General features: G+C 40.5%; 2 protein-coding genes across 4 annotated transcripts in view; both read left to right on the forward strand.

Annotated features, from left to right (window-relative positions):
* Nucleotides 1-1,872, forward strand: part of LOC142142980 (cystatin-2-like) — a 7,716-nt gene extending 5,844 nt beyond the window's left edge. Inside the window, exon 3 of the mRNA XM_075200723.1 lies at nucleotides 1,677-1,872. Coding sequence (XP_075056824.1) covers nucleotides 1,677-1,760 — 84 coding nt within the window. The 3' untranslated portion in view covers nucleotides 1,761-1,872. The remainder of the gene's footprint in view (nucleotides 1-1,676) is intronic.
* An 8,508-nt stretch (nucleotides 1,873-10,380) lies between these two features.
* Nucleotides 10,381-27,626, forward strand: LOC142144676 (cystatin-like). Of its 3 annotated transcripts, none has more exons than XM_075203795.1 (4): nucleotides 10,381-10,484; nucleotides 20,026-20,256; nucleotides 23,267-23,389; nucleotides 26,543-27,626. In XM_075203795.1, the coding sequence occupies exons 2-4, from the start codon at nucleotides 20,044-20,046 to the stop codon at nucleotides 26,633-26,635; spliced, it is 429 nt and encodes a 142-aa protein (XP_075059896.1). In that variant the 5' UTR covers nucleotides 10,381-10,484; nucleotides 20,026-20,043; the 3' UTR covers nucleotides 26,636-27,626. The 3 variants fall into 3 exon arrangements, with proteins under 3 accessions (XP_075059896.1, XP_075059897.1, XP_075059895.1); XM_075203796.1 differs by having other exon boundaries at nucleotides 10,441-10,460; XM_075203794.1 differs by lacking the exon at nucleotides 10,381-10,484 and adding an exon at nucleotides 16,660-16,776.
* The last annotated feature ends 44,463 nt before the right edge of the window (nucleotides 27,627-72,089 follow it).

Raw genomic sequence — 72,089 nt, forward strand, 5'->3', positions numbered from 1 at the left:
CAATGTACAGTAAGGGCGTGCCAAGGTCGAACGTATCCACATGCGAATGATTCAAGTTCAGGGCGTCTCTGAGATGCATGTTTTTTAGCCATATCACTTGCACCAGCTACAGGGCAGGTGTACGTGACGACAGATAGTGAAGACTACACATATGCATGCCAAAAATGTGTTTACATTTAAGGGAAGCTATAAAAATGCATTTTATATACAGTACCATTAAGAACATCCTGATTTATGCATGTCATGTAAAATAATTATGTTTAAAAGCATATTTTTGATTAGTGGTTATAGTATTAAGCATTGTAAATTTATTTTATAAAATATTTTTTGTTGCATGCATTCTGATGAGACTTTATATTGCACATATGCATGTGCCTATCCTGAACTGTGTTCTTTCCTTCTGCATACGGCAAGTAATGTATAGCCAGAGTGTACTTATACTCAGATTCAAATGGAAACATTTCTTGACATATGCTTGCATTTGAATACGGACGGATGTGCGTGCAAGTTACTTACATTATTTTTAAATACAAGTGTGTGTAGCTATAATATGAACCAATAAATATTCTTCAAAATCAAGAAAAAATTGTCTTAGGTCCACCAATGCCGCAACCATTTTTAGTGAGGTCACATTCCTTTACCAATATGCCACCTTTATCTGATGATAATCATGACTGTCTTGCGAAATTTTTGCCTGTCAGCGGATACAATCCACCAACTAATAATGTAGGAGTAATCAGATGAACACTAAAATAAAAAGGCAAGTAGTCTTATATCAGAAGGAAAGGCAGAAAGAATACTTAGTGCAGGAAGAAATGGTCTCCCGGATGCTGCCACCAAAATCACACCCCATGGCTTCAGTCATACCCAGTAGGTGGCTCCCAGCACTCTCATTGGTGGATAGTGCTGGCCATTCACCAATGAGAGTGTAGGAAGCTTGTGAAATGAATAGTTCTGGCCGTTCACCAAATCTCTGTGAACTATCTATGTACGTACGTACGTACGTACGTACGTACGTACGTACGACTACTTCTGCTGGAGATGAAGATGTAATGCATAGCCATCATGTAGGTGGAGATCCCAACACACAGATTGAACGGTGTATAGCGCCAGTGATTCCCTAGAGTTGTGGAAGCAGACTACTGAGAATGGCTTCCTGTCGAGGTGAACCTTCATCTCCAGCATGCTGTACACCAGAGTGGAAACAGTGGAGTGCAAAGTAATTCATTTGGGTCTGCATAGTGTCACCAGCAGAAATTTGGGCTCTCTGGATAGTAAAGTCATCAGAGATATGATGGTCTACACACTAATTTGGGGGTTTGCATTGTATTGTGGCTTCCAGGACACGGTCTGTATGCCGTGTATTTTGCATATTGGTCACTAGGATCTGCAAACCTACAAAAGAGAATGTAGTCCCCTTTAATGGTGGTCAATGCCACAAACTGTAAAGTGGATGTGCTCCGCGAAATGTTCTTGGCAGATAAATAGGAGCAATTTTACAGTGAGTACCCACATTTTGTTCAGTTTGCGAATCTTAGTTTATTTTATAGTTATATGTACAGTACTTCAGAATAGGGCAAACAATGTGAGAGAAGAGTGATATGTGAAGTGAATATTTATAATATAGAATGTGCAATGTTTGTAAAAGTGCTAATTAATTTATTTCAATCTTCCAGACTTTATTCTGCACATTCACAGTGCTGGATGTTCCATGGGAGAATGAGGAAGGTCTTCTATCATCTTCCTGCAAGGCACAATAATAGAAGATGTTACATCGGGTGGATGTTCACTTTTCAGTCATCAGTTATCTCATTTCAAGTACATACACTTCTAAAATATAATAAACTGTAACAACTTGTGCTTTTGATATGATATTATTAGCATTATATATTTTTATTCCAACTTTTAATGGCAAAAAATAAATAAATGCACACCAAAAAATGCTTACTTAAATTAGTAAAACATTTCAGAATAAATAATACAATGCATTAGAAACAATCATTTAAATAAATTGTCCAGAAAGGTGGGGTTGATATACAGGCAAAGAGTAGGATACTGTGACAGACAGCAAAGCATTGTAAACCTACAATTCACTTACAGAGTATTTATGGGTATATACAGAGAAATATTACATTGATTTAGAAACAGAAAGACATACTGTAATATATATATATATATATATATATATATATATATATATATATATATATATATATATATATATATATATATATGTCAATAAGCATATGTTTATCACAGAAAACAAAGTGGAGATAATTTACGAAGTGAAAAACAGCTGACGCACAGTCCAAAATCAGTGTTGGTCCCACCATTCCACCAAAGTACACAGATGTGCAGAACAAGATGACATTTAAAGAAAAACACAGGCCAGTAGGACATATAGTACAAGACAGGAGTTGGTTTCAAAGTATGGTGCACCTAGTTTCACAGAGAAATGCCTAAACAAGATCTCCTTTTGCAGAGCATGGCTATTGATATACAATAAAGTGGAAGTGACAGCACAGTTCTCTGGATGTGTTTTGCTGTGCGGAGGGGCACATAGCCTTTTCCACTCCACAAAAGGACTGAATTTTGCATCAGCTCAGAACAGCTGTCTTTTTACACTTTAGCAGGGAAGAGCATTTCTGAACCCTGAATAATGTAATAAAAAGCTTCAGACACATGAAGGTGCCACATGCAATGAAACAGTCATCAACATGACTTACTCCAAGCAATTTGGGGAGATGTTGAAAGAGTCATTAGAAGAGAGTAGAAAGTGCGTAAAATTAAATGTGCCCTTGAAATCAGTCTCTCATGGTCCTGCTCATCATACTTGGTCAATTCTCAACTCCAGGTGGATTGTGCTTAGATGTCATCAGGTTAATACTGTTAATCTACAACTAAGAAAATTCTACTTATTAATATACTGTACATTTACACATTTCACATGGTCAACTCTGTAATTGCCTTATCATTCCCTCCATTGATCATAATCATCTTATTCCACCAACTATAATCCTTAAACTTTATGGAGGCTTCTATTTCTCATATAACTTCTGGTATTGGTATTGGGGATTCTCTTGCACCTCAACCTATTTAAAATGAGTAATGTAAGGGTATTCTGTTACATATATCAATCATGCTAAATAACACAGACCAGAGATATTAACTAAAAAGTAAGAATATGTTATTTCACTACAAATAGAAAATACTCTTTTTAGAATGTGCATTTCTACTTGACCAGCAAACATTTGCTCAGTCATATTAACACAATGTAATAAAATAAGGTCTGCTGGCTACTAACCTTTAGGTGCCATCCTGGCAAAGAAGCCAGAAAGCAGAAGAGAAACATAACAGATTAAATGTTCTCATCAATAGTGAAGCTCTAAATCCCTTCTAGGACTGGGCAGGAGGGGGCATTATTCTCTGAGGCCTACTTCAAAGAGTCACGTCTTCCAATTGTCGTTGATCTGGTAATCCATGGTGTAGGTACAGGGAGATAGGCTGGATAGTTCATATCATCCAATATTGTTGGTATGATTCCGAGTGGCTGACAGTGTGATGCATGTACCCAACCAGAAAATACTAGCTTTACAGCAGTAGTTGTGGTAATATCTGATAAGGCCCTTTCCACTGGGATATCCAGTTTTCCTCTGACGGACTTGGATCATTACTCAATCACCTGCCAGAACTAATTTAGAAGGTCAAATTTATTCATCACAAAGAAGCATGAATGCTGCAGACTGAGACTATCTAAAAGTGCACTTTTAGATAAAAGTAAATAAATCAAATGAGAATTTTTTGAAAACATTATTAAATAAATAATGTTGCAAGTACATGCTGTATGGCAATATAATTTCTAGAAATAAAAGGTAGACAAAGTGATTACATTTTGGGAGGTGATAAGAAACAGGTAGAGAACATCTTAACTGATAAAACTGAAGGGACTGAAAAATCATTATGGAAACGCAAGAAATATAACAAAATATGTAAATATAAAAGCAAAGATTGAAGCTGAAATATGGACAGCAAGTCAAATCCTAAACAGTTTTGAAGTACATAAACAGCAAAAAGAATAAGGCTTGGTCCACTAAATGATACAGAATGTAAAGAATCACAGAATATAAAAAAATCTGATCTTTGAAAACTATTTTTTCTCCACAAACACAAAGACAAAAATGGCAGGAATTAGTTTATGTTGCCATAACCTATGCAGACAATGGAATCTCTCGCAATTTAACAAAAAAATATTTCGGAGGCAGCTGAGCAACAGTATTTGGAAATATTCTGAAAGATGCAATTCTGAAATTTATTGTAGAAAATAATTTCACAACAGAGTCAACTTTGTTTTATGAAGGACTGGTCATGCCTAACAAATATGATTAGCTGTTATGAGGAGGTAACTTTTGTTAGATCTAAAATTCTGATCCAAGTTTCCCTGTGGTGTCAAGTATATCTGGAAACGCTTCAATCAGCTGGAGAGAATTGACACAGACCAAGTTCAGTATACAAGGAATATTCTCTGATTTATTGATACAAAGATACAAGTTTGTATAGCCTACTGAATAAATGAATCCTACGTCATAAGCATACAATAGTCTATGGGATGCGCTGCTGATTAACTTTCTCACATATTCTTGAGGTGTTTACTTTCGCCCCCTTCTAAGGACAGATGAGTTTATTGTTCTTATCTCAAGGAGAGCTGGAGGTTTATCTCCTGTGCCATGTCCAACGTCATGGACACAGCTCCCAGACCACAAGCTAAAAATGAAGCTACTTATTGTTCATATATCTTGATATATAACTTCAGGCGTTCTCTATGTCAGCTTAACCTCAAGGCCATGGGCTTACATCTTGTAATACTGCATATCAGCAGAAAAATTAATAATCTCTTTTAGCAAATAATATTTCTATAGAAGTTACAATAAATGGCTGAACAAAGGCTTTATGAGGCCTTAACAAAAAAATATTATTTAACACTTTCAAACTGGATCTCGATAGTGCAATTAATATAATATATTGTGATTTTGATGAAGTGTTCATTACTGTTGCACACAACAATTTGATACATATAATGAGAGTAAAAGGTTTAGCGCAAAAGTGTGTACACGGGTAGAAAACTAAAAAACAAAGGGTAATTATAAAGGTAACATATTCAAATTAACGTCTACCGCACAGATCAGTATTGGGCCCTGCCCTTTTCAACTTTTTATTAATGATATACATAGCCTAGAAAATACATTATCTATATTTGTTGATGACTCTAAGCTGTGTATCATTATTATGTAGGAATGAATTTGTGTGTTAGATGTTTATGTACATGGCTATACAATGAAATATTTTTATATTGGATTGCATGTACAAGATGTGCATAGCATAGAGATCTTAAGTTCATTTACAGTCTTGCTGGGATCGATAGTGTTACGAACCAAAACTGCTAAATCAGACCATGCTGTAAGTAGAGTTGTGGAAGCAGGCAACCCAGCCATATGAACACAGCCTGGGACCTGTAACGTGTTTCAGGGGCGCACCCGGGCGGGTTTCCTAGTCCCCAGAAACCCCTGTCCTACCTGGGGTGACGTATGCTTACAGTGGCTGGCCCCTCTCCTGGGACCAGACACTACTGCTTGTAACTTGCGATCATCTCCCAGTCAGTCCCCTGCTGTGTGAGCACAGCTCTGCCAGCAGTTTGGCCCCGCCCCTTCCTCCCACACAGCCAGCATGGGCGTGATGCAGGAGGCAGCAGAAGAAGAAGGTAAGAATGTGTGTGTGTGTGTGTATGTATGTATGTGTGAGTTTGTATTTATCTGTATATGGCAGCTTACATGTCTGAGTGTTTGTGTATATGCGAGTCTGTGCTTGTCTGTGTATGGGACAGTTTACATGTCTGTGTGTTTGATCCTGTGTGTGTTTGTAGCCACGCCCCTACACACCCTGAACACGCCCATTGGTATCGTGGCGTGGAAACCCCCCTTCTCGAATCCTGCGTTTGCCCCTGTGTTTAGTGTCCTTATCCAGACAGGAGAATGGACAAGAGGTATTAACATGTTTCGTACATAACCTGATACCAGGGAAATTGGTTAGCTGCTGCAGAGGACAGTACAGAGGACAAGAGTGAGTGATTATCCCAAAAGTTCTGTGTACTCCCAAGAGAATCAGCTGTGTAAAATCATTTAAACGCTGAAGTGTTCCGCTGCATAACCGAGGTGGTGACCTAAAAATCTTTAAAGAACCCACATTTAATTGTGAAAGTAAAGATTTTTTTAAAAAATGGTATTGGATTTTAGACCCATGCTCTATGTATTTGATTCAGCTAATTGTTGAAAATAGAAAAGAATCTCCAGAAAAATTTAACACACAAACAGAAAGAATACACAAAATGAACCTCTGAAAGATCTAGGCAATAATATAAACAGACAGGACATTACAAAAAGTAACTAGACTTATCTCTGTCTCTGCTAACATCTCACCCTGCCAACCTGTCCCCTGAACCCTATATCCTCACAACTTCTCAGCTCCCTCTCCTCCACTGCATGCCCACCTCTATCTCACCTCTTCAACCTGCCTTCTTCCACTGGCACATTTCCATCCTCCTTTGAACATGCACTCATCTCACCAATTCTAAAGAAATCTTCCCTCAATCCACACTACCACCCTCTCCTACTACCACTCTATTCCTCTCCTCCCCTTTGCCTCCAAACTATTTGAGCAATTAGTGTACAAACGCCTGTCTCAGTTTCTCTCCTCTCATTTCATTCATTCATTCTCTGCAATCAGGCTTCCGCCCCCAATATTCCACTGAAATTGCTCTCACAAAAGTGATCTACTTACTGCAAAGTCTAAGGGTCATTTCTCTATACTCATTCTCCTGGACCTGTCTTCTGCTTTTGACACTGTTGATCACCCTCTTCTTCTACACACCCTTCACTCCATTGGTCTTCATGACACAGTTCTTTCCTGGTTCACTTTCTACCTATCGAACCGCTTCATTTGTGTTTCTACCTCTGGCATTTCCTCCCCTCCACTCCCACTATCTGTTGGGGTCCCACAAGGCTCTGCTCTTGGTCTTTTACTTTTTGAATTATACACAACTTCTCTTGGGGCACGAATTCGCTCATTTGGCCTCCAATACCACATCTATGCTTATGACGTCCAAATCTATATCTCTTCCCCTGACCTACTCTCCTTTTGTACTATCTCGTGTAACCAACTGTTTTTCTGCTATTTCCACATGGATGTCCCAATGCTACCTAAAACTCATCATGTCCAAAACAGAGCTTATTATCTTCCCTCCTGCCAGAGTCACCACCTGCCATCAAATCTCCCTCACTGCCAATAACTCCACAATTTCCTCAGTCTCCCAAGCTCGCTGCCTTGGTGTCACACTTAACTCCACTCTCTGCTTCATTCCTCACATCCAGACTCTCTCCCAGTCCTGTCGATTCCACCTTAAAAACATTGCCAGAATACACCCTTTTCATACTCAGCATGCTACCAAAACTCTTATCCATTCCCTCATCAGCTCCCGTCTTGACTATTGCAACCTCCTGCTATCTGACATACCTTACACCCATATATCCACACTTCAATTAATCCTAAATGCAGATACAAGACTGATTTTCCTCTCTCATCATTCCACATCTGCTGCACCACTTTGCAAATCCCTACACTGGCTCCCTGTGTCCTCCAGCATCAAATTCAAATTACTCACCCTTACCTACAAAGCCCTCAACAACACTATTCCTGCATAAATCTCAAATCTCATATCAAAATACTCTCCCTCCCGCCCTCATACAACTACCTCTGACCCAGGGCCGGTGCAAGGTGTCTCGGCGCCCTAGACACCGCTGCTTCCAACGGTTGGCACCATCTTGGATTGCAGACTGCGCATGCGCACTAGGTCCTATTCTCTTCTATAGGCTATTGCCCTGTATTGGCTGTATTATTTAAGACACCTCTTTATTTCAATTTGTGTCAGTTCTTGAAGTCTCTCTTTGTTTGTGGACCTGTTCTGGCTCTCCTGTTCCATTTTACTTCTACCACAAGTGTTCTGAACTTTACTGGACCTCCGATGTGTTCTGTGGTATTCCACCTGATCCAGTTCCAGTGCTCCCTAGCATACCTGGACCCAAGGATATCTCCGGTCGCAGTTCTTTATATTCTGCTATTCCCGATATACTCTTCTGAACTTTGTCTGAACCACTGCTGCCTACTGTATATTCTGCCTGATCCAGTTCCTGTGCTCCCTAGCATATCTGGACCTAAGTATACACCTGGCCGCAGATCCTGTCTTCCTTCTACATCCGCTACACTGTCCTATATACTATTGGATCTCTGCTGCCTACTGTGTTATGCCGCCTAATCCAGTTCCTGTGCTCCCTAGCATATCTGGACCTAAGTATACCTATATCTGGCCATAGATCCTGTTTCCGTTCAACATCTGCTACAGTGTCCTGGATACTATCGGACCTCTGCGGCATACTGTTTTATACCCTCTGACATAGTTCCAATGCTCACTAGCATACCTGGTCACAAGGATACACCTGGTCGCAGATCTGTATATTCTGCTATACCTGCCACACTGTTCTGAACATTCTCTGGACTCTGCAACCACCTGCGGTAATCCGCCTGATCCGGCTCCTGGTTGTGAAATACACTCATTAGTATTTTTTCTACTACCTTGTATCTACCTGCGCAACTTCCATATCTCCTATAGACCTCACCTAATACCGACTAGAAGGACCGTGACCTGCAGCACAGGAGCAGCAAAACCCATATCCCCTTGCAGGGGGTCACTGGTGAAAACCTCCTGTGTTGTTAGACTCCGTGCCTCCCAGAAGGTAGCGCTAAACTAGGCAGGTCTAAGGGTCCTACCAGCCTCCTGAATTGTGACACACGGCCATTTCCACTGTTAAAAAATACTTGAACTTAGCAACAATCTTGGTATTCGGGTCTCCTCCCATACTTTTAATGGACCCATTTTGAGTTTGCACTTCAGCGGAGAAGCACATTTTTAGGGTCACTGGGCAATGTAGTAAAAAGCTTCACACCAAAAAATGACACAATATAAAAACAGTCCATTCACTCACATGATTGATTTAAGCCACAAATAAGGCTCGATTGAGCAGTATTTAAGAAGAAAAACTGCAAAGTGTAATTTAATCAAATGGATGGTTCTAATGGGGTTGGAGGTTGAACTTTGATTGACAGTTACACTCTCCCCAGTGTGCCTCTTTAGATTATTCTTCCTCTTCACACAGCCTACAGCCTTAAGATTTGAGTGCCGAGCCATACTCGATAAAGGCCACGGTTTGGTTTGAAGCATAGCCAAATTGGCACCAAGCTGACCAGTTCTGTGAAAATCAATACTGTGTCTATTTTCGCTCTTGATGAGTATTTAAAATAATAAATAAATAATAATAATAAAATAATGAGCTGTATCAATTGTTTCACAAACCTCTAGGATTGTGAGTTAATTTGGGCAAGTCACCTTTACCTACTGTCATGTCATTGTACGTAATTTGTTTGCATGATTTCCCCCTGCGTAATATATCAGCACTTTAAAAATAAAATATAGTGATAATAACAATTCAGAAAATAGTTCAGGGGCATTCAAGTATGTAATGAATTATAGGTATATAGCCCATACTTGCCAACTCTCCCGGAATGTCCGGGAGACTCCAGCATTTCGGGTGAGTATGGCAATCTCCTGCATCTGCCCACTTCCTAGAATTAGTTCACCGGAAATTGCGGCATTTGGCCCCGCCACCCACGTTTGGGTCATTACCTCACAGGGCCAAAATGACGCAAATTTTTGGAACCCCACCCCCTGCATGCCCACCAGCCCCCGGCAGCTCCCGTATCATACTTGCCATAAGTTGGCAAGTATGTTATAGCCAGCGGAGGGCTGGCAGATTTTAGCCCAGGGGTCAAGACTCGACTATTAGTAGCCTATTAGGAACATTTTAAAGGATAAAAATGCAGGTGGCCCAGTGACCCAGCCCAAGGTAGCACACTATGGGACCGGCCCAGGGGGCATATGCCCCCCTGCCCCTGTATACAGCATTTCAGGTGTGTCTGGAATTAAATAATTGCCACTGGTACTGGAAAACTTAAAAATACTTTTTAAGGAAAGAATTAGCTTAGGCAACAAACAACCTATTTGCTTTTTTCTTTTTTTCTTGTCAGCTAATATATATTGTACATCTCAAACATACATGAGTACCAAATTGTACATCAGGATCACGTTCCATCAGTTTCCCCCTCTTTTGCGGCTTCCTACTGTAAATTGCTGAGAGGCGATGCACTTGCTGATGTTTTTACCCTCAGTGTTTAAGGTGTGGCTGGTACACCTGATGAAACCTGAGTAGCCTGTTCAATATCCGCATTTAGCAGAACTCTTTTGCTTGGTAAAGGCTTATCAACGTGCAGTGTGGAAAAACACCTTTCACTAAGAGGAGGTAAAAATTACTTCTGTTTGAACAGTAAGTATAACATTTCATTAAATAATGTTTTATTTCAAAGACACATTAGTGTGCAGGTGGAAAATGAGTGTTGTGTGGAACCCACAAAATACTAGCTGCAATTCAGACGAATCTCAGCTTACAGTTTGTGAATTGTGGGGATTTTACAGTTTATGTGGAAGCAGCAGTAAGTTGAGTGGAAATTAGTGAGTAAATGCTGGGGAAGTTGCTTAAAATTAGATATTTATTTTTATTTTGTGTTTCTTATAGAGTTCATTTTTGTTGTACAGAAGAGTGTTTATTTGTTTGAAGGTTTATTTATTTTTTAGTACATTTTGTAATTAATTTGTTAGTTCTACAGGTATTAGAGTTTTAGTTTTTCTTTTTTTATATAACCACGTTTTAACAAAAAATAAGAATGAGGAGGAGGCTGGAAAGGAATTGCTCTTGTAACTTAGTCACTTGCTCCCCCAGCACTTATTAACAAGACCTGCAAAGAAGCAGGTTAGGCAGCTGGAGCCAGCACCTTCTACTGAAGCCACCAGCAGCATCAGCTCCTAATCCGGAGATAGAAGTGTACAATGGACAGCCTGTGACAAGGGATGGGAAATATTCTGGTATTAAATTAATACAGCAATATCACTATTTTTTATTATTGTCACTAGAGAGAAAGAAAAGAAGGATGGTAGGAGAGAGAGAAAAGAAGGTGGGAGGACTCACACATATTTTACATACTAGATATACAACAGTCAGTGACAATATTAAAACCACTGACAAGTGAAGTCAATAACATTGATTATCTTGTTACAATGGGTGAAATATATTATGCAGCAAGTGAACAGTCAATTCTTGAAACTGATGTGCTGGAAGCAGGAGAAATGGGCAAATGTAAGGATCTGAGTAACTTTGACATGGGCAAAATTGTGATGCCTAGACAACTGGGTTAGAGAATCTCCAGAATGGCAAATCTTGTGGGGTGTTCCCAATATGCAGAGGTTAGTACTTAACAAAAGTGCTCCAAGGAAGGACAACCAGTGAACCGGCAATAGGGCAATGGGCGCCAAAGGCTCATTGATGTGCGTGGGAAGCGAAGGCTAGTCCGTCTGGTCCGATCTCACAAAGGAGCAACTGTAGCACTAATTGCTGAAAAAGTTAGTGATGGCTATGATAGGTTTCAGAACACAGTCATTTGCAGCTTGCTGCATATGGGGCTGTGTAGCCAGAGACCAGTAAGAGTGCCCATGCTGACCTCTGTCCATCGCCGAAGGAGCCTACAATGGGCACATGAGCGCCAGAACTGGAACATAGAGCAATGTTAGAAGGTGACTTGGCCTGATGAATTACGTTTTCGTTTCCATCATATGGATGGCCGGGTGCGTCTACGTCTTTACTGGGGAAGAGATGACACCAGGATGCACTATGGGAAGAAGGTAAGCCCATGGAGGCAGTGTGATGCTCTGGACAATGTTCTGCTGGGAATATGGTGATATGCCATACCGCCAGTTCTCCTACAGCCTGTGGATCAACACTTGAAAAACTGATGATAAAACCCACAACTACTGTTGTGGGTTTTATAATAATGAAAAAAACTGTGTAATGATAATTGTGGGGTTTTAGCACCTTTTCAGGTAGGCTCAGCAAAGGTACATTAGACACCTAGTCCCAGGGTCTGACTCGCCCACAGATTTGCATAAAACACTATTATAGTAGAGGATCAGTTACCTTGTGGAGCAGGACGCCAGATGAAAATGAGAATCGGGCATGGGTGCCTGGATCGTTACTATAGAAAATAGAATAAGATTCACCAGCCTGCCAATCAACCAGTGGGTGGTCCCCACACAACCTCTGTCCTCTCCTCTCACTAGCTGTCTGCTTTGGCATAATGACCACAGTTTCAGCTAGTGACAGGAAAAACATTGTAGATCTGCATTCAGTCACTAGCAGGAATAGAAGTGGTTAGGTCCCCAGTTCCCAGTGGACAGATGGCGTGGCCTATTGTTAATTAAGAATGAGAGTGGGTCAGACATAGCTGTAGTATCTGCATAGAGCAAGGTCTGCAGAGAACATCAGGAGATCACTGACGCGTAGGCCCTCTGAGGGAGTGTGGCCTGTGTCCTCTGCAGTGAGTGCAGAGCTGTTCAGTAGAATCTCTACATGACTGCTGTGTGTGTAAACTACTGGGCCTGTCGATGAGTACAGGAGTACCCTCTCACATATATAGTGCTTTAATGCGCTATATATAGACAGGATTATCATCATGTGCTTTATTATTATACAAATGTTACATTGTACTGTATTCCAAGAACTGTGGTACATTCACTACAGTGTTTTGCGACACAGTCTGCTCTATCAGTATTTACAATATATATTTATATAGGGGCCCATCCTGTGCACTGTAGTAGCCAGGTGCTCTGCAGGCTCACACCCCCCTCTGGTGGCTGACCATGCCCATTAAATTGCCCTGGTGGACCCATTCTGGCACTGTCTATACCCCAAAGCGTTAGGTAATTTGATATGTTAAAATTAAAGCCCTTGATAAAGGTACCACAGGAGCACCGAAACAGCTGTTGGGTATTATATGACATACACTATCATGAGCTTTGTTCCACCAGTGCCAGCACAAAATGAGTATATTGTAAAATAATTATGCTGCTTATCTGAATTGCTGCTGAATTGCCTTTAAACTCGCGAGATCTGACGATGCACCGATGAAGTTTTGCCTCGATTTCAGTTCTGAGGACGCGGGGAGCTGGCTCGGTACTCGGATTGATGAAGTTCAGGGGGGGCTCGGTTTTCAAAACACTGAGCCTGAGCATGCCTAGATTTCATTGAGAACAGGAGTGTTTTAAGTAAGAACTTGTGTGCAATTAACCTGGCTACTGTGATTGGTCAGGAGTGCTTTAAATATTGGAAAGTGTTTCTGTTCACTCTTGTTCTCTGATTAAATCAGCTTGCTTGCTTGCAGAAGAAACTAGTCAGGATGGTTTAACTGTGGTGCTATAAATTGACATTGATCACTTGGGGACATGAGAGTCTTTTAGCTATTTTGCTGTTCAGAACTTCCGAGGAGGGACCATTGAATTATGAATTATTTGGGAAATCATTATTGATTATGGGGACAAAACTAATTTATGATTAACCTGTGGGTCAACTTTTATAATATTAATGGGAATTATGGGGCTATAATACTTGATTGCTAATGGGGCAATACTTATTTAAGATGGAGGCAACACTTATTATTTCAAGATGTACATGGGCGCAAGTACCTGCATGCATCATTCTCTATAAAGGAACTAGCAGTCAATACAATTAACTTAATATTATGGCTTTTAATCAGAAGGGAAGGACTTACTAAGTAGTGAAAGTGACAAGTGCAGAAAAACATGTTTTGGGGTATGTCACAGCTCACATCAATTTACAATCAGTAGGATTCACAGACCCTTTACCTTGGAATAACCACGAAGAAGGAGGGGTTGTTAGATCCTTTATAAGACAAAAGCCATGTGACATTTGTTGGTTGCGGATTGGCTTCAGTATATTCCATTGTTCCTAAAAGCTTACAATATCAGGTGGCAAGTGCAAGAGGGGGTGTGGTGGTTCCATCACCTTGTTCCTGCACCCTGCTGTGCAATGGCGCGATTCACGGCATCACATAGCGGGTGGCAGGGCTATGAATTGTGCTAAATCCTGCCTCCGTCTGGGATCTGAGAGGGTGCTTGCTCTTCCACGAGTCCGGGAAAATTCATGTACCTCCTGGACGTTCCGAGAGAGTAGGTAAGTATGTCTCAAACGCTTAAATTTGTCCGGATTTCAGAAAACACTGAATCGATCTGCCATATCTACTGGCAAAGTACAATGGGAAAAAAAAAACAAAAAAAGCAAGCATCTTAATTGCATAAACTGTATATTGAAAGAATTGTTGATTCCACTTGCAACTATTGTATAGAGCATAGTCCTTTAATCTTTAAAAGTGCTGCAAATTACCCTAAATCTTATTAATAATAATAATAATAATAATAATAATAATAATAATAATAATGTCAAAACAATACATTTAGTCAAAGAAAGAGACAGCTATCTGTAATAATATATCATTTATTTTAAACAAGTGTTACAAGCTAGACAAATCTCACAAGCAGAACGGAGCTGGGGGCCATACGCGAAGCTTTGAAGGCCGTATACAGACCTGTGGCCTCCTCTTGTCCATCACTGTATTAGTGTCACACTTAGATGAAACATCCCGGGGGGAGGTGAAGTGCAAGGACCGAAAGGGGGGGTAGCGAATAGTGTAATTTTGGCCTCATGGGAGACGGGGCCAAAATGCCGGAATTCACTGTGAATCACGTCATGGAGGCTCCCATCCTGCCCACTTCACTAGGAACTATGTTCTTTGCCAACCGCTGCTAAGGTGCATGAGTGAAAATACCAATATCCCCAAACACCCATGATTAATTTCACTTTGTACTGTTCCCCCATGTACATCTTCTGGAGTATCCACAAACCTAAGCAGACTGATTTTATAGGAGTGTTTCCAAAGATGTGGAAGTTGGACCTTTGCACAAATAAAAAAAGCAGTGTGGCCCAGAATTTGTTCAGGGTCCTTAAAAGAGCATTATTTTACAATCTGCAATAGACAAAAAATAAATAAAAAGCTAATTGATTAGTTCATGCCAGTGACAGAGGTAAAGGGCTTGCTGTACAATCTTGCAGGGGAAATCTTAGCCGATTTGCCTCCCTACATATACTATATTATTAGTGTCTCCTTGCAATCAACATGTCTAACTTGTCGCTGACAATCATAGAAGTTCAGTTGGTTACAACAGGGTTTTTAAACATATGGTATGTGTACAATCATAGGCACAGAAAGAGTTCCACCCACAGATCCAATAAGAAGGAAGAAGACAAGGTAACTACAAAGACTCTTTAGATTATGTTGGTAACTGTGTTAAAGCACTAGCTCAACAGCTGCCTCTCACCTCCCACTTGTCTTCTACACTTCGGATCTGGTTTGTGGTGCCAGATTCTAATTGAAAGTAATGAGCAGCCATTTTGAAGCAAACGGCAAACATCTTTACAGGTCACTGAGTGCTGCCAGGGTAGCACAATAGTGTAATTATTAGGGGAATATTTTAAATTTATTTATTGACAATTTATATATTTAATCATTCATATCAGTCTCTGCTCCAGTGGTGCTTACAAACTATACTCCTTACCACACAGACTAGGACTAATTTTATCAGAAGCCAAATAACCTACCACTATGTCTTCAGAGTGTGGGAGGAAGCCGGTGCACCCTGAGAAAATCCACACAAATAGGGGAGAACATACAAACTCCACACAGATGGGGCCTGGTTAGAATCAAACATGAATCCAGCCTTGTGAGACAGCTATGATACTGCCACTGCCATCCTGGGCATTACCAGTGGCATATAACTATTCCTAATGGCATATTCATGGGCATTGTTGGTTGTATATAATGGAATTTCATACTTACCAACCTTTGGTAAGTTCCTTCTGGGAGATCCCAGGCAGGGGGGCGTGGTTAGTGGGTGGGAGGGGCGGGCGCGGTAATTCACGTCATTTTGGCTTTACCCCCCACGACAAAATGCCATTTTGTCACGGGGCGAAGCCAAAATGACGCGATTCACCACAAATCGCGTCATTTTGAGGAGCAGATGCCATATGGCAAGTATGTGAATTTACTATGATAATGTAAAAATCCACAAATTACTCACTGTATATTGAACACTAAAAATAGCTTTTTAGCACTAAAATATTTATCTGTGACTTAGAAAATGAAGATTCTGTCCTGTACTGCCTTCTTTTCTGGTAATGCCTGCTTCTGACTCAGGCAGCCAGTCACGAACAGGATACGAATACAGATATTTAGGGTTAGGAAAACAAGGGGGAGGGGATAAGAAGGGCGAGCTACAGATAAAGAGAGGAGAGAGACTGGTTTAACTGCTTCTATTTACTTTATGTGACACAAATAAAAACTATTTCAATTTCTGCAAACAAGTTACAGCTTGAGGAGTATATTGCAGGTTGCACATTGTGTATTGTAACTCAGCACTGCACACAGTGCATTCACCTCCCAGCACTGCTACTTTATTAGTCTTTACTAGTAGTACACAGATGCTATGGATTGTACAATGGTATTAGTACTGCCTGCACACATCCATGTTATCTGTAAGCCACTAGTATAGTCTACTGACATTGCAGCAAATATAAACAACACATTTGGAAGCCATAGATGCGTTTAATTAGACTTCATTTTGGAGAAGGCAGCAGGTCTGAGTACTAATCGTAGCAGGTGTGTGGATCAAAATTCTCTTATTTCATTCCATATTGACTCACGTGCGTTTTACCAAATTAATTGGATGATAAACGTCAGTTAAACTGTTCTGTTGTTAAACTGTCTTTAATGGGTAGAATCATCTGCCAAGGTGTGCATGGAATACAAAAAATGCTTTAATATATATGAAATAATCTTGTTTATCTATTTTTAACATATTGGGAGCTCTGCTTTTTCATCTCTCTGGGCTTGCTGTTTACACTGTCTTTTAGTGCAGCTGTTCAGACTATATCAGAATATGGTTGGAAACTAGGGAAACACCGATGGTTATTTTATAATGATTCAAAACAAGCACAACAGATAATTCTTGCAGTAACCAACCATCCATTAGCTTCCATCTTTCTTGTGCATGTTTGACCATGAAAGCAAACATCTAATGGATAGCTATGGTTTCAATGTAGATTTGCATTTATTTAGTTTATTTTAAAAAAAAATGTAATACATTTTACCAAATATAAGAGCAGCACAGTGTCTTAGTGGTTAGCACCTCTGCCTCACAGTACTTTGGTCATGAGTTCAGTTCCTGACCATGGCCTTATTCTACGTGGCGTTTGTATGTTTTTCCAGTGTTTGCGTGGGGTTTCTCCCACACTCCCAAAAAAAAAAAAAAACGTACTAGTAGGTTAATTGGCTGCTATTAACTTGACCTCAGTCTCATGCTGTCTGTGTGTGTTAGGGAATTTAGACTGTAAGCTCCTATGGGGCAGGGACTGATGTGAGTGAGTTTTCTGTACAGCACTGTGGAATTACTGGTGCTATTATAAAAAGCTGATGATTATAAACAACCGTTCTGTTATTTTTTGTAATTGCTGCTGAGATCTCCAGATCACTTGCAGACCAGTGGGGAGAAAACACTTGTTGTTACATGTTATATTGATGTACATTTATAGAAACTGGCTTTGACACCTGTGTCGTTTTCTATCAAAAGCTTTGACAATTGTTTGTGTAATGGCTTAAAAGGGTTTAATTGGCTAGCAACAACCTGTGGCTCTCCAGGTGAAACTACAAGCCCTAGCATGCTTTACCAGTAGATTGCAAGTTGATCGATTTCCGGGCATGCTGGAACTTCTAGTTTAACAGCACCTGGAGAGCCACAGGATGGCCAAGACTGCACTAGACTCTTATCACATCTAGTGGGACTGTCCAGAGGTCGGGCAGATTTGCTGTAGAATTGGGAGTCTTATTAATAGAACTGTCAACTAATCTGAGGGTTAAGCCCTCAACAGATTTGATGGGTTGATAGGAATACATCTCTATATTATAAAAAAAAATTCTGAATAACCTTTTTTTGGGTTTTACAAAAGGAAATTCTAGGCAAGAAAAATCCAAAGAATCAGGCATACATCAAAAAGATGTCAAATGTAGAGGTGATAAACATAATACTATCAAATGCAAGACTCCAAATACTATCGGCCAAACATATTTGTTTGGTACTGCATTGTAGAAGTGATCATCTGTTTTGATGATGCAGTAAATCACCTAGGCCAATAGTTCTCAAACTTTTTTTTTTTGTTTTTGTTACTACAGACCTGCTGACATATCTTTCATTGCTGTTTCCTGACAAATCAACATTTAAATATTGTAATAAAACAATATGTTTGCCTTAGGAGATAGAAGCCAGCATGTGAGGGGGAAAAAACCCTTATCTTAATTTAACCCTTATCTTAATTTAAAGGGTGTGTGGTTTTTACACAAAAATATTGTTAATTTTCTCGCTGAGATTTAAAATGGCAAAATCTGGCATGTGGGGTTGGTAAATATATATATTTAGAGCTTGTGCCTTTAATAAAATTATTTTAAATTTCACTGGCAAAATCACAGAAAATCACCTTTTTAGAGAAATGCCACACTAAACCCACCCAAATGTCAGTGGGACAACCAGCAAACTGTGTGGAAGCAATCAATCTCACTGTTCATCGTCATTAAATTTGCCCTTTCATTATACACATACAACATATATATTAATGGCGAAGACCTCTGTGCTTTTAAATATACCAAACAGTTCTTATGACCAGTATACAATTAGGCAGCCAGACCCCACGTTACTAATTTCATACTTGCCAACTACAAGTGCAGGGTGCTGCAAATCGCATCATTTTGGCCCACATCCTGCCCACTTCACTAGAGAGAATAATTTGCTTTCCTGGAAGTCTGGGAGACCTACCTGCCATTCAGGAGTCTCCCAGACATTACGGGAGAGTGGGCAAGTATGCTAATATTCAACGCTGAGTGTTTTAATGGACAAAACAGACCTCTTTTGGGTGGATAATATGCAAAGAGAGTCCTTTCTATTGTACAAAGCAAAAACCATTCTGGTGTCTAGTGTACAAAACAGATTATTTCCTGGTAACCGAAAAACCAATCTGAACCCTTCCAGATGGCTAGTATACTAACAAGATACCTTCTTAAGCACTAGTTGGCCAATCTGGTCTCTTTCCAATGGTTGGCAATATTGCAGTGTGTGGCCAGCTAAATAGCAGCTTTGGGACCTTTGCACTTTAGGCACGGACGGCCATCTTTTTGGACAAATGGGAATGTATAAAAAAAAAAAAAAAAATCAATGCAAGTCTTGCTGGAATTTTTTTCCTTTTCAATAAAAATAAAATTAACCATTGCCTAATTTCAACTCCTTTTTGTTTATTATTGTGATTTATTTAATCTGTTATGATGACACACTGATAATTGCCTATGTGCATTCATTTCATGGGTGGTGTAACAGGTTTTGTAATATATGAGTATTGTTACAATACACCCACACTTTAAAAGACGTAGCAAGTGATTCAACAGTGATTTGCAAATTGACAAATTGCTTCCAAGTGACCTTCTATAGATGTACTTACTGCTTGCGATTTTTTTCCAGTCTACAAGATTGGTATCTGTCACTATTTGGTTTTCTGAAATAACTTGAAATTATTTTACTCTTATTCACTCCAATGCTTTTCTTTATATAATAGACCAAGATGACAAAATACTCTGGACATACATTCGTTTCTTGTTTTGCATTACAATGGAATATAATTGTGACACACTTGTGCTACATATTGGTTTGGGCAAACTAGATACATGTGTGAACTTGACTTTGTAAAGAGAGTTTGGAAAATCAGCCCTTCTTTAATAGTCTTAAAATTGTGTGTATAAAAACTACCACAACAAAAAAAGCAACATTTTATGATTGTATGTTTTAATATATTTTTTTCTTACATTTAGTTTTATCCAGGTAACATTATGGCTGTACAGTTGTATTGGTACCTCGCTGCTGCTTTGTGTCTTCAGTCTGCCATTGTTTGCCGTGGTTCTATGGTTGGTGGGTGGTCCGATGTTGATCCCAATAGAGAAGATGTTCAAGAGATTGCCAACTTTGCTGTGAAAAAGCATAATGAAAAATCAAATGATTTATTCAACTTGAAACTAATCCGCATAATCACAGCTAAAACTCAGGTAACTTGTCAAATATGTCATTCGTAAATCATTGATTTAAATGTGGGAACTAAAGGAAAAGTAGATGACTATTAAGTACTTTTGCTTACAACTTAAATCTAATAAGTGTTATAGGGGTGTATGTGTTAAATGTTCTCCAATCTACAATGTCTGCTCATGTATCTCTAAAATCTAGTGTATTGTGCTCCATACACTCATAGAAAAGACAAACATGTGACATTGGTAATATAATAAAAAAAAAAAGACCTGTAACCTAACATATACCCAAGCTGCTTTTAGAGTACAATGTTTCTTAGAATTTAGCCAGCAGCATTTCTTGTTCTATTTTAGTCTTTTCTATTCTTGGCTTTCAGGCTTGTCTGCAACATGAACTTTTTTTGTTTGTTTGTTTTTTCCTGAACAATATAATCTCTTGCCAGGCAGTTGTTTTAGGTTTTTTCCTGATGGCATACCTGTCACCAGGTTCTCTACATTACTATTTTTTGCAAAGGCAATATTTAGTAAGCAAAACTTAAAAAAAAAAAAAAAAAAAAAAGGCCAGATCAACTTATTCAACACAGTAAAGCACAGTAAAGCAAAAACCAAAAAAAAATCACGGACCAGATAGAAAGCTTGTCTGCTAGAGCAGCACTCTGTCCCCCTTCCACCAGCCTTCTCTACTATCTGACATTGCATTCTCACGGGTGTAGGAGCTCATATGGTGCATGAGGAGAGCAGTGTGCTGGTAAAGCTTTTGATCATACTAGCCATGTTGCTAAATGGCCTGATTAGATGTTAATTGCCCGAGCCAGACTGTATCTGCTGGGTGAGCGTGTGAGGAAGATGGAAGGGCCGAATGGGTATTTATTTTTATTTTTTTTTGCTTGCCATAGGCTTTGCAATGACTATCATTAAAGAGGTATATATGTCTTGTACCTTGTTTGCTCGCTAGAATCTTCATCTATTGGGCACAGCTAACACTTGCCAATACCACTGGAAACAAGCTGATTAGTGAAGGCTGCCTATGTGTATGTAGGTAGAGGTACTGCGTCTTCAGGGACAAGTGCACTTGCTTTATATTTGAGTTGTATTTGTGTCCCAATGGCCTTTAGAGCAAGCACACTTATGTTTTATTCCACCTGGTAATTCTATTAGTGGATGTAAATTGTATCTAAAATAGTTGAAAATGCCTTTTTATTTTTTTTTTTTTTTTTTCTAAACTATGTTGGATAAATCATAGGTAGACTGTTGTTGGTTCTTGTGGGTAACCCTTTTTGCTACAAAATTACATGTAGAACATTTTTCAGCAATGTCCAAAAGGAATAAATTGAGCATCATTGTTAAGGCAACTTTTGCCTCTGCCATCTGCTTCCTCCACATGTATTGAATTGTTTCTGGGAGTGTATTGGTTATACACAAAGCTTAATTTTATTTATTTTTTGTCACAGCATTCTGAGATGTTCTCAGAAATTTCAACACAATCGCCTGCTCCCAATCTTTAGAATTGGTGTGAATTTGAATAGTAGAAGCACATTTTCATCTTTTCCTTAAGTAATTAAGCCAAGGAAAAGGCAATAGGTACATTGGCAAAGAAAACAGGAATACAGCATTGTCTACCAAGGGACGTGTGTCACACTAGAAAGTATGTAAATGCATTTGCATCTTAATATACTCTTGTATCCAATTCACAGAAAGGGTTCTTAGTCTTACAATACACTTATAGGAAACTTATTTCAATTTGTGTCAAGTACATAAAAAGCCATTTGAGTTGCAGAACTTTTAAGACACGAGTGTGCAAGTTGATGTCAAGTTCTTGCTAACGGAATAGTGTTTCCTCCCATGCTTAATTATGCATATTCTTGTTTCACCTGTCGGTTGCCAAGAAAGGACTGATTTGGTTTCCGGTCGTAGCCGGCGGGTTTTGGCATGTGGTTTCTTATTACCAAGAGGGCATTCAATAAAATGTTTTGGTTTTTTTTTTTGGTTTTTTTTTTTGGTTTTTTTTACGGACCTCAAATGTCCAGTCCTGGTGATAGCCATCTTCTTGTGCTGAAGTTGTTGTTGCTGACTTACAAACATTGCCACGCATACATACCCTACACCCCACATCTTGGCCAGCACTACCAATGAGTGCTGCTCCTTTGTCACTGAAGGGCTGGGGGTGTAGTGCTGGGCTTTGATGTCACAGCCCTGTGGCACACTAATAGACTGACAGGAGCAGAAGATGTTGTTCCCTCCCACCTGTTATAGGAAGAATTGGTGTAGGGGTAGGGCTTACATACCTCTGGCCAGTGCTACACCCCATTTCTGCCAAGTTTTGGAATTCATCTGTGTGACACGTGTTGGTGAATCATTTGACTGCAGTGAAAGAGCATGAAGGGATGGAAGCTCCTGGTTTTGTGGCGGCAGCTATACAATCTGTACCATATTCACCTCCTCAGTATTGTTCTAACTAATTTAAGTCACGCACCCTGATAGTTTCCCCCCCCCCCCCCCCCCCCAATTCTTAAGCTGCATTCTGCACCTACTGTACAATGACGAGCTATGGTGGTTTCTATCAATGGCGAGACATGCTAGGACATGTAGTCCCTGATGCATGTTTAGAAAGTCCCATTCAATGCTTTCATCCAGCCATGAGTATCGAGGACATTAGAAATAAACCCGGTCCATCTGCCAGTAGGCAACAGTGTGGGTGACCAGATTCTCTGGTCAATCAGCTGCCACTCTGAAACAGAGGGCAAGGTATCGTTTTGTCCCAGCATGCGATTCCAGGTCAAACAATGGCTACATACGCGATTATGATGGCTAAAGATTGATATTGCATCACTCAGATATAAATCTGAACAGGTTCATATCGGGTGTAATGAGTTTTTATTGTTACAAGGTAGACAAGTGGCTTTGATAATATCTAAAGAAATGTGAACACTTGTGTCTGTCATATATGCTGTCAGTAATGCAAAATAAATGAAAATTAAGATACTAATCATCCAAGTATTTATATTTACCATGCATTTGTCTTCCATTGTTGTAGGTTGTCTCTGGAACAAATTATGCAGTAACTGTGGAACTTGGACGAACACAGTGCAGAAAAAATGGTTCAAGTGGTTATGGTATTGGCCAGTCCTGCGATGTGGCGAATTCAGAAGTGTCACAGGTAAACATTACTCTTCAGCAACATGGGCCTCTGTTTAGTATGATGTTAATGCAAACTGGTATAATATTGCTGCACTGTCCTGTTCAGAAATCTTTTAGTTTCATTGCATGAAATGCAGCAAACAAACCTATGTGATGTATAGTTGCACAGAGCAGTAATTAAGCCTACATGTACTGCTGCATATAGGAATCTTCCTTTTGGAGTAGTTGGTTCTTACCAGCTACCCATTGTTTCATAGTTCCAGTACATTACCCTGATAAGACCACATTTTATTGTCTTAAAGGCAAAAGAGTAACTGATGGTCTCTGACAAGTACTCAGTGTAAGGCTTTAGTCATAGGAGTGACTGCATAGCATCCAATTGTGTTCTGTATTAGCTCCAGTTACCTCTAAAGATGGTTTCTGTCTGATGTTCTAAAAGCTGGTAAGAGTTATACTATGAATCGCCAACACCTGGGGGTAAATGTATCAAGCTCAGATTTCTGCTGGGTTTGAAGGTTGAGATGTTGCCTATAGCAACCAATCATATTCTAGCTGTCATTTTGTAGAATGTACTAAATAAATTAATCTGATTGGTTTTTCAAACCCACCGGTAAACTCCCACTTTGATACTTACCCCCTGAACTGTTGGTCTTGCCTTCCCTTGGCTAGAATATATCCACCCCTCCCCCTTCAGTGTCCTACAGTAGACTGACTTTTCTATACCAATGGACAATCTCTTACCACATTCGCAAAATCACTTTCATTTTTTAACTAAACACTTTAATGCAACAATCATTCACAAATATACAAGCAAGACAATATATTGTTAAAGGTATCCAATAACTGGCACTGGCAAATAGAATAATATAAAAACTAAAATGTAGTACCCATGCAGTGGTTTAGCTGCAGGCCAAGACGGGAGCCTCTGAACATGCAGCAGAAGCCCAGTGCAGCCTGTTTAGCAGACAATGCAGATCTCCTATTTCTGAATTCTCACACGAGTTCTGTGCCTGTGATTAAGAAAGTATAATTTTCCATGTAAATGTTGTAAAGGGTTTGGGAATGGAACATAAGTTACAGCATAAACATTATATGAAATACCCCAATTTGTCAGTATATTGCTTCATTAGTAGGCATCCAGAAGACATGACAACCAGCAAGAGTGAAGACCACAATCCTCTGATATAGATGAGGATTAATGTGGTGTATAGATTAGTCAACAAAATAAAGATTAGCCCCCTAGATGACATGGCCATAATTTACTCTTTTTTTGCTTTAAACTAAATCAGGCCTATAGTAAGTAATGTGTGTTGGAGGGTAGTAAAAATGTCATCTTGCACATAAAAAGAAAAAAGTAGAATTTATTTTTTTTAAAGAGGGAGGGGGGGGGGGGGGATGGACAGCTTCATGTCATCTTGATGCCAGTATTAATAGATTGAGTGGGACTTGGATCTAATAGCAGCTGTCGTGCTAGCCAAAGATAAATGGACAGATCTTCCCTGCTGCAATTCTGAACCCCCTGATGATATCAAAACTATGAAGTCCTAATTGGAGAAGAGCGACATTGCACAAATCTAAATTTGCAATGAAAGAGTGTGTGTATAGATAGACCGACACAGACTCCAAACATACAAGGTACTTTTTTTTTTTTTTTTTTTTTTATATGCACAGTACACTTCTGCAATGGGGAAAATGACCTTGGCTCATTTATTAATATAGCATTTTAAGGAAATGTACTTGCATTGTGTAACTTGCACTAGACAGCCATTTGATTGGTTACTCTGGTGTCCCATGTAAATTCTGTTCCTAAACTGTAGTTATTAACTATTACTTGGTAAATTTGCCTTGAATTTCCATCTTTTATATTGCCATTTTGAATATTGTCATCTGAATGACAGGATCAGTCAGCGTACTGTAGGTCTGTGCTTTATGAATAGATTGGTCATAGCTGTTGTGTTGCTGCTAAGGTTCATACTGCCCACAGTACAGAATTTAGAGCAATCGGCATAAAGTCCCAGATAAATTAAAGATCTCCAGAAAGAACAGAGCATAAAAATTAAACGTTGGTTGTTGTTGTTATTATTTATTATTATTACGCAACAAGGTTTCCGCAGCGCCTAACAGAGTACAAACAATGGACAGTACAGGGAATATCAGTACAGAACAATAAATGAGAAATGTCAAGTCTTCAAATATTTTTGCTTTTCCTGGAGCATCTGAAGTTTTAGCAGAAGAGAAGGTAGAGAGACAGGAGGGAGAAGGGCCCTGCTCATAAGAGCTTACATCCTAAAGGGAGGGCAAACAGACGATCGGCACAAAGGGTCAGAGGAGGGGAGCAAGTGCACCCTCTTCAAAAGAGGAGCCAGGAGATGAGCGAGCATGGAAAGAGGGTTAAGTGGAAGGCTGGTAGGCTTTGAGGAAGAAATGAGTTTTGAGTGCCCGTTTGAAGGAGCACAAGTTAGGGGATAGACGGATGGAGCGTGGGAGGTCATTCCAGTGATGGGGGGCAGCTCGGGAGAAGTCTTGAATTCTGGAGTGTGATGAGGTGATCAGAGTGGAGGAGAGGCGACTATCATTGGCCGAACGCAGGGACCGGGTGGGAGTGTGGATGGAGAGGAGATTGGAGATATAGGGGGCAGAAGAGTGGGAGAGGGCCTTGTAGGTGAGGGTAAGAAGTTTGAAAAGGATTCGATAGGGGAAGGGAAGCCAGTGAAGTGCAAGGCAGAGAAGGGCAGCAGAAGAGGAGCGGCGAGAAAGGAAGATAAGCCTCGCCGCCGCATTGAGTATAGAACGAAGGGGGGCAAGGCGAGAGTGGGGGAGGCCAGTGAAGATTACAGTAGTCCGGCCGGGACTAATGAGTAGTCCTCATTATCCCTCTCCCTACTCTTGGCTAAGCAGTTTAGCTATTTAATCTATCTCAAACTCAAAATATGGGGCAGCATCTCTGGAACAGTGGGCCGTTCTGGGGCAAAGGAAATATAAAAAATTTTATTTATTTATTTTTTTTAAAAAAAAAGCCTGATTTTGAAAAGGTGAAATAAAGCTCCTAACTGGACTGTGGTTAGCTTAACATCGAATGACATTTATGATGCTGGCAGCTAATGCTAATCAGTGTGCAAATTGATTAAACATATTTACTTTTTTTTTTTTTTTTTTTCTCTCATTCTTGCAGGTATACGTTTGCACGCTTGTAGTCTATAACAGGCCATGGCCAAAAGGAGAAGAAATACAAAATCTTCAATCCAGTTCTTGTGAGCCCCAATAATGGAATTCTACATCTATTTCCTTGCAACAATGTAATAAAGTCTGGAAACATGTTACCTACTGCATGTCATTGTGAAATTAAAAGCTAACAATTAGTTTCTGTATCTTCAAAGTCATTCTATTGGCACACTATCCACTTGAACCAATTCCCCCAGCTTCTTAATCTTGCCACTTATTAAACAAGAGCCCTTTATTACCTGAAATATCTACTGCGTTTTTGTAAGCTATTCTGTAGTGCCTTCCAAATAGCAAGTATCTGTGGGTCAAATTTATTGGGACTTGTTCTCCAAGCTTTATACTTAAGCCTTAGAAAAATTATTTGCATCAGCTAGAAACAATTCCTTGCATCAATCACTAATAATGAACACACTAATTCATGCACTACTTTCTATCTTTAACTATTGTAACTGTCTACTGATTGGCCTCCTATTCTCTAGGCTGTCACTACTATAATGAGCTTTGCCAAAGCGATTGTTAATGTAGATGACACCTAATCTGTGATTAGCTAGCAACACTGCTAGTATCCAATCGCAACATTGGTTGCCACTAGTCATTATACAGACAACAGCTATCCTCAAATCGAACACTAGGGAGCAGGACTGACAATAAAGGGTAGTAATATGATAAACAAAGGACTCTGCTTTACACTACTGCAGGATGTGCCAGGAAAACAAGGAGCTCTGAAAGGAAGACTATCTCAAAATCGAAAATGTAATGGTGGCTTTATTGCAATAAAATAATAATTATTTTCTCTACTCATTCAGTGTTTAACATCTCAAAAGGAAAAGACACTACTTGGAGATTGTTATAAACCTCTTATACTCACAGTATAACTGCATTTAGAATTGTGACTGGGTAGTTTGCTGTCCACCTGTTCCCTGTTCATTCAATTGGCAGAGTGGAAAAGTTGTTTCAGTCTTGTATGTTTGAATACCATAAATCTGTCCTTTTAATTTTCTTTCTGCAGTGCAATAAAAAGTGTGTTCAAAGATTACATTGTCCAATGATTTTTTTTTTTTCTTTCTATAATCTGTGCTATACTGGTGACCATATAAGTTTGTAGCTTTGGGTGAGTCCTTGGGTTGTAACTGGCACTTATAAATGAGATGGGGTGCACACTAGTGTGGGTCTCCAACCTGGTATTATCCTGACAGGTAAAAGGGTGATGATAGAACACATTTCAGTGTACTAGGCAAGCTAAGTATATGCTTAGGACAACACGGAGGACAGCAGAGAGAAGCTTTTGTGTTTGGATCTGAAACCAAGACCAGACTAAAACATTGCTGCTTATCACCTAGACAACAAGTGCAGCATCCATTTCCTGCCTCCATCATCCTTTGGGTTCTGTCACTATTGACAGCAGAAAAGCTGATGCTGTTTTGCATACACATATCTGGGACAGGCAGCAAGTCCTTCAGCAGCATGGGTTTCTGTGTGACCACTTCTGGCAGGGCATTCATCAGACTACTAAGAATAACAACTTCTTCCATGATCACTGGGAAGATTCAAACTATATCGGCATACATTACAGTATCTGATGTACAATTCCACAGAAATCCCTACAGGCATCAGGTCAAGTGCAGCAACCACATGTGGATATCTCAACATGAACACAGCAACATCCTGGGGTACTTGTGAGGATTTGAAGCTCTAGTGACTTTGAACTTTGTAGTTGTAATACCGTACTCCAACCACAGGTTTACTTGTATCTTGGATTTCTGCTGTTCCTGAAATGCAGCATTTAATCCTGCTACATTCTCCATCAGTTAATGGGCTGCACCTGTTTCCTGTGCATAGGATAGGTGTATTGCATGTGCACTATGCTACATTTTCAATTAATGAAAGATTTTTTTTCCACACATAGCTGTGAGAGAAGTGTCACTTCAGCCTAGGAGATCTTCATATTCAGTACCCTAAACTAGTGGTAATTATGTATTACTCTTCTCTTGACAGCAGCATTTGAAGTTTTGGGACCATTACATGCAATATTTTGGACTATATATATATATATATATATATATATATATATATATATAATTTAAAAGCACATTCAATATAATAAGGCGCTAGCAACCACACTGTAACCACCAATTTATATAATTGGTATAAGAATGTACCAGATGATCAGTCCCGTAATAAAGAAACACATATAGCTCAATTTAAGAGCGGCAGCCGCAGGTGACTTGTGTCCAGATGATTAATCCGGAGGAATTGGGGTAACTGTTGATAGAAAAAACAAGTAGGGCGCCCAATGTGTAGTATCAGATAGAAATGGGGACGATATAATAAACTGCGTACCGTAAGGATTCCAGGATCATGTAGTATGGTAGGAGTTCCTCTTCAGAGGTAATACCTCCCCCTCGCCCACAGGATGACGACAATGTGGATATATAAAAGCACATATAGTGTAGTATGGTTGTGTAATATAACACCAATTGTGATGAATCCTCCACCACTATCAATAGTGGAAGCCCAAAAACCAAATGGCTTAATATTAAATATACACCTCCAAAAAAAAACAAAAAATCTGTGTACCAGAAATCCTGTTATATAAGTAGCGTATGTGTGCTCAAGATCAACAGTCCATCATAGTGTAATCTATCGGACAGATGTCATAGGCAGACAGACAAAAACAGAATTGCCATGTCAGAGTAAAAAATAACAATTTAATAAAAAGAGTAATATGAACTCACATGAGGTACAGAAATGATGCCAGTAGAGTATCTGTAGAATCAATAGCTCAACGCGTTTCGTGCATTTGCTCCTGAGGAAGTCCCACGGTGTTGGGACGAAACGCGTTGAGCTATTGATTCTACCGATACTCTACTGGCATCATTTCTGTACCTCATGTGAGTTCATATTACTCTTTTTATTAAATTGTTATTTTTTACTCTGACATGGCAATTCTGTTTTTGTCTGTCTGCCTATGACATCTGTCCGATAGATTACACTATGATGGACTGTTGATCTTGAGCACACATACGCTACTTATATAACAGGATTTCTGGTACGCAGATTTTTTGGTTTTTTTTGGAGGTGTATATTTAATATTAAGCCATTTGGTTTTTGGGCTTCCACTATTGATAGTGGTGGAGGATTCATCACAATTGGTGTTATATTACACAACCATACTACACTATATGTGCTTTTATATATCCACATTGTCATCATCCTGTGGGCGAGGGGGAGGTATTACCTCTGAAGAGGAACTCCTACCATACTACATGATCCTGGAATCCTTACGGTACGCAGTTTATTACATCGTCCCCATTTCTATCTGATACTACACATTGGGCGCCCTACTTGTTTTTTCTATCAATATATATTTATTTATATACAGTGCCAGATATTTATAATCTGTATTGCTGTACCTGACGTTTACATTGATCTAACACCATGGGGGGTATTCAATTGACCGAGATTTTGTTTTCAGACCGTGTGGAGTCAGTTTAACGCTTTTTTTTTATTTTTATCATTTTCGAGCCGGTTAACTTTACCCGCAATTCAATTACCTTTTTAACGCAGTGTTTCTTTTTCATCAAACAGTCCTCTCATGCTTCAGTAGAAGGTCTATTGAAAGTATAGGGTGTGGGAGAGGCAGCCGCGTTAAAAGCAATTCAATTGTTTTTTAACGCGGCGCATAAACAGGCAAATATGCTGTTTTATCTCGCACCTCTTTGGGGTGTGATAAAAAACCTCTGAAAACTATTTGAAATCGTGTAATGAGAAAAAGATAGTAAACTATGTTTATCAATAATGCCTAACATGTAAAAGTTGATTTTCTTGTGAAAAAATAATAGAATAAAAAAAATAATAAATGAAAAAACAATAATTAAATATATTTGTTTTTGGTACAAATATGTTTGTACTAATGTGTTTTGACATGGTATAGATGATTCTATAGTAAAAGTTATATAACAAAATATGCTAAATAAATTACTGTAATGTAAACTAGAATGGTTGTGTAATACAATAAAATGTATGCCAATCCATTTTTTGGTGTTCTCCATGAAAGCGTTAAAACTCCCCTAAAAACTCGCAAACACAATGATTAATGTGTGGGGGCCCTCTTTTTCAATTGCACAAGTTTTCACGCTGCATTAACTAAAAACGGTTGGTATATCGGTCAAAAACCCGCAGGTGATTTTTTAACGCGGCGAGAATAAAAAAAATAATCTCGTGGTAAATTGAATACCCCCCCATGAGTAATTTGTTTTTATCAATATTAATATATTTTATAAAATGTATTATATATAATATTGTCAAAGCTTAGCGCTCCTGTTTTTTTCGTTGTTGGGTTGTTACAGGTTGCAGAGCCTGCTTGTGAGAGCAGCAGCTGAGATGAGCACTGTTTATTATTGTAAAGGTTGTGTAGCACCCAGTATATTGTTTTTATCTGGAAAATGATCTGTCTCATTCCTATCCAACTCCCCACAGCCCCAAAACTCGGCATGGAATTGACAGTCAGCTACAGAACTCATGACTTCTCCCACGAAGAACATCACACACTTATACCACTTGATAATCAACACTGGTCCACATAACTTTAATACTGGAATTTGCATTTACTTTTTATCCAGCTTTAGGAAAGAAACTATTAGAGTCCTGACGGACTACACCTTATTGCTGTACTATTTTATAATAACCTATTCTCACAAAGGGCTGTCTTCTAAGCGCTATTCCTGTGATATCTCAACAGCTTTGCCAACGTGGAGCACCTAATTCACATGCCTATCTGCTTTTCAGACCTACAAGCTTCTTACCGTTTCCCAGACCAAGACGTTTTCCACTTCACTCCATCAGAACCTTGCCAGTCCTGATACAACATTTAAGAATTTATTTTAGAAAATGCAAAATACAAATTAGTCTATGACTGACACCTCACCTCAGAAATGCTGGTGAGATAGCCGATTTTCTGCACAAGTGGTGACATGCCTGCAACTCCAACAATTGAGTAAAGAGGGGTTTCATTTAATTTCTTTAATCTTCAATTCTAAAATCGCACCTGACCCATAGTTAACTCTACGTTAGATGAAATGTAACAGAATCCTATCTGTCATCAAGCCTTAAAGCCCTCAAGGTCATAGTTCTTCTATCCTCTATTCTTATATCTGTTTCTCCCCACAATTACTTACTACCCCTCTTTTATTCTATTCTCAGATTCACATTTTCTGCTTAAGTTCACAATTTTGTGGATGTCTGTTGCAGGAGTTATACTTACAAGTTGTCGAAGTCAGCAAATTGGATAAAGTCATTTCAATTAATATCGACCAAACTTGGTTGTCTTTGTCTGAAAATATGCATAGAGTACGCTATGGCGTATTAGGGCGTGTCCAGCCGCAACACGTGGCAATAACAAGGTTTTAAACTTTTACACGAACACATAAACTGGTAAATAGTACACACTAATTGTAGTTGCAACACATAGTCATTTATATTGAAATATAGTAGTATTTATGTTTAATATTATAAGTTATATGCATGTTAGTAAAACTCTAGGTTCAGGTTGCAGGAACTGTGTCACATTTAGTATCATTTTAATCCCCTATTCATCAGCAGCTGTCCGGTTCATTCGCCGAAAAGATTGCAAATTGCATACTCTAGTTATTGATGTTAGGGAATAAATGTTTAAAGTGATACTGACTATAAAATGCTAATAGACTAGTTGACTGGAGTCTTGGCTGGAAAAACGGAGCACATCCCCTGGAGTGATGACCCCCACCTTTGGATTTTTTGGTTTGAACTAGCCTATGACCTGCAGTACACTGGACCTTCCTGAAGCCTGGACCAATAGAAGCAAGCCACATCATCTACATTGTTTTAATGGATTTCTGACTGCATATAAGCAGGAGCTTTGGGTTTAGTGACCAGTCTTCTTTGACCACAGCCTTCAGACCTGAATGACTGTTCACTGGATTCAGAGCGCCTGCGATAAGTAACGACTGTACTTATTATTATTTCGCTTGAATTATTCTGCTACTTTTGGATAATAAATCTTTGTGCGTTGGAAACACAAATCGAGATTCGACAATCGTTATTGGATAGCGACAAAACGTGCATAACAAAGTATATACATTTACACATTTCTTCGTTTTAGAAGACAGAATGCACCATTCTGTAAACTGAATTGCTATCATTTTCCCTCTTGGAAGGAAAACTAGTTACTGTGTTTTGTATTTCTGTACCAGTGAGGTGGTTTTTTTTAAACGTTTTTTTTATTGGAGTACATCAAGGTAATACAGTAAATGTGTTGATGCATCAATAACAAGTATACATAAAACTGAACATACAAGTTTTGGAATAACATAAAAAAATAAAAACATAATATTTGTTTCGTAAATAAGGTGGATGTAGAACCAGGTTAGAGAATCTTATTCCAAGGCGTGGTCAGTAATTTCTATCTATGATAAGGTACATTAAAATGTGAACATCTGAGCTACACATCAAAATGTAAGGATTGTAGACTCCTTATAATTTTATTTTGTTTCTCTCCTCTTTCTGTCCATTTGAGGTTTGGCTGGTTCATCATTAAGAATGCTGATCGTATACTGTGTAGTTTTTAAAACAAGTGTAAATTTGCAATTTTAAAGTATTTGACAAACTGTCTATAAAAATTTCCAAATTTCCAAAAAAACCTTTGGTAAGTGTTTAGTTATTTAAGGAACTTTCTATGCAATACATCTGAAAGGCATAGAATATTTTATTCTCCAATATGGGCATAGTAGGGGGAGCAGCTTGAACCCACATTTGCAGGATGCTTTTCCTAGTTATTGTAGATATAATCAATAATAGTTTTTTACTACCTCTAGGTTATTGCTATTGATGTTTCTTAGTTGATTGTAAAAGCTGAGATTTTCCCAAAATCTCTGATTTTATTGCATATTAGTTGAAAGATTTGGTGCAAGTCAGAGATGTACAATGGCACATCCTCCACAAGGATCATTAAGTTTAATTTCTTTATAAAGCCTAAAACCATGCTGAAACATCTGTTTCCGAATGGTTTAGGCAAAATTAATTTAGCCTGGATTAGCCTAATGCAGGAGATATCAGAAATATCTTCTGTATTAGAAAAGCAAACACAGAATACTCTAGCCCCCGTTATTCTTAATGGGGATTGCTGTCTGGACTTATTTACCAATCTCCTTCTCTCCTTTGGGGAGAACATCTCAGGAGAATATTTCCTGGCAAGCTGGAGCTCCTCCCCTCCCGTCTCTAACTATGCTGACTCTGCATGCACTGACCCAAGGTCAGGGGCAGGCTGGGCTGGGGGGCAGGGGGGCATCTGCCCCCCGGGCTGGTCCCATAGTGAGCTAACTTGGGCTTGGTCACTGGGCCACCTGCATTTTTTTCCCTTTAAAATAGGCTGCTGAGTCAAGTCAAGGCTAAAATTTGCCAGCCCCTCCCTGCCCAAGGTAGCCTATGAAGAGTAAGAATAAATAATTCTCACATAGTCATCACCGGGACAGCCTCTTATTGGTGCATTTTCCTGGCATGACTTTTTGATAAATAGGCACACATTTTCATCATTGCTATGAAAGCAGTAGTAAGATATGATAATTTACATGGACATTTTTAGTTACCGTATATACTCGTGTATAAGCCGAGTTTTTCAGCACATTTTTTGTGCTGAAAAAAGCCCCCCTCGGCTTATACTCGAGTCCCACTTACCTGGTCTCCGTTTTCCAGTCTCCCCCGCTCATCTGCAGGCATCTGCAGCCTCTGTGGATCACTGTCAGCCACCATTTTATGGTAGCCCGTTTTTGTGTGTTCATTGCACATGGAACAATAAAGTTAAATGAAAAGGAGCCTGTCAGTCAAAGCTAAAGACCGGGACATTTCCATCTAGCCCCGCTGGTCAGAGACACATGTGAGTACCCTGACTTGTCCACTGCAATTATTTGCAGCAGTTTTATAAAGTCCAATATTTTCATTTTTTGTCACCTATTAATAAGTGTCTGAAGATTCTTTTGCATAACTGTGAAATCATTGAAAAGTCTAAAAACATCCCAAACTTCAAGTATAATAAGGGTTAAATCACACAAAGCAAATTGTATTGTTCTGTTAAAATGTTTCTTCCAGCAAACAAAATCAAACTTATCTTTATCTGAGCTATTATATCAAATTCTATTTAGTGTATGTGCAGCATCTTTTGCATTACTAAAGCCTAATCTGAGTTGTCTTTAGTGAATGTTATTTATATCTGTGTTCACCTATTAGGCTTGATACCAAGTGCAGAGGATTTAGTTTAACCATTTGTGTACAATTTATTAGGATATGGGTATATATTATGTACTTATAAAATTTTATTGATGTTTAATAACAATAAATTTTGATATATTCATTTACAACCTCACGTTTGTATTATTGGGAGCCCAGTGTTAACGATATCCAGCACTGTTTTTATTTTTGAAACTTACCAGTAGCTGCTGCATTTCCCACCCTAGGCTTATACTCGAGTCAATAAGTTTTCCCAGTTTGTTGTGGTAAAATTAAGTGCCTCGGCTTATATTCGGGTCGACTTATACTCGAGTATATACGGTAGTCATAAATAGACCCCTTTGTGTCCCAGTTTAATACCCTTTAAATTATCCCACAATATAGTATGCTGATAAAGGGGTCTAGGGCTATATTAAATATATTATTTAATATATTAAATAGGAGTGTGGGGTTCCTCTGGACATAATGGGATTTATTGCAATGGATGTCCTCACACCCTTTACAGATTATCTATTATGTGTAAAACTAATCTTGTGGGATGTAAGCAATTGAGGTAGAATTTATTGAAATGGATTAACTATTATTTTAACTAGTATCTTAAAATCTTTTGGGATTAAGGATAAAAATTGTTTGTTTCTCATTGTCCTTGGGAAAGGTAGTTTAAACCTTGTATGGTTTTTGAAAGTGACTACCGAGAGAGCTAAATAGTTCATTTTCAGATTTTCAAATAACTCACCCGCTTTCTCCAAAGATGCTCTCGCACTGCTGAACGCCTCTGGAGGAAATCTCGCTCCCTGGCTGACTTCCTCCACTTTAAATTCATACTCTCTTCTTTCTCCTCTGCCCTCTCCCTCGCTAAACACTCCTTCTTTAAGTCCCTCATTTCTTCTCAGTCCTCCAATCCCTGCCGCCTCTTTACCACCTTCAGCTCCCTCCTCTCACCCCCCCTTCTGTCCCGCCTTCCCTCTCCGCTTCTGCCTTCGCCACTTTCTTCTCTTCCAAAATTGAGGCCATCAGACTGAACATCTCCTCCTCCCCTTCTCCCGCCACCCTCATAGCTTCACCTCCCCCCATCAACCAACTCTGGTGCTCCTTCAGCCCTACAACCGGTGAAGAAGTTTGCTCCCTTATTCTTTCCTCTCCACCCTCTACCTGCCCTCTCGATCCCATCCCCTCTCACCTCCTTCGCTCTCTTTCTCCTACTGCCTGCTCTTACCTAGCACACCTTTTCAACCTATCACTCTCCTCTGGTGTAGTACCCTCCTCTTTTAAACACGCTCTTATCTCTCCTATCCTCAAAAAACCCAATCTTGACCCCACCTCTCTTGCTAATTATCGCCCTATCTCTCTTCTCCCCTATGCCTCCAAATTATTTGAGCGGATTGTCTGCCTAACCAGGCACCTCGCGGACAATTCCCTCCTTGACCCTCTCCAATCTGGCTACCGCTCCCTCCATTCTACCGAAACTGCCCTGGTCAAGGTTATCCGGTGTTAAATCAATAGCGCCCATGTTTTATAATTAGGCCTCCCTCCATTCCAAACAATAACAATATTCACATTTAATAAGTAGACCTATTTCCCTCCAATTAGCCCCAACATTAAATTAACAGTATACCCATTTAATCAAAACCCATTTAGCTCCCTCCAAACAGTCCCAGCAATAAATTAAATAGCATTTACGTTTAATAAATATAACCATTTTCCACAACCACCCCCGGCATTAAATAATTCACATTTAATAAATAGCCCTCCTCCCCAAAATCAGCCCCATGTTCAATCAATAGCCCCAAACCACCCCAACATTAAATTAAAGGTTCCGCCACCTCACCTTAAATAGCCTACCTTCCACACTATATTAAGATCCTCCCTTCCCTCACATAGTATATTAACATACTGAGCCCACACGCACACATACACACCCCCCCATATTAAAACACTGCAGCCACACACACCCGATATTGCAACACTGCGACCACACACCCCCATATTTAAACACTGCGACCACACACACCCCATATTGAAACACTGCGGCCACACACACCCCATATTGAAATACTGCGGCCACACACACTTACACTTACCTTGTTACATCTGCTTCACTTCACAATTCAGCCATCCGCATGCTCGCCCGAGCAGCAGCACCTCCCTGCACGCTGCTCGGCGAGCGGACATTTAGTGACGTGAGGCCAATGAAACTAATTATATGGAACGCGCACCACGTACCACGTGACAGGTACCGTCCCATGTGATTGCATCGGCTGCACATCACTGAATCTCCGTCCGACAAGCAGCGTGCAGGGAGGTGCTGCTGCTCAGGTGGGCATGCGGATGGCTGGATCAGCCCTTCTGGGATTTGCCAGATGGCCAGTCCGGCCCTGGCTGCTTGCATCTAACTGTAGTGCATGTTGTTTGCCCTTAAGGAGCAGTACAGTGTGAAGCGAAACATACTTCCCAGCTATCGTGGCAGTCTGTACAAAGTCCTGACTGAGCGGGTTAGTCACACAAAATCTGGACTATCCCACCAGAATCAGGACAGTTTGCAGACGGTGCTGCACTCTCCTACATGTTTTTGTAGTTTTAACTACATGTGTCTGCTGGTCTCTTAAGCCCAGTTGCTGCTTGTCTGGAGTTCTGGGGCTATAGTAACTAAACTGCGGATATGAAAAAGTGGAGATGTTGCCTATAGCGACAATCAGATTCAAACCCGCAGTTTAGTAAATATACCCCCTGGAATGTTGGAGCTCTGTTTGGTAATATGGAAAGTCTAGCAGTGAGTGAACCCATTTAGGCCTCCTTCCCCCAACCACCCCTAATGTTAAATCAATAGCACCTACATATAAAAATTAGGCCTCCCTACATGAAATCAGCCCAAAATGAAATTTATAGCATTCACATCTAATAAATAGACCTGTGTCCTGAACCTTAGATAACACTAAAGTGTACATATAATCATAATATATAAACTAATAATAAACCAAATACTGTCTGCTCATAAATTACTGTGTAATGGATCCAATATGAATATGAATTACATAAATAACTAAATGTTGTCATGCGAGAGTGTGCGTGCGTATTTTACCGTGCGATCGCCGTATGCCACGTGTAGCGTGGCATACTGAGTGCAATCGGCCAATAAAACAATATTAACCAATATACTTTCGTTCATCCAATTATACGACTTCGACACATTAAATTAATGGTATATGCATTTTAATAGATACTCTTATATCCCACAAACAGCCCAAATATGAAAAAAAATGTAATCTCATTTAATAATTAAACCTATTTCCCTACAAATTACGCCGATATTATATAATTGGTATTCACAATTAATAAATTGCGCTCATTAAATAAGTTAAAAAATAACTAAAATAAGTTCCACGTTAAATTAATAGGCCCTGAATCACCCTAGCATTAATTAAATAATGCCATCACACAACCTTAAATAGTCATTACTATGACCCTACTATTATATTAGTCATCACTATGAAATAAATTGCCCCCCACCAATAACTTTATATTTCCCATCCACTATTAAATGATTACCACCTACCCTCACCATAAAATGAACACCCAGCCCCCACCCTTATCACAATAAGCACTCACTTATCTTCTTCCATTTGGATCTGTACACTCCAGACTCTTCTGTCTTCTACTTCCTCCATTATGACATGCTGCCCGTTGTGTGAAAGAGGGGGGGGGGCATAGGGGCAATTCACATATTGCAGACGGAGGCAGAATGGATCAGAAACGAATCTGTAGATTTGTGGCTGGTCCCGATGAAGGGGACCAGTTTGAGAACGAGTCCTGGCTGAAGGGGGGTGGCCTGAATCATTAAGGAATGTAAATGCCGATAGGTGATGTATTTCGAACAAAATCGCACTGCGCATGCCCAGATCTGGTCCATTCGCCAGTAAACACAGCAATGTCCAATTCATCTTTGAGTGCAAAGGGCCCTTACTACAGCCTACGATTTCATGTGCGGAACAATGAGGAGAATGGGTGTATGCATGTATTCAATGTACAGTAAGGACATGCGAAGCTCAAGCATATGCAGCAGCATCCGATTCAAGATTTGAGTAGCTCAAAAGTACATGATTTTCTTATCACTTGCACAAGCTACAGGTCTGGTGTAAGTGCCAAATACTAGTGACTGTGTATGCTAGAATATGTGTTTGCAATCAGGAGCAACTGTAAAAATGTATTGTATGTAGAGTAGACATTCCTAACATCCTAATAAATGTTTTTTTATGGTAAAAAAACTTTTTTTAAAAATTATTATGTTTTGTCATTAATGACTATGTTATTAACATGTGACATTAATTGAATAGTTAGGTTTTTTTCTGTGCTTTATATTCCACATATGTATTGGAATTAACCTGCTGTGTACAGTCATGGACAGAAGTTTTGAGAAGGACACAAATATTATTTTTCACAGTCTGCTGACTCAGTTTTTATGATGGCAATTTGCATATACTCCAGAATGTCATGAAGAGTGATCAGATGAATTGCAATTAATTTCAAAGTCCCTCTTTGCCATGCAATAAACTTTATCCCAAAAACAACAATTCCACTGCATTTCAGGCCTGCCACAAAAGTACCAGCTGACTTCAGGTCAGTGATTCTTTCTTTAACACAGGTGAGACTGTGTAACGATTGTCTCGTTGTCTGAACGAGGAGATCCCTGGGGTGATGGATACATGTGTTAGCCGGGTTTAGCTCTGGCCAAACAGTGGAGCGGAGTTTAACTGGTCCCTGGGTCTTCACCAAGAACCGCCGCAAGGCAGGATGGACTTTAGCGTCTGGCAACACGCAGGTCGCGGCCCTCTGAAAAGTCACTAGGCGTAACACAGCGGAGAGAAATGAAAATCCGAAAGCAGGTCAGCTAGCCGAGGATTGGTACACTGGCAGTAGCGAGGTACAAAATCAGTATGCAGAAGGGAAGTCTAGCAACAGGCCAGAATCTGGTACACAGGCAGTAGTGCAGTACAAAATCAGGATCCGAGGTCAAAACAAGCAAGGACTGGTACATGATGGGGTTACCAGGCAGAAGCACTTTCCAAGAAGCATTTACAAGAGTGAGCTTTACATACACTGTAGAATATGCCGCCTCATAGCCACAATCATATGACTGCCCAAACCAAGAAGTGCTGATCTAACACAGAGGCAGAGGGAATCAAGAGCACAGGTGTGTGAGCAGGTAAGTTTGTGACAGAGTGTTGATGAGGACAAGGCTGGAGATCACTCTGTCATGCTGAATGAGTTAGAATAACAGACTGGAAGCTTTAAAAGGAAGGTGATGCCTGAAATCATTGTTTTTTCTCTGTTAAACATGGTTATCTGCAAGGAAACACGTGCAGTCATCATTGCTTTGCACAAAAAGGGCTTCACAGGCAAGGATATTGCTGCTAGTAATATTGCACCTAAATCAACCATTTATCGGATCATCAAGAACTTCAAGGAGAGAGGGCGCCCAAGAACGTCCAGCAAATGCCAGGACCGTCTCCTACAGTTGATTCAGCTGCGGTAATAGGGCACCACCAGTGCAGAGCTTGCTCGGAATGGCAGCAGGCAGGTGTGAGTACATCTGTATGCACAGTGAGGTGAAGAGTTTTGAAGGATGGCCTGGTGTCAAGAAGGCCAGCAAAGAAGCCACTTCTCTTCAGGAAAAACATCAGGGACAGACTGATATTCTGCAAAAGGTACAGGGATTGGTCTGCTGAGAGCTGGGGTAAAGTCGTTTTCTCTGATGATTCCCTTTCATATTGTTTGGGGCATCTGGAAAAATTCTTGTCCGGAGAAGGAAAGGTGATTGCTACCATCAGTCATGTGTCATGTCAACAGTAAAGCATCCTGAGACCATTCACATGTGGGGTTGCTCATCCAAGGGAGTGTGCTCACTCACAATTTTGCCTAAGAACACAGCCATGAATAAAGAATGGTACCAAAACATCCTCCAAGAGCAACTTCTCCCAACCATCCAAGAACAGTTTGGTGACTAACAATGCCTTTTTTTTGATGGAGAAATTTTGGGTCCATGGCCAGGAAATTCCCCAGACCTTAATCCCATTGAGAACTTGTGGTCAATCCTCAAGAGGTGGGTGGACAAACAAAAACCCACAAATTCTGACAAACTCCAAGCATTGATTAGGCAAGAATGGGCGGCCATCAGTCAGCATGTGGCCCAGAAGTTGATTGACAGCATGCCAGGGCGAATTGCAGAGTTCTTCAAATAGAAGGGTCAACACTGCAAATATTGATTCTTTGCATAAACTTAATGTAATTGTCAATAAAAGCCTTTGACACTTATGAAATGCTTGAAATTTTACTCCAGTATACCATAGCAACATCTGACAAAAAGGTCTAAAAACACTGAAGCAGCAAACTTGGTGAAAATCAATACTTGTGTCAGTCTCTAAACTTTTGGCCATGACTGTATTGTCTGTTAGAGCTGAGTGAACCTAGGCCCATATTCATTAACAGACGCTTCTTTAGATCCACTCCTTGTTAAATACGGACATGCATATCTCCGATGTACGTACGTTTTTTTGGAAAAAAAACACACATTACATTCGCTTTGCATTTCTTTATGAATCAGGGTCTGGATGAGGGCTTGAAAGAATCTGGAAAGAAGGATAATTTTGAAGAAAAGTTGAGATAAGAAATACCTTTTTCATGGATGATGGTATACGGAAAGTATGGTGCATGTTATGATTATAAATACCGTGGTCGAATAGGTGGTATGACATCTCTTGGCCTCACTGTATTCCCAAAGTGGTATGCCATGCTGCCACTCCTACTGCCTGTAAAACTATCAAATTCCATTTAAATTTTCCTTACTGCTACTTCTAAATTTCCACTGTAGGAAATGGCTGCTATAACTTGTTAAATAGGGATTTCTGGTGTGGCAGACATACTTTAATGTAAACGTATTTATACACCAGATGCATTTTAATTTGAACACATTTATACACCGGATGCATCTGTATGCGCTATTTTGAGGTAAATGTGTCTTAACATATGTCCAACTCAGAATAGAGAAGAATACATAAGACCGCAAATTTGTGTGCGTATTTTTGTGTCTACATTAGGAACATATTTTTATGTTTACTTCTAAATCAGGAGTGTCAGAAATAGCTGCTCTGCAAAGGAGCAACATCCTGTCCACGCCGCAACCCATATGCACATTACTTAACAGTGCAGGAAACATCTATTTCACAGAGAACAACACATAATCCAACAAGATAATGCAGATCACACAGAACAGTTTTCCATAAATATCACACTAGACATGGCCCCAGCACAAGCATTGTATGACTCATGAAAAATGCAAAAGGTTTTAATATGGTTCTGTAACGCCCCCCTGCGGGGAAACAGGGACTGACGCAACACAAAATAACTTACTGTTAAAACGATGGTCACCTCCAGTCCGCTTCCGATATCCCAGCTGCGCTCCGATCCCAGCAGATCAGCTGCCGCAACCCTTGTCAACTCCAACCACGTCCCTCTATGAAAGAGACAGAGATTACGGCCGTGCCTACCAGGAAAGGGCTGTCCGAGAATACGGCAAAGAACGAGGACACGGTCAGTCCAAGCTCACTTGCCGCCTCCTCACTTTGCTCTTGCCAAGACGCGGGGGACTACAGGCACTTAAGACCAAGACTAGTCCTAGGACTAATCCCGCCTCAAGTACCTCACACACCTGCCGGTGAGGGCCTAACCGAAAGGGGGAATCAAGCGTAATACTCACCGGGACACTCCCACTTCCGATCCAGTTCTCCTGCACCTCCCCGACACCTGCGGATGACAAGGAACACACAGCCTACCTCTGCACTCTCAGTGAGAATAAAATGGCACCCACAAGTGCTAAACTGACTACAACAGCAACCCGACCCTAACAACACTCTAATGGTCGGCAACGCAACTACGTCAAACAACTATGACTACCTAGGTGTGGTGCACTAACGGAACTGCTCACTACACACTACGGGAAACACCAGCCGGTGTTCACGGACTAAACCGGAGGGCGGTTCCTAACCCCCTCACCCAGGTCTAACCAAGGAGACTGTCTCCTCACTATGGGGTCACCCACAGACCCTAAGGACCGGTTGCTTCAAGCCCAGCTAAGGCTCAGTGGAACAGCACACTAACCCGCGGGCTGACTGCCGCACGGAACAGCCGATCGAAACTGAACCGCCCGACTGCCTGTACTCGGGTATCTCACACGTGTCCTTACGTCCGGAGCCATAGGTCCACCTGCACGGAAACGGCCTTGGGGACCCTCAACCAGAACCACGGGCCGCCCCTGGAACTGCCTTCAGGTGTGCTGCACTGCCACCAACTCACTTAGCCACCCCCTCTGGGAACCAGTGTGACCCCGGGGACCTTAGGGACGGGAAAACTACGCGTGTTGTCCCCTGACTATGTGTACGCTGGTAACTACACTTGTCCCCCACAGCATGGGTTAGCACAGAAAAACACAGGGACAAGAGCCTACCTTTAATGGGGGCCTGACGTCTTGCCCCTGGACACAGTTATGTAGCACACCCCAAAATACCGTAATACAAACAATACTCGCCGCACAGACAGAATAAATACAGTATACAGTACTTTGCACGCTACTTACCAGAGCACACCGCTGCTAGCCAACCAGCCGGTTGCTACAGCACCACAGGAGCCTCCGCTCTACTGTACCTCCTAACTCCGTGTGCTCACCTCACACAGGACCGTGCCTATACTCACGAGGCTCTCACGCCTCTACCACACCACCACCAGGGCCATATGCCCTACACACCATGGGCCTCTACCTAGCTACACACAGAGCCTCAGCCCCCTCTCTAACTCAGGGCTCTGAGCCCACTAACTGAGGGCCTTGTGCCCATAAAAGACTATGGGCAATCAGCCCCTAACCAGGCCCTGTGGCCTTCCTATGGCCTCTAAGCCACTACCTTCCTAAGGGCCTTGTGCCATGGGCCTCTACCTAGCTACACACAGAGCCTCAGCCCCCTCTCTAACTCAGGGCTCTGAGCCCACTAACTGAGGGCCTTGTGCCCGTAAAAGACTATGGGCAATCAGCCCCTAACCAGGCCCTGTGGCCTTCCTATGGCCTCTAAGCCACTACCTTCCTAAGGGCCTTGTGCCCTTTTACACCTGGGGTTCTGTGCCCCCTATCTAACTAACAGGGGCTTATCCCCTTTATCAACAATTTGGCCTATTGGCCCCTACTTGATCGGGGCCTAGTGCCCAAGTCCCTGAGCCTTGTGCCCCTAATTTACTGTCCCCACGGGCCTTGTGCCCGACCGTGGCCACGGGCCTAGTGCCCGAATTTGACGTTGAGGCTACTTACCTGCTCTGCGCAGGAATCTCAACTTGCCACGCCGTCTTCTGCCTTCTTTTCCGGGTCTTCCAGACCCTCCAGCCGGCGGCGGGGGCGCTCTCAGCCCTTACAAGGGCTTCTCGCCGACGTTCTCCGCTCCAGCGGCTTGCTTGGAGTCTTCTTTCTCCGCCGCCGCTCCATACGTCTGCTTCCTTCCTCCGCCGACGGACCTCTGAGAAAATGGCGCCACCCGGCGACTTATATAGTCGCCGGCATGACGTCATTAGCCGGCGCGAGCGCTGATTGGCTCTCGTCGGCGCCAATCTTTTAAATGGCCGGGCGCGAGCCGCGATTGGCTCGCGTATCCGGCCGCTGATTGGCCAGCGGGGAAAGATGAGCCCTGATTGGCTAATCCTTTCTCCGCGGACGGGACCTGCAGGAAGGAAGAAATACTTATCGCCGCTGTAGCGCTGGACGGGTAAGTCACTTCTTTCTTCCTTCTTCACCCTCTTGCTGGGCACCGGAGCTGGGGACATCTTCTGTCCCTCCAGGGACGCGGCGATCGCGGGCATCTTCGCCCTCTTCATGGGCACCGGCTCCGGGGACCTCTCCACAGTTCTATGTACCAAACATACCCAGATGTCTTACTGTACACTTACAGACAAACAAACTGAAAATACACTGTGTTGCTAAATAAGATATATTTTAAACATTTTCCTTTGTGCATATATCATTTAATACATCAATATGTTATTTCAACAGATTATATAAAAAAACAGTTCATGTTGACATTGTATTTTAGTAATGAAATGTCAGGGAAATTTGCAGCATTGCCAATGTGAAAGTATTCATTCTCATGCAGAAATCATGAGAAAAGTAGACATCAGTAGCTTCATTTTGGCCCACCTGCAAAATATTCCAATGTTTGCTTATCTGAAAATGTTTGTAATGACAGTGCTAACAGTACAGATGAATAATAATTCATCTGTACTGATGAATAATAATAACCGTGAAATTTTACATGAATTGAATTTCACCTTTATTGAAGTTAATTTAAAAAGCGAAAATGTGGATTAAAAAGTATACTTATAGAAAGTGATCTTAATAATAAAAGCTGGAAACACTACCATCCTGTACCTATATAATCCTGCTTCATGGATTATATGGTATGAAGATGTTAATTGATTTAACCTGCAGTGCTATGAAGAGGTCAATTAAATATATGACCTGCAGTAGCAAAATAGATATATAATGTGTAAATAGTATATACCAGTCTACTTGATAATAGCTCTGGATATCTAATTGCAAAGAGTTGAATAGTGTTAGCCGTCCTATTCTCTTGATAGCTTATATAATTAGCAAGTCAAAATATACACCCTGCATTGAGTATGAATGATAGTATAATCAACTCTCTCACTACAGCTATTTAAGGTCTAATAAGACTATTAACAGTATTCTCCGCGAATTTCGTTTCTAAATAACTGAAGTTATGGGGTGTGATTTGCTATCTGCCTCTTAGTCCCCTCTATCTTTGGGTATAATGGGGTATAACTGCAAAATTAGATTTCTTCGAGTATGAGGAATGAGTGGTTCCAGCCGCAGTTATTTAGAAACGAAATTCGCGGAGAATACTGTTAATAGTCTTATTAGACCTTAAATAGCTGTAGTGAGAGAGTTGATTATACTATCATTCATACTCAATGCAGGGTGTATATTTTGACTTGCTAATTATATAAGCTATCAAGAGAATAGGACGGCTAACACTATTCAACTCTTTGCAATTAGATATCCAGAGCTATTATCAAGTAGACTGGTATATACTATTTACACATTATATATCTATTTTGCTACTGCAGGTCATATATTTAATTGACCTCTTCATAGCACTGCAGGTTAAATCAATTAACATCTTCATACCATATAATCCATGAAGTAGGATTATATAGGTACAGGATGGTAGTGTTTCCAGCTTTTATTATTAAGATCACTTTCTATAAGTATACTTTTTAATCCACATTTTCGCTTTTTAAATTAACTTCAATAAAGGTTATATTTTAACATAAGGATGAATTAAATGTATGTAGTAGAATAACTAATTATAGAGGATTCTGTGCACCTAAATAAAGAAACTTCTGTCCTTTCCTCTTCCTACTTATGATATTGTTTGGTTTCCAGGTAGCACCCCAGCTAAATTGATTTATATGATATATAACTAAATAGTATACATTATTCAAGAATATTTTCCTACTAGACTGGGCAAGAATCCTACAGTTGGTGCGGTAGAATAACCCCCTGTTACATGAATTGAATTTCACAAGATACAATTTTCGAGTGACACAATCTTTCAGTTCTCCTTTTGTATTGTATTTGTAAATTAGCATTTTTCAGACTCTAAAGTATATGAAAAGTAGAGATGCTCAGTCTTGGTTCCCCGAGAACCGAACACACCCAACTTAGCAGATCCGAGTACAGAGCCGAGCCGGCTCGGTACTTTCTCGCACCCTCGGAATTGAAAACAAGGCAAAACGTCATTGTTACGTCGTTGTATCTCGTATCTCGCGATTTTTGAATTCTATAAGAACCGCCCTCCACTGCGATCAAGCGCCATTTTACCGATGGGGTAGCACAGCTCTTGGTAGTCTGTAGAGCAGTTGGGCAGCGTCATATGTAGAATAGAAAGAGAAGGGGGTAGCAGTGTTCTTCAAAGTCTGCAATGACATTCAGGAGAGCTCCATTGCTCCATTACTAATTGTCATTGCTGAAATATAATTAATAGGTCTGGCAAGCTTGATCTTCTATATTTGCAGTCCCATAATGTACAGTGTTATATAGGTAACACACAAAGAGGAGAGCTTCATTGCTAATTGTCATTGCTGAAATGCAAATACTAGGGCTGGTAGGCTTGGTGTAAATCTGCAGTCACATTGTACTGTGTTATATAGGTAACACACAAAGAGGAGAGCTCCATTGCTCCACTGCTAATTGTCATTGCGGAAATACAAATACTAGGGCTGGCAGGCTTAGTCTTCTGAATTTGCAGTCAAATGGTATGATGTTATATAGGTTACACACAAAGAGGAGAGCTCCATTGCTCCATTGCTAATTGTCATTGCTGAAAGAAATAATAGGGCTGACAGTCTTGGTCTAAATCTGCAGTTACGTTTGAGTGTACGTTTGAGCTCACTCAGAAACAGGAGAGGTGGCAGGGTTCAGTGCTGAAACAGAAATTGTAATAATAGGGCTGTCAGTGTTCTTAAAAGTCTCCAGTGACATTCTACCTTGCCATAGCTCATATAGAAACAGGAGGGGTGGCATTGTTCTGGTCACTCTCCACTCTCAGTCATGATGATACTAATCCCTCTACCTCATGTGCTAAAGCCTATATTCAAGTGCATAGTGGTTTTAAGTCAGGGAAACAAAAATGTAAATAAAAAGCTTGTACCTTTTTAAAGAAAAAAAACCTCTCCAATAAAGGTGAAAGTTTACTGTAGAAAAACATAAAATTGCAAAGATGCCATTCTACCCAAAATATTACCAAGCATACCAGCATCAGGTAGTTCCCTTCTCTCAGCTAGATTTTAGCACATGCAATCTACACTGTCATCATATTCCCCCTCATCAGTGTGTACATCATCCTCAAACAATACTAATTCATCCCCACTGGAATCCACCATCACAGAAGTCTGTGTACTTTGATGTCATTGCTGGTAATGGCCTTCCTCATGGAATTTGTAGTTCATTTTATGGCAGAACTGTCATGATTTTTGGGCCTTTCTTTTAGACCAGACCAATTGTCAAAATGTTGTGCTGACTCATATGCATCACCACTGGGTGTCTTGGAAAAGTTTAACTTTTTCCTAGAAGCAGTTACCAGAGAAACTGAAGGAGGAGACGTCGTTGTGTCATGTACCACTTGAGCTATCAGCCTGCTGACCAACAGCTCATTGCATCTCTTGAGATCTGGGTCAGTTGGAAAGAAAGAGAAGACATAGCTCTTAAACCAAGGATTAAGCACAGTTGCCAAAATGTAGTGATCCGATTTCAAGATGTTGATAACTCTTGGATCCTGGTGAAGCAAATTAAGTACTTAATCTACAATTCCAATATATTTAACGGATTTGCTTTGTTTCATTTCCTCCTTCAATTTCTCTAGCTGCTTCTCAAAAAGTCTAATTAGGGGAATCACTTGAATCAAGCTAACAGTGTCTGCACTCTCTTCACAGGTGACTACTTCGCTGGACTAAAGTACATTCCCCCTCAAATTCTATTCTTCTTGCAGTTGCTGCATTCTCCTACATGCTGTTGCAGAATGCCGAAAATGAACCGAAATATTTTGGGACATAGACAGCATCTCCTGCATGTCACTGTCATTTTTTAAAAAGTTCTGGAACACCAAGTTGATTGTATGAGCAAAACAGGGAATGTGATGGAATTCCCCCTGCTGTAATGCTCTAACAATATTGGTGGCATTATCAGAAATTACATATCCTCAGGAGAGTCCAAGCACGCTTAGCCATGTTGCAATGACATCCCTTAGTTTTTCATCATCATCTATTTATTTATATAGCGCCACTAATTCCGCAGCGCTGTACAGAGAACTCATTCACATCAGTCCCTGCCCCATTGGAGCTTACACTCTAAAGCCCCTAACATACACACACACAGATCAAGAGAGACTAAGGGCAATTTAATGATTGACCCTAGTCTCTCGCTCTCTCTCTCTCCCTTTCTGTCTGTGTGTGTGTATGTTAAGGAATTTAGACTGTAATCTCCAATGGGGCAAGTACTGATGTGAATGAGTTCTCTGTACAGTGCTATGGAATCAGTGACGCTATATAAATAAATGGTGATGATGATAGCAGCTAATTAACCTACCAGTATGTTTTTGGAGTGTGGTTGGAAACCGGAGCATTCGGAGGAAACCCACGCAAACACAGGGAAAACATACAAACTCCACACAGATGAGGCCAGGGTTGGGAATCCAACTCATGACCCCAGCTGTGAGGCAGAAGTGCTAACCACTAAGCCATCATGCTGCCCACAAACAGGTTGTCGGCGGTATGTCTCTTAATGAAGCAGATGATACACAGAGTAGCCTGCCTCTGAAAGATCTTGCGTTGTTTGTTAGATGCTGCTGCTGTTCCTGCTGTTGAAGTCAATTTACCAACCCAGTGGGCTGTCACAGTCAAATAATCTTTAGTTTTCTCAGTTCCGCTTGTTCTCATATCTGTGGTTAAGTGTACAGTGGGTAGAATGGCATTTTGTATCACAATTATTTTCTTTTTTGTAACCTCCTGGTACAGGTGAGGAATTGCTTTTCTAGTAAAATGGTGTAGTCATGGAATTTTGTATCAGGGACACAAGACCTCAATTAACTGTCTAAAACCAGCTGCATTAATAGTGGATATTAGATGCAGATCTAATACTAGCATAGTCGCCATGGGGCCTGAGATCCGCTTTGCGACTGGGTGACAGCTTTCATACTTGCTTCCTCTTGCAAAGTATTGTTTAATAGTCAATTGTTGTAAACTACTAGTAGTCTTCTTCTTGGTCTGCTTCTGGGTTGAAGATCCACCCCCAGCAGCAGAAGCAACACCAGTGGGCCTAATGCTCAAGGATTCTTCTGAGGAGTCCTAGATAGGGGAGGAGTCATCTCGCATTAGCAACTTGAATGCAGGACTAACTCTGATCACTTGTGAGGATATTGATGATGAAGGTGTTGGGGGTGTAGATTGCAGGTGCTGGGATCTAGATGAGAGAAGGGAGGTAGCTGATGCTGGACTGCTTGTTGTTATATTTTTAGCATAAGTTTCTTATTTTCCCAGGAGCTTTCCATGAACTCCAATGGCGTAAGATGGATGAGGATCCTAGATGGTTAAGGGCCCTACCTCTACTGACTGTGACTTTACAATGCTACAAATGGCTAGACAACTGTTGTCAGAATGTGAGTAAAAATAATTTCACACATAAGAGGTGGATTTTTTTGGTCTTATGCCCAGGTATGACAATCACCTTCTTATCACTGGCAAGAACTGCTGTAGTCTTTGTTTGAAAGTGTATGAAAATAAAATTGTGACCTGTGAAGTGGTCAAAATTGACTGCAAATTACTTGAAATTAGTGTTATTGAGGTTAATAATAATGTAGGAACAATAAACGAGCAAAATTAGGTGATTTTAGCATATTTTAGCTATTTTTCTAAAAAATACAGATCTGAAACCAAAACCAAAACCAAAACACGCGAGGCCAGTGGTTTGCCAAAACCAAAACCAGAACCAAAACACGAAGTTAATCCAGATCCAAAACCAAAACCAGAACACAGGGGTCAGTGAACATCTCTAATGAAAAGAGCTAAGATGACATTGATCAATTCTTTCTGCTGTGTGGTTAGCGTAGGCCTATAAACAAGGACAAATTCCACTGTCAAAACATATAAAATGTTGTGTTCAAATGCGCAGTGAGGCAAACAGAATAGTTCTTAAAAGTTCATTTATCTTTAGTTAGTAGGTTGAAGATTCTAAATAGAATGTAAAAAGTATTCTAAGTAACTTGACCCCAGACAGGGTTTTTTCCACATTACTATGCATTTTATATGCATCAGAATATGTAACTGGGTTTCTATAGCTTATAGCACAGTATCCTAGCACCGTCCCCTCAGTTACCAACAGAAAATATCATGGGGGACATCTTGTGGGAAAGGTAAGTATTGTTTTAAGTACTATGAAGCCCATTAGTGCGAATGACAAGTAAGCTTTGTCCTTAGAACTTTAGAGCATAGTTGCCAACATTGGCAGCTTGTGCCTCGGGAGGTCCGGGGGGCAGGTGGGAGTGTGGGGGCGGGGCTCGAAGAATTGTGCCGTTAGCCCCGCCCCCAAAGCTGTCACCACCTGCCACAATGACGCGTCCATGACGCCATTAAGCCCCGCCCCCTTCATTTACTTTCCACAGCCAGTCGGGAATCGGGAGAATTGCCCTCTCTCCCGGGAGTCCAAGAGACTGACCCAGATTTCGGGAGTCCCCTGGATATTCCGGAGAGTTGGCAAGTATGCTTTAGAGGTATATGTGGAAGACGAGTGTCAATAGTCCTTAGCACTGTAGGGGATAAACAATCTCACCCGACAAAACAAAATGTCATTATTACATGTGGGTTAAAAATTAGACACCCTGATGTGGCTGTAGTCTGCAATGAACAGCCCTTGAAAAATTTGAGTTTACTGAATTCATTGGAAATTTGTAAAGAACATATATTATTATTCATGATTAGCACTATTATTATTTATGTGGTATACAGTAAATTTTATTACTGTAATTGAACCTAGTTTAAATACAAATAGAAAAACGTAATTTTTATATCCAATACAACAACACATAAATAAAAACAGAGCAAAGATGGCAACTATTGGTCCCAGAAGCTGCAAAATAAAAGCATAATTTTCTCGATAATTTACATTTTTATTCCTGTGAGTGGCTGTGTAGGTAGAGGCCCCAGTGCACTTATTTGCCCAGGGGCCTATAATGTTGTTAAGATGTCTCCAGACCTGCACCACAGGGAGTCATTCTGAGTCATCAGAGATACAAGCTGCACCACACTCCAGTTGTCCTTTGCTGACACCTAACCTCACATTAATCTATGGTATAGCTTAACTCACTGAGATACATGCCAAAAAGACCATAAACACCTGACCGCACCTAACCAGCTGTGTCTCACTCAGCTACTTTTTGCTGGGAATGTTGGGTTTTTTATTACCCTTTGAAATCCCTATAGACTGCCCTGTGTTTTACCTATAGACTGCTGGCTGTTTTTCCTGCATCGAAGATGCAGCTACATTTTACATTTACTGGCATATCCATTTAATTTGAAGATTTATAGTAAATTAGTGACCATTTATCCTTTAAAGTTTTAAATCTATTACTACTGTAGTGACCCCTTGTGGTAGACATTGATAAAACAGGTCTGCAATGAAAAAGCTTTTTTATCAAATTTTTGTGATACTTATAGATTTTTGGCTTCTGAACACGAAAATGACTCCCAATTTTGCATATCACACCATCTTTTTCTGCAAAATGTGTATTTATGCATAAGTATTTTTTTCATATTCTTTAAAATAATAAATGTATTTTGCTTACATTTATTATAAAACATTGTCTTAAATGAATTCAATCGGTAGTATAGAACGTTGCAATTCAGTTCTCATCATAAAACTTCCCCCCACCCAGTGCCAGATTAAGGTCCACATGGCCTGGAGCTCAAATTTACAAAGGGCCTAAACCTCATACTGTCTAAAGGGACATTGCACACACACTACAACTGCACATACAAGGTGAGCTGGCGAAGGTGGAACCAAATACAACAGATGCAACACAGTGTTGCACTATGCCAGCTTATTTTAGCCCCTGCCTACCACCACAAACACACACACAGTGCACACTACACACACACAGTACAGATACAGTACACACCACTCATACAGTACAGTATACACACTAATTGATGCCACTCATCAAGTAGCCATCATAGAACAAATTACAGCAGCAGCTCCTCGTGTAGTCTGGGGGCGGAGCTTGTGACTGTAGGCTCAGAACTCCGGAGAGGGAGAGAGTTAAAGGGAGGGGTCGGCCACCACACTGCCTGCATGGTTCTGCCACTGATCTCAGGTGAGAGTGCTGGAGAATTTTGTAATGAATGCACGTGTTTAATTCTCAAGTTTTCATCTGTGGCTTTCAAATAGTTGAAGATGGCGTCGAGACAAAGTAAAAATAGGGCAGATGTCTTTTGTTATATTTGTGGACAATATACTATAGAAAAAACAAAGAAGAAACATGGATGATTTCATAAAAAAGGCATATTTCACTTATTTCAGAATAAAGATATTACATCAAGATAAACAGCGGGCTCTGCACAAAGTTTGTTCGGATTGTGTTGAAATACTACGGAAATGGATTGCTGGTAAGAAGAAATCTTTATCTTTTGGTGTTCCTATGATATAGAGGGAGCCAACTAATCAGATTAATTCCTAATTTTGTGCAGTTGATATTAAAGGACATAATTCTAAAACCAAGCACAAAATCACCTTCCCTGTTGTTGAATCAGTTACGAAACTGATTTCACATGGACCTGTACATTCTCCACCTACAGATATTGACAATATATTATCACAAACTTCCTCTGATGATTTTCCGAGTAATATATTTCATGCAGAATGTTCGGGTTCGCGACCCCTGAAACATAATCAACTAAATGATTTGGGGAGGGATCTTGGACTCCCCATAGATGCAGCCGAGCTGCTGGGATCTCGTTTGAAGGAAAACAATTTATTCGATCCCAACACTACATATTTTTGGTATTGAAGAAGAGAAGAGGAATTTACACATTTTTTATGAAAGAGGACAATATCGTTTATTGCAAAGATATCAAAGGCTTAATGGAAAAGTTTACTATTGAATACAACCCGGAAGAATAGAGGTTATTCATAGATTCTTCAAAAAGAAGTTTAAAGGCTGTTTTATTGCACAATGGCAACACATACGCTTCAATACCATTAGCTCATTCAGTCTATCTTAAAGAAACATGAAAATTTGAAAATGGTTTTGGAACTGATTGGATATGCAATTCGCAACTGGTTAATATGTGGAGATCTTAAAATGTTATGCATGGCACTTAGCCAGCAACAAGGTTACACCAAATTCCCATGTTTTCTCTGTGAATGGGATAGCAGAGCTAAAAATTTACATTGCTAAAAAAACAATTGGCCAGCTCGAAAAAGTTTAAAAAGTGGAAAAAATAATGTCATCAATTCAAGTTTAGTAGATCCAAATAAAGTTTTACTTCCACCTCTACATATAAAATTAGGACTGATGAAACAATTTGTAAAAGCACTGCCTAAAGATGGAGAAACTTTTAAATATCTTTGCACCAAATTCCCTAACATGTCCAATGCTAAACTGAAGGAAGGCATTTTTACAGGCCCTGACATTAGAAAGTTAACAAAAGATGAACATTTAGAGCGTGTAATGAATATTGTGGAACTTTTGGCGTGGACTTCGTTCAAACAAGGGATTTCAAATTTTTTAGCAATGTCAAGGATCCAAACTACAAAGAAATTGTCAGGGAAATTCTTAATAGTTACAGAAACCTTGGCCTCAATATGTGTATAAAGGTACATTTTTTGAATTCCCATATTGAGCATTTCCCGAATAATATCAGAGACTACAGTGAGGAACAGGGTGAACGGTTCCACCAAGACGTCAAAAATGTAGAAAGAAAACACCAGGGTGGGGCGCAGTGTCGGACTGGGGCATGAAGGGCCCACCGGGGGACTGCAACGCTAGGGGCCCACCAGAGGGGGTGTGGCCAGCCATCATAGAGGCGAGACCAGACACTAAAGGGAGAGTGGTCAGCCCACGAAGGACAGCTAGCACCATAGTGTAGTATATAAAGAATGTAGTGTGCTCATCCTTCTCTTTTAAAATGACAGGCTGACTGCGCACTTAGTTACTAACCTGCTCATGCTCCTCTGGGCGGTTGGATATCCGGAACTCCTACTCTCATCTGCCCTGCTCAAAGTAAAAAACACACTACCACGCAGGTTCAGAGAGCCCAGACGCGACTCTCTACACCTGTGTGGTAGTGTGTTTAACGGGAGTGTTTGGCAAAAACGGGGAGGGGAGGGGGAGGAGCTGCGTTCTACCCCTACTGTTGCAAAAGCAGCATTAACACAGGTTATCCCTCTCTACGAACTAATAATATACTGAAAGTTAAGCGCTCATTGACTTATGTATTATTCCAAGTGTAACGCTAATAATAAAATTTGTATTCTTTTATCTTGAATACAATTCGTATTTTTCTATATCTTGTATAAGGCTGTGAGCTTGAGGCTCGGTTCAATTAGTGGGATAACATTTAATGTTAGTTTTATCACAATTTATTGAATCCTGGTTAAAATACATAAAAATACATTAATATAGACAAATAAAATACTCCAATTAATCCACAGTATTTATATTATGAGGCATTGATTTCTATATACATACATATGGTATGGCATCAATTGAACATACATAAAAAATCAGACAAAGGTATATAGACCTGGACTAGTCTAGCTACTGGGAGGCAAATGGCAGTGGGTATAAATGCTGCATTGATCCAGATATAACACAGTCACTGATATCTCAATAAAATAATGTTCATAGCATACAAGTCCAGTAGATGGGAATTGGTATTTCTTTAGGTCTCTGCTAGTGCAATATAAATATTCAGATCACTGTCCACATATATCACATGGTTATTGCTGCGATGCTTTCAAATTTAACTTTGTTTACTTGCAGTTTCGATGTATATAGAGATGGTGGCCGGGTACCCAGTGTGCTCGAATCAGAGGATGTTTCTCGTGGTCTGTGCTTGTTACTGTTGGAGAGGAAGGTGCCTGCGTTCCACTGTGGAACGCATCTGTCCCTTCCTGTTCTCGCGTATGTCCAAAAGATGAATTGTATGCAAGTCGGGAGTCAGCTGTTTTCTTAGCTCCTCCCTAACCATGGAGGGGGCATGGCTATAATGTGGCGGGGCCTACCGGTGGATAGTCCTGCTGCCCTGCAGGCCAGTCCGAGCCTGGTGGGGCGTAAGCATGATGGCTGACTACTGCTGGATGATACACAGAGACGACACAGAAAAAACTTAGAAGCGAAAAGCGACAAAACGAAGTTTGAAGACAAAAAAACCCCCAAGATATTAATGATTTTTTCAATAATTATGGTTTTGTTTCTATTATTGTTTGATTTTATTATTATTTTATTATGTAATTAAGACAAAAAACACAGTGATATCATCTACACTTCTTCGTATTTCACAATAAATATGTCAAGAACAATTAAACTTCTTGGTTTTTTCTTAAAAATATATGTAACCCCCTTATAGGTAAATGTGATGTGGTAATTCTTTATGATGTACTCAGGAGCATAATTAAGAATATAAAAGTAATATTAAAAAAAGCTTTCAATACCTTACATTTCGCAGACCTGTGTATTATTGTGTGTGAAAACAAATTACATACTTTTGAGACATGAATTATGTGATTGTCATGCAGTTGTTTTTAAGTCAAGATCAAGAAAAGTCAAAGCAAGGACTTTACATTACAGTTCTCTATACTGTGATGTGTACTAACTACTGTATCGAGGTTATTTTTGGTTGTAAGCTGGAGAAATAAAAATTCCAATTTAAAGGAAATTTCTATTCATGTATAGCTCATATTTATCTTTTAGATGATCCAGGAGGAATTTTCACAGAGGATCGAGAAATATACCTTTTCTTACATGCATATTAATAGAAGGAAAAGCAGAAGTGTAGAGACGTCACGTTCAACAGGGAATACTGGATTATACAGTGGCATTTAATATCAATTATTTATGTCCCAAGGTACCAGAAGTGCTGTAGGCTGTTTAGGCGTGTTCAGAAATCAGAAACAATTTTTTTGTTATCAGTTGCCAGGAAATAACACTGAAATATTGGCTAAAATTAGAATCATCTTCTCTTGGAGAAAATATGAAGCCACCCATAGCTCATAATGTACCTTCCCCCACGTGTTAATTGTCAAGTTTCACATTTGTTATGATAAAAGCTTTAGGGTATTTGTTTGTTTGTTTTTTTAACAATAAAAATAGTTTTTAGCTTTTTTTTTTACTGAAAATGTATAAGACAAGAATAACAATATAGGCTGAAAGAGTTTATGTATAGTAGTTGGTGTTGAGACATACAGTAAAACAACTGTCAGGCATCCCTTCATGACCAACCCATGAGATACAAACTTGAACAAAGCCAAAACATTTCTGAGAAAGCGGGAGCTTGTGCGGAGCAGAACTGAAAAGGGGTTACCTAGATATGTGTGGAGATGGCCACAAGCTAGAAGAGTTCTGAGATATTGACTTCTCAAAACGACTCATGTAGCCCCACAAGATTTTCAGAAAGTCAGATGTTCTATATGAATAAACAGAGAACCAGTAAGTCTTGTTCAGCCAGGGCCAAGGCTTCTCAGTTTGGCAAATCATATTAACATCCTGGAAGTGGATATATTAATGGTTATGTGCCTAACAGTCTGCATGGCAAAGACTGAACTTGCACAGTTGAGTGACCACATTGAACATATAGAAACCAACATAGAGGAATATATTTCTTCACATAATTATCTGACCATGAGGCATTGGAAAAAGAGTTAATATTTCTCATGGAAAAACTGTAATATGAAGAAGTTAGGTCACACCACAACAATCTCAGGCTGCAAGGAATCCCTGATAATGTGCCAAAGACCAAGTTGGAAGCACAACCCACAGCCCTATTCAGAAGCCTGCTGCCTCAAATGTCAGACCATATTCTAATCTTAGACAGAATATACATAGGCTGCCAAGACCCAAACATCTCATAGAAAATTTCCCCTGTGATATCCTGCTGAAAGTTAATTCCATTCATTTTAAAGAATGGATTCAAGACAAGACTTAGGCCTAAGTAAGGACTATGCAAATCTTCCCACATATGTCTCCCATGAGCCTGGTAGGCTGTTTCTCCCTGTCACCTCGGCTCTCAGGAAAGGTAGAATTATGTACAGATAGGGGTTTATTGTAAAACTCCTGTTGCAGAGAAGCAGATTCACTTCCACTTTCCTCACTCCAGAAGCAGACCTGAAAGATCTAAGAGAATGGCTAAAGAACCTAGTTGCACACATTCACATTTCCAGAATGAAAGAATAAACACCAGAGTGAACTGATCCCCTGAAACAGAGATCAAGTAAGTCATGTCCGGTATCACTGAGTAAAGTTTAAGTTCCATACTGGGTCTTGGGCCTGTCTCGGACTTGCCGGGGATTCCTTTGTAACTCAAAATCTCCGGGTTAGAAAGACTTCACTCAGTTCTATTCTGGGTATTGAGGGGTTACCTTTGTCTCCTTTGATGTTGTTTCCAGAGTTGTGAATTACAGTACCTCTGTCAAAAGTGTGTCTTTGCACTGAATGTGTTTTATGTTTTGTCTTTACCCTCCCAAATGACTGTGGGTCCAATTCCAATAAAGCTAGTGAGTATATGCCAGCAATTGCTTTCACCACCAACTTATTGACACTTATCCCTTGCTGTGATAATAATTCTAATCTTTCTATTACGCCTATTTCAGTGTTCTCTAGTTACCCATTTACCAGTTCTTCGCCCCTTATTTGATCCGTATTCAGGTCAAACATGTTCTATCAAGTATCACAGAGATAAAGATCCTGAACCATCTCAAGTTCACGCTAACTACGCTTAGTGCTTGGTGTCTAACGTGACATCAGTATTCACCAGGGATCCCCGCAAATAAATATGGGTTTGGCTGTGTGTGCCACGCAGATCACGGCCCCTAGGGTGGGTCTTGAGTATAGTCTGTGTGCAGGAAATGAAAGTACAGGAGACTGTCTAATTGGAATGCAGACACATATGTATCAATGGATTTATGCAACACCAGGAATGAACAGCATCCGGACTATGTAGCACCAGGAATATGCAGCACAGGGATAATGTAGCAGCAGGTAAATGCAGAACCAGGATAATACAAAGGAGAGCCAGGAATAACTGTAAAAATAACAGAGATAAACGCTGTGGTACCCTAATAGTGCACAGAGCGGGTTTAAATATAGCTCAGAGCGTGTAGGTATAGGTGAGGAACTCCAAGCAGTCATGTGACTGAGTCTTTATGAAAATGTTGTGCATGCGTGCCCATCCAGCATGGCACCCCAGAGTGAAATTCAATGAGGGGTAAGAGGACACAACAGCGCTGCAATGTAGCAAAGGAGATCCATCTAAGGCTTTGATTGAAGTGTATAATCATTTCTGAATATGTCACATGCCGGACTTGCTCTAGTTCGGCACGTGACTTATTCAGAGTTGATTATATACTTCAATCAGCAGATGCACCTGAGGCTTTGCATTGGGATTTGTCTGGGTGGGTCACATATATTAACAAAGCTTAAGCTACATAACAAAATTAAGTATATAGTGACACTGGGACAGTAAGGAAGCCTTCATGTTTTTTATTCTATGCATAGGTTTTCATAATAAAATCTGCACTTAGAAATGCTTTTTTATTATTTTGCTATTTTGTCTTACATAAAATGTGTAGGAATAATATGGATGGCCCATTTTTACAACTGAACTACCTAACTCATCAAATTAGGGTTACCTGTGTTTATTGATGGCAGGATGGAGGAGGTATCACCTTACAACCATCCATCTCATTTCTTAATACTTTGTGTAGTATAGGGTGTTATTGTCTTGTGATCACCACACAATAGCTACTAAGGGGGTGCAACATTTCAAAGAGGGAACTATCCTCTTTCAAATTAGGAGTGCCCATAGTTTCTTGGAGCCAGGATTTAAATTACAAAACCCCTCCCCCATACTGGGATCCTTAATGTTTTCTGTGTCAGGACTAAAAGCAGCATTAAACTCTCTATTTAGAAGGTTTTGTCCATCATCCGTCTTCACATTTCTTGGGGTACTGCAGAGCTACTTTAAAATAACAACAGAGTCCTAACATTCTGTAGTGTAGGGGGTTATTGTCTGGTCATCACATGTGATCATTTTAGGGGCTATATAGTTTGAAAGAGGAGACTCCCTTATGATTTTTGTAACTTTGAGCTCCCACAGCGCTAAGGATGAGTGAGACTTCTCCTTAACAATTTTGATTGTGCAGGACGAGTCCCACTCAGCCGTAGAACTAAAGAGGATAAGAACCTCGTGGTCAGAGGTGAAACTAGCGAGCTGTGGGCCCTGGTGCAGGGAGGAGTGAAAAAGGGCCCCTGATCCTGTGCATCTGCCATGCAGTGGGCCCCACTATCTCATTGGACCCTAGTGCATGGCACTCGCCGCACCATTGGAGTTCCGCCACTGCATATGGTGTTATCATTAATTGAGTAAGTTACAAATGTTGCATCAATATTAAATCCAGATACGGCTCTTCACCATTACACCTCCCCCTTCTAGTAATAGTATTTTATTTAATATATTTAATTAGACGCATCTTATAGTGACCACAGAAACATAAAGGACTCCTAATCATCGACTTCTAGGTAAAATTATACCTAAGATCCAAAAAATCTCTTCTCCATTGGTCAAAAATACTAAACGGCAGAGGAATATTTCTGGATAGAATACAAACACTGTGCAAATGTTATAACTTCTCAATTTCCAAATTTGATGGCTTCTTTCGTAAGACAAATATATATTGCAGTGTTATCGCATCAGTAGTTATTCTGTTTTGTCCTTTTCTATCATATAAGCGAAGGTCAATAGTTTTACTAGACAGTATGCTGATACACCACATAGAAATACCACACAAGCTGAATACTGCTCACCACAAAACAGGTTAAAAATACAAAACTTGTAAAACAAATGCTGTTGTAACAGTTATACAGAACTGTGTTATATAGAAAAATAGCAAATTATTATAAATGTTATTGTAATAGCACATGTGCTTATCGAAGTGCATTTTTTTATTTATTAAATAACACTTATGTCTTAAAATCTAAGGATGACATTTCTATTCTACTCATCTGGGGCAATTAAAGGAACAATATGTTCCCAAGTGTATGAATAATTCAGCTGTGAGTCAGTTGAAAGCCGTAGCATAAAGCAAGCACCAGGTGTAATATTAGAAGCTGCAGGCGGACATGTTAACCAGCTCACACAGTGCCGGTTTGTCTGATGTTTGGGAGAAAACAATAATTTAGAGTAGCTCTCTGGAAATGGTACTCATCTTCCTCGTCTCAGTAACAGTCTCAAATGCCTTACAGGCATAATAATAAATGAAGGCATTTTTAAATTGCTTAATAAATATTTTTATGCTCATCTGGTACAAATCTACACTTTAACCTTCTTTAGTGAAGTATGCAAATTGAAAGTTTAGATTTGTTTTCATATTATTATTATCTTAGAGCACTTTATACCTTATACAGCTTTCAGTTACTTGCAGCAGGTTTGCAGCCATGCCTGGTCACACAATAAATTAATATTTCCACTTTTACTTTTGTTTATGGTTTTTCAAACTGAACAAAGAGCTTTTCTCATTCTCACCAGCTTCTTATACAGAAAAAAGGGTGTGAATTTTGGTATCACAAATCAGGGATCAGGAACAAACATATATTAAGAGGGCACCATCCCACCATGGCCGGATTAAGCCAATGTAGGCCCCTGGGCTAAGATGACCCCAGTAATTTGTAAAGGTCTCCATCAACCCCAGTGTATCACCTCTGCTCCACCCATACATAAAACCTTACCTGGTCCATTTCACTGCAGCCTTCAGGGACCGGGCGGCACCTCTTCTTTCTTCTTTCCCTGCTGTCAGTGCGGGCGCGGTGCGCACCATGCTGGTCAGTGAGGAGGTCTCGTGAGACTAGGTCATAGTCTCACGAGTCCCCTTCACTAAGCAGCACATTACGCACCGCACCCTGACTGACAGCAGGGCAGCTAACAGCATCAGATTTACTGTGAGCTGCACCTGCCTAACTTGAATGAATCAGATCCGATCGTCGTCATTAAGTTAAAATCTTTGTTAGGGCCCCCCGGCTGCCCGAGGCCCCTGGGCAATAGCATAGAAAGACCAATATGTTAATCCAGCTCTGCATCCCACCCTTTTGTTTTAACAAATGGCATGTGGCATTTTTGATATGTGTATATAAAAGTATAATATATATGAATCCTGCCCTATTATTATTTACAGACCACATTAAGTGAATGTACAGTTTGAATGGAAGGACTGTTCTGTACACTTTGTTTGCATATTTGGGCAATATTTTTTCCCAAGCATGCATGGAATAAACTGCACATATATGCAGGGCTGGAGCTTCCATTAGACGACCTAAGGGCCGAGAGTGCCAGAGAGAAATACAAAATAGCATAGCTCACTATTGAAAAAGTCACACACACATGAATGTGTATATAGGCCATATTTAGAGTTGAAGATACTCGCAGGTGTAAAGGAGTAGTGGATGTGTGTACTTAACAGACACACCCCTCAGAAACTTGGGTTCACCTATATATTATGAATGCAATTGCTATGTAGCATCACTTAAACCTGAATAACTTAGTTAATACAGCAGTAACAACTTTCCGACGTGCGTACAAAAAAAAAAAATCTTTTCATCTTTGCTACAACCAAATCAATCCTAATCTGTGGCGCCTACTAAAGTATCAATAAGCGTCTGTGAATGATTTGTAAACCTCTAATTACAAGCAGTTCTCTAGTGGGATTCATCATCATTGTCATCATCATCATCTGCTACTTACACCTGCCCCTGACCACCTGCAAATAAAGCCACAGCCGTATCTGCGACTAAGTCCCAGTCTGCATCCATAGGCAATTGCTTGCAAATGCCCTTACCCTACATTCCCTGCGTTAGAACACCCCTTCCCTCTCCTGTCATACCTCTTCAGGCGTATAGATTCATAAGTGCCAAAAAGTTGCTGGTCTGAATAGCTTCAATTGTGTACTTTCACTGCGCATGTGCAGTGCGAAAAAAAGCATTGTATGCCGAGTACAGTTTGCACAATAGACAGCAGATGCAGGCCGAGACACGGACGCCTATGTGTATCCAAGCTGTATTATTTGTGGGTGGTCAAGAGCAGGTACAAATAGCTGATGATGGCAGATGCCACAATAGTGAACCGGTGGTTATTGGCTGTCTGCGTATGCTCTGCTGACGCTGATAGGTGCTTTCTTCTTCGCACATGCATATATTATTATTATATGTGTATGTTTAACCAATTATTATTTCCACATACGTGAGACTGGGAGTTGTATTGGGCGTTGTCTCTTGTATTAGAGAAGCTTTTGACGTTTTATTGATGTCTAATTCGCATTTTGCAATGTCCAAGGAGGAAGTATTCTTGGGGAGAGGGATGGCTAGCTGACTTATTACCTTTCTACCAGCCCTGCATGTGCGCCTTGAGCCTTGTATCTGCATCTTTCATTGTGCATACATCTGTACATACAGTAGCAATATAGCAATTCTCTACAGACCATATATTAGAGACAGAATGAAGCTGCTCAGATCTTTAAAACGGCATGTCCTTAAGGTGGAAATGTACTTCATCTGGTCTCCTTGGACACTCAGAACTTGTAATTAGATACACTATTCTCACACCCATGAAATTCTGTTGTAAATATTTAAAATGTGACAATGCTTTGGCTTGCATATCACCTGTTATACGTACATACAGTGTTTGTCATTAGAAATAAAAATAAACAGTTAATATAGATAGAATACATGGAAGTATACAGCCTTGGGGCTCATCTAGAGGTGGATGCAAATGTGCTTTTCAGCACACATTGGAAACGATGCATCATGTGATGCTAACAACTCAAAAAGAGTAGTACTTATGCTGCGCGTACCACTGCGTGTATGTATGTCTGATGGAAGGGTAGGATACACTAGCTGTAGACATATTAGTTATTTATAAGTAAGTAGTACTATATTAGGGTTAGCAGAAATGGCATTACACTATTTGTAACAAAATCTAACAATGTAATAAAAACATGTTTAATACATTATGTGGAAAAGAGGCCTATCCTCCGCACCTCTCCTATATAGGGACAGGCAGGGGCGGGCTGGACCGGGGGGCAGGAGGGCAGCGGGCACCTGGGCCGCTCAGTCTAACGGCTGTTTGGGCCGGCCGCCCCCCCCCTCCCCTTCTTAATATTACAGGCGGCCGCGTCAGCGCACAGGCGACCGCATCACATGACACACGATGCAGCCGCGACATTTAATGAGGCCACCTGTGCACCCCCCGGGCTGAAACCTGCCAGCCCGTGCCTGGGGACAGGTGAGGTCCCGGGAAGTCTGTAGGTACTGGCTGCAAAAAGGATTAAGCTCTTACAGACCAAGAACCCTAGGTTTAATACACACATGTGGAGAATAGAGTCTAATGTGGTAATTAGACCAAAGGGAGAAGCTTTGTGTATTTAAGTATTTTTCAGTTGTAAGGGGTGACTGATGATGAACAAGTCAGCCAGTGGTTAGAAAGCTACACTGTGTTAGTTAGTATTAGGGCCACATGGAGTTGTAGGAAACTTGTTGTTGTTTGCTGGTGTCATGTTTGCTATTTATTTTGATGTAAACAATAAAGCACCGTTGATTTCAAGCAAGAAGCTGTTTGTGACTGATGTCTGTGGGGTGTCAGTGTTATAATTATTATGTTACATACAAATAGGGTAATACACATAAACAAAAAAATAATAATATTTTATTAATAAGTTGGCAATTGCCATATATAAAAATATATAAATAAAACACACATATTGAATGTGAATCATATTTCCTCTAGAAGTTTGTATGGAAATGATAATTAAGTAATGTGAACAGGGAGATGCTACTTAGTTTAATTAATTTATTTAATATAGCTGCAATGCTAATGAACGCACGATTAGCTGAAGACCTATAAGCAAGCACCCAATCAGAAGTGGCTTGATAGTGCTGCTGATATGCATGCTGGCTTTTTTTTTCAAAAGACATATGGTCAACTCTAAATGGGCAACCGTATGTCAATCCACAACCATGAAGCCCTGCAGAGTAATGGAAGCATAGCTTTAGATGGCAGTGCGTTTTGTCCTGACAGGGTAAATAGAAAAATGTAAACATATATTGATGGAGCATATTTCTTTTAAAATAATGGTATGTTTTATCAATTTACAAATTACAAATTGTGCAATCGACATACTATGCAACCAGGCGCTTATTTGCACTGTTCATCTAAAATAAATCTGCTCCAGCTATACAGTATGTTAGAACTGCACCATACCAACTAATAGTGCATCTTTTTTCAACTTAAATTTACTTAAATATTTATACTAGTGTACTATACAATTTAAAATACAAATACAACAGTTATAACAGGGCTTCAAGATACTGGGTGGATGTGGTTTCACAGTCAAAGTGGTGGCTGTTTCTGTGGAGCAATCCACAACAGCTGCTGATACTGGGTCCCCCACCCCAAACACTGGAAAAATAATGGGTGAAGATTCCCATTTTTGTCTGAGACCCCCTATGTCCAGCCCAGTTTTTTTGTAGTGAATTTCACCATTCTGCAGTATCTGGGCCAGCTGCTAGCACGAAGGTCTGCTGGGTCCCCATATTTCAGCATTACATACAATTCAGAAGCACTCATAAATAATTGCACAGCAGACCTAGTCTCATTATCAGACGGCATAGATAACTTTCCTGATAATCGAAGGACACACCAGCCAGTAGTCCCAACACTTCTGACTCATATTACTCCAGTGTTAGCCACCATGTTGGTCACACACATTCATTATTGCATATCAGGCTGCCACCTAAACATTCCCTAGGCCATTTAGCTCAGACATGCAAAGCTCTCTCCAGTTGTAGCTCGCTGTTAGCAGACCGAAACAGGTGAGGAGAATCACCAGACCTTAAGCTCCTGCCACCAGAATATCCTTTGAGAAAAGACCATTGACTGATCTCTAGGCATCAATGTGAATCCACATTTGGGTGCACAATTTATGACTTAGTGGCCATCATCACATAACTTGCATCTTACAGTACCTGGATAAAGCAGATATGCATAGAGTATTAATGATCAGTCTACATATTAACAAGTTCCTGCAAAACCTGTATTTTAACCTGTGGACTAATACAACTACATTAACCCTCAGGGTCACTTACAGCTCCTTTCATTGATAGGTTTATTCTCCATTAATTTCCAGGATTTTACAATCACTAAACCTGCTATCTTACACTAAGGAACAACGGAGTAGATTTTGCCACTTTGAAAGCTGAGAGAGAGAAGTGCACTTCCATACGCAGGATGAGAGTGGATATTTCCAAAAAAGTGGACCAAATAAACACTGAGAATAAGATGGAACCACTATCTCCTCTCATAACGACCTGATCGAAGCCTGTGGAGAAAGCAGAGTGACCCCACTTGAAAGGACATTTCCAAACAAACCCGTTCTGCGTATAGCCACAAAATATACATACATTATGAGGTCAGGGGCGCACGCAGGATTTTTAAGGGGGGGTTTCCCCCCACCCAAAAAAAAAAGCAAAAAAAAGCGAGAGAGCTGCTTTCAGCACTGTACTATACAGCACCCGCGGCGCTGTCAAAGAAACATCCACGGTGGTGCTGTATACAATATAGCACCACCGCGGGCGCTTCTTTGACAGCGCCGCGGCTGCTATATAGTACAGTGCCGCTATTTAGGGGCACTTCTTTAGCGGAGGGGAGGGGTTCCTGGAGACCCAGAAACCCCCCCTGCGTGCGCCCCTGGAGGTAGCATTACAACTTTGTGTACTCAGGATTATACTCATATTGTCATAAGGAATAAGTATATATAATGTAGTGTGTAGTAAAAGTTAATTATCTAGTTGACTCAATCAATGTTTATTTATTATTTATGTCTAAGGCTGGGTACACACTACAGTGTTTTCAGTAGATTATTGTGCCAATCAGTTGATAACTGAACTAAAAATCTTGTTCAACAATGGAACCATCTTGTTCCAATACTGCAGTGTGTATGCACAATTTCGGATGTACCAAATCCCTGAACATTCTGCTCCCCACCCACTGCCTCTTGCCTTCTCTGGCTTTCAGTAACACTGTCCTCCAGCGCTGCTCCTTCCTATGGGCTTCTTCCTACCTGTTTTGCTCTCAGTGCTGCCTAAGTATTAAGTATAATGGGAAGTATTTTTTTGGTGCCCCAGAGGAAAAAATGGGAATCATCTACCTGTCGACATGCAATCGCCTGTATTTGCTAGCCTGGACCTGGAAAGGACAACCCCCGTCCTACCATTCTGGATGTGTGTTTATTTAGTTTTTAATTTCTTGTGGATGCTTTGTACGCTGTCTGATTTATTTAATGTGAAAAACATTCTAGGGGAACCTTGTTATCTCTGTGTGGATCAGGCAGTAGAATGCAATATTGGGTGCTGCTCCAAAAGACTGTGGAACAGGTGTATTGCAGCGTGACTCCTTACAAACAGGTGTAAAAGCTGTTACCAACGTGTGAGACAATCGAATAGCTAGAATTGTCACATTGGCTCTTACACACAGCCAAAGTAGTGTCCTTTCTAATAGACATCCTAGTATGTACGCTTAACATCAAAGATTAAAATAAGTGTGTATATGGTTTTCTGACAATTTCCAATTTACAAGTTTAAAGCCAAATATTTTAAATGAACATTACATTTGCTTTTCTGTACATTTCTTATTGCTAACATTTTCAAGTCTATATTTTTACATTGTAATATTTATCACATAAAGCACTTGTGAGAGATGATATTACTCCATGATATGGAAGCACACTTACAGCAAGGTCACATCATGACCTAAATTGTTGCAGACACATCATCTTCTCTGTGTCCTCCTGAGCCTCCTGCTTCATTTATTTAATGCGCCGGGAATCATGATAGTTATGACAGATGAAGACCACAGATAGTGTATAGTGTGTACACATGAATTGCCATGCTGATCTGCACTTTTTTTTTTCCTTTCGTTGGTAAAATCATTACTTATATGGAATTGGGTAAAATTTTCTGTAGTGTGAACTCAGCCTTAGCCTAGGTAGGTTTTTTTTTAAATGCAGCCAGATGGGTGCCATAGATAAAGTGGATCTATTGCTGGGATGTAATAAACTTTTCAGATTGCGTAGGTTGTGAGACAATGTGATTATGGTGTGCAGACCCTTCTTTCCCTTTGCCACTTCTGACTCATCCTCACCCCACTCCCAGTTGGATTCCCTCAGGGCTCTGTTCTCCGCCCTCTTCTTTTTGCAATTACACTACCTCTCTGGGTGATGTCTTCCTTTGTATCCAGTACCACCTCTACGTTGATGACATTCAACTCTACATCTCTTCTCGTGACCCCCTCCCCTCCTCTCTCGTGTTTCTACTGCCTTTACTCCTTCTAAATCTTCCCCTCACCTGGATCTATCCATCACCGTTAATAACACCACCAACTCTGCTGCCTGGGTGTCACCCTCGTCTCCTCCCTCTCTCTTGCCCTCCACATTCAATCTCTTGCCCAATCCTGTCTCTTCAAACTACGGAATATTGCCTTCATCCGGCCCTTCCTCTCTCAGGATGGCGCCAAAACCATCATCATTGCTCTCATTATTTCCCACCTCAATTACTGTAACCTTCCCCACTCCCATCTTGCCCTCCTTAGCTATTTTCTCAATGTGGCTGCGAGACTTATCTTTCTCTCACGCCGCTCTTCCTCTTCCTCCCCTCTCTGCCTTGCCTTACACTGGCTCCCCTTCCCCTAGAAAAAACTCCTCACTGTCACCTACAAGACCCTCTCCCATTCCACTGCCCCTTATATCTCTAACCTCCTTCCATCCACACTCCCGCCTGTTCCCTGCATTCGGCCAATTACCGTCACCTCTCCTCCACACTGATTATCTCATCCCATACCAGAAATCAAGACTTCTCCCGTGATGCCCTCCTCCACTGGAATGACCTCCCTCCTCAATTCGCCTGTCCCCGGATCTTAGTACCTTCAAACGGACTCTCGAAACCTATCTGTTCATCAAGGCCTACCAGCCATCCACCTAACCTTCTCCATCCTTGTTCTCCTTATTTCCCACTTCCCTGTCTCCTCTTGCACTTAATCCCCTCAACTAACTCCTCTCGTGCCTGTTGTCTGTTTCCTCTCCCTTTGGTATGTAAACTCTTATGAGCAGGGCCCTCTTCCCTTCTATCTCAATACTATTTATTCTCCTACGTCACAGTACTTGCTATGTTTGGAGCTACTGAAGTCTTGGTTATACTCGTTTTACTCTGTATTGTTGTACCCTGTTTGGTTTACTGTTTGTACTATATTTTGTATTTTGTACGGCGCTGCAGCAACCTTGCGACGCCATATAAATAAAGAATAATAAAAATAATAATTATGTTCTCAGTGACCTCTATTATTTGGGGATAATTAGGATAAACATAGGACTAGTCTAGCTCAGACAGTTTGAGGTGTGCTACTTCCTTGGAAGGCTAAGCAGAGATCTTGGTTCTTTCAGTCTGTGCTATCCATCATTGGTTTAGCCGGCTCTGTGAGACGATATCCCAGACCGGGAGATATAGAGCTATTCCTACTATGACAGTGCATAAAAGGTGTGACTGCTTGGCTACTAGATCCTGCTATTCAATCAGAGTGGTACAGATATTCTAGAAACTATTTCCTGGTGCCTTCTGAAAAGCTATTGGGTTACTGCTATATATTACTATATACACACACACAGTATATCTACATTGCTATTGTAGAATTTATAGTGCCTTGATACAGTAACTATTGTGCAGAGAACTCTGTAAGGGTTTTCTGTTACAGTAGTTTAAAGAATTGGAGTAGTTGTGGATAGAAGAGTGTGCAAAAGCGTGAGGTGGATTAATGAGACTATCTAGGAACAGTATATGGAAATATATGGAAATAGTGAGCACATCATAACATGTTTAATGTTCCATATTATCCCTATGACAAGCCTCTTTATTCAAACTAACCAAGCGGAAGATACTACTATCTTTACATACTGGTGTTATCTGAAGGAAGTTTTTAGGAGGGTAGTCATTCCAACAGATGCTAGGATTAAAAGAGTGGGGACCCAGCTACAAAAAAAATTTACAAATATAAACATCAGACCTGAAATCGCAAAATAAGCAAGACACATCAAACCTCCATCACTTCTTACAGCAAGAAATCAGCTTTAAAATTTGCTCATGAGACATATCCCATCGCCTCACCTACACCAAAATATGTACGTTTCAGGTAATAGGGCCATTAGGTTATAAACTAGAAAATTAAGAGGCCATCAAACAAAAAAAATCCTAAAAATTATAAAATTTGGCACTTAATCAAAAATATTACCACACTGTCAGGAGCTGCAGCGGCCGCGGGCACCGCCGCCACTCATTTCCTCCTGGTTCTGGCGTCCCAGCCGTCTCCATGACGGTTAGGATATCACTTCCTGTTTCTCTGCCCCAACCGTTGCCATGACCGCACGCCGAGTGTTCTCTCAGCACGCCCCGGCAACACAGGGCAGCCGGGCGCGTGAGTTAAAGTAGTTTAAGCCTGCGGGCTGATTAATTAGGCAGTGTATTAATCAGTCTGTCCCTGGGAATTGTTACAGGACAAAGCCCTGATTTGCCAGCAGGGCCGGATTAACCATAGGGCTAACTGGGCTACAGCCCAGGGGCCTCAGGCATCCAGGGGGCCCTTGAAAGTGCTCAGCAGCAGTATTGATCGGTCGGGGGTGGGGGCGCCCCCGGCGCGATCAATGCTGCTGAGCACTTTCACTGCAGTATTTCCCCGGCGCGCTGTATTCTCCTTACTGAGGAGATCTCGTGAGTCTCACTCCCACGAGATCTCCTCAGTAAAAAGCGTACAGCGCGCCGGGGAAGGACTGCAATGCCAGGAGGAGGTAAGTGCCTTGGGGGCGACTCGGCTCATTGGGGGCGGGGAGGGGCCCTCACGGGGAAATGGAGGCCCCCTTTGCCCAGGGGCCTCCATTCCCTTAATCCGGCCCTGTTTGACAGTATTAGTATTTAAGGCAGGGAGGGCTTAGCCTACCTGCTGGTTATAGTGTGGATTTACTCTGTTGCTGACCTGCGTTGTACAGTTCCTGTTTTCCCTGTGGATACTGTGACCGTTTATTATCTGATCTGCCGTTGTGACCCTCTGCCTGTACCTTGGACCTTGCCTGCTTGCCTGTGACCCTGACTCTTTGGCCTGTATCTTGGACTCCGCTGTTTTGCCTGTGACCCTGACCCTTGGTGTGTTATCTGACCATTCTACCTTGCTTGTGCTCCCTGATCTCGGCTAACATCTGACCATCCGCTACCATCTACTCAGCCTCCTCTGGCCTGCCGCTGCGGTATTATATAACGAACTTGCACTACGCTAAGAGTTAAGTCCTGGGGGCATCTGAGTACCTGTGAGCACATAAAGCTTTATGAGAAAGGCGGCTGCTAAAGGTTAAGACCTCTGTCATCTGTTCTGCAAGTTAGTTATCAAACCGGCAGCCTAACACACACTCAATAGCCTTAATGGAGCACCATACAATTATTTTTAGAAGCCTTAAAACTTCAGTCCCTTCACCCAGAAACCAGGGAATCACATAATGCCCCTTGGTCTAAGGCTGAAGTAAAATAAGTAAGTAAATCACTACCTAAGGTGAAAACTTCTGGTCTATATGGGTAGTCAAACAACTTCTATTCAACTTGCAGCTGAATTTAAACCTCATATTGGCAAATTTATATAATGAAGGTTCTGAGAGTAGGCCTTCTCTGAGAAGTTAGAGGCTGAAATAATCATAATCACCCAACCTGGTAAAGATCCATTTACATTTACTAATTATAGGTCAACTACTCTCCTTAACTCTGAACTAAAAATCTACAGCAAGCTTAGTTTGGGCACCCTCATCCTGGTCCATCCATAATGCAAGGAGGGTCAATATCTTAGAGTCTTGCTTGCCTATCTCTAGACCAATCTAGAGTGTTAATAACATTAACACTGTAGATTAAGATTAATAACATTATATCTGTCTGATTTATAATAGTCTATCATACTAGATAGGGATACCCCTGTCTAGTCTGATTTTCATTTATCATTAAAATGACAAAAGTGTCCTTCTGGCATATTTAAAGCCATAATGAATGTCCACTACAAGTAACTATAAGTAGCACTGGCAGTTGTCGCACTTGCGATCCTAAGATGCAACCCGGTTTTAGAGATGTTTATATGGAGAAAAAGGTCCTTCTTAGAATTGAAGCGATACGATAATTATCTTGTTAACTTAACTTCAGCTTCTTCACCTCTGATGAAGTGTGATAAACAGCATATTGACAGTGCACCGAAGGGTATCTCCTTTTTGGATTGTAGCTCCACACCATGATGGTACACCATCAAGCTCTCCT

This window comes from Mixophyes fleayi, chromosome 3 (assembly GCF_038048845.1).
Source record: "Mixophyes fleayi isolate aMixFle1 chromosome 3, aMixFle1.hap1, whole genome shotgun sequence".
Classification (NCBI taxonomy): Eukaryota; Metazoa; Chordata; class Amphibia; order Anura; family Limnodynastidae; genus Mixophyes; species Mixophyes fleayi.

Bases quoted from the DNA above. Each gene is read 5' to 3' on its own strand.
- LOC142144676 (XM_075203795.1), top strand. From the start codon at position 20,044: ATGGCTGTACAGTTGTATTGGTACCTCGCTGCTGCTTTGTGTCTTCAG. The intron at 20,257-23,266 runs GTAACTTGTCAA...CCATTGTTGTAG, and splicing joins TAATCACAGCTAAAACTCAG to GTTGTCTCTGGAACAAATTA. The intron at 23,390-26,542 runs GTAAACATTACT...TCATTCTTGCAG, and splicing joins CGAATTCAGAAGTGTCACAG to GTATACGTTTGCACGCTTGT.